Raw genomic sequence first — 72,089 nt, forward strand, 5'->3', positions numbered from 1 at the left:
TTCTTGGTTCCATTATTTCATTACTGTCTGCCTGAATCTAATGCAAACCTACACAAGCCAGGCAGCTGTGATGGTGGCCGTGGCTACTGGCTTTACACTTATCATTGTTATACCCCAGTGCCTTGTACCATGCCTGGCATATAAAAATCAATCACTAAATGGCTTAACAAATAATAAAAAAAATAATAGCTATCATTGCTATAGTTATTGTATGTATAATATAGTTTGATTTTTAAAAATCTGAAAAGATACAAACATCAAATTTAATAGTACTCATTAAAATTAGGGAAGCTGAGGTTCAGCAGGACTTAATCTGGTCAAAGTCTCAGAATGAAATAAATGCAGAACCAGTCTGTCTCTGGGCTTTCTGACTTCCCTTTCAGAGTTCTCACTCAACATGGTTACTGAGCCCACTGCAGACTGGAAATCGTCACCAGAGAAATGCTGGTGGCTTCTCTGGTGTTGGGCGGATAAAATGTATTATGCTCACTTTGTTAAAGATGCCATTGCCCAGGTGATATTAATGTGTGTTGGGGGCAGGCAGGATCATTGTAGCCTGGGGCTTGGTTTTGGGATTAAGCCTTTCCCACCCTTTTTGATGTGGGGTGGTACAATCCAATCATGCCTCAGAAAAGTGACTTTGTATTAGAGACTTCGCTGTTTTGTATATTGGATTAAAGGTTTGGATTTCTACACTATAAAATAGGGGTAGAATGGGAGCTTGGGCTCTTGGTTCCTGAGGTTAGCATGAGAGAACAGAGAGAGTAGAGCCAGCAGCGGAAGGAGGCCACGTGGAGGAGGCCAGGAAAAGCAGCCAAGATGGCGGAGTGCTGAGTGAGATGCCAGTTTGTACAGAGTTTGTATCTGGGATAAGGAAGGAGATGGGGAACTGAGGAGAATAAGGCTGGTGAGCTAGAAACCTTTGATTCTAGGAAACTCGGATAAGTCAGTGGCTTTGTGAGCACTGAATGTGATTGGGTTTTGGAGCCCAGTGTGTGTTTTTACTTGCCCGCCGGGTGCAAGCTAGGATTAAAGACTATGGCCCACCAGTTTGTGGCTCCATTGTTTTCTTTACCGACTGTCCGAATCCAATGCGAACCTGCATGTGAATGGCCATGATGGCGGCTTCTGGCTTTACATCTGGATATGTATCTTCAGATCCAGGTGGTCTCAACAATAGACAAGATGGCAGTTTAAGAAATACACATCTAAGATAAAGTTGCATGATTTTTTTAAAGTGCTAAATGGAACTCAAAGTTTAATAATAAAACAATGCAATACCAAAAAAAAAATACATATCTACCAGGTCAGGAGGAAATTCACATTAGTCTAATGGGGCATAGACTTTCAGATCTTCATCATATAGAAAGAAAGGTGTGTGTGTGTGTGTGTGTGTGTGTGTGTGTGTAGATTTATGGCAGTAGGGTGTTGGTTGCAAAATACCAGAGTAGGGTTCTCCATAGTTCAGGGTTCCCTGAGTGAAGACCCAATAGGAAAGAATGATTAGAATTTCCAGTGAGATAGACTGAGTTAAGTAACCAAAAAGCAACGGACAGCCAGACAAAGTGGATGGTATCTGGGAAGAAGATTGACTTGACAAAATTCCATGGGACAATGGCAAGGCCTAAAATTATGGAGGCTCCTCTTAGCCTTTGCAGAGCCCCAGGCCATGTTTATGTAACCACTCCTTGGAAAGCATATGAAGGAGATAGTATCTCTCTTTTGAATCTCACTCCACCTCCTTTCAAAGTTCACCTATCCTTCAATATAAGCCTTTCTTATCCCTCTAATTAAAAAGAAAGCTAAGATTAGATGTTATTTACAAGTCAGTATGAATTTGTTGGATGCATTTCTCATTTTAAAGGTGTTTATATATTTTCAAAGCTTAGTAGATGTGGGCAATGCTAAATCTAGATGTAAACTGCTGGTGAACTTATAGTCAGTCTGGGGTTTGTGAAGAGAAGCAATTAAAATTCCTGCGAGGCTTAATGTCATTCTTTTGCAGTCCAGGGATCTGTATCAATTGAAAGGTATTAAAAAGTCCAACTTAATAAACTTAACTTTCCCTTAAGAATAGATGAAAGATCCCTTATGAGCACTAATAGGACCCCTTTTCACCAAATAGGTGGAGATATTGGAAAAAGTGATGCATAAATGGTAGTATGCTAAGTGAAATAAATCTATTAGAGAAAGACAAATACTATATGACTTCACTTACATGGGAAATTTAAAGAACAAAATAAACAAGCAAAACAAAAATAGACGCACAGGTCCAGAGAACAGATTAATGGTTCCCAGAGGGGAGGGGGATTGACAAAGCGGGTGAAAAAAATAAAAAGATTAATGTTAGTCAAATAAATTTGTAAGTATGATGTATATGTTTGCTCACTTATGATAGATACGTGAATTCCAAACTGCCCTCTTGATGTTCCGCTTATCTGTCAGACCTCACCCTTACTGGACTATTGACCCTGAGAAAGAGGAATTCCAAAAAGTTGAAAACCCACCCCAAGGAGGGGCTCCGGACATACCAGGACTTTTGGTTCAACACCCACATGCTCAAAGCCCCCCAAGAAGGAGCATTCCGGACATACCAGGACTTTTGCCTCAGTATCCCCTCAGGCTCTCCCAAACACTATATAACTGGCCCCTAGTCTGTAACCGGTGCTCTTCTCCCCCAGGAGGAGTGCCCGGCAGGGTTCCTTTCTTCTTTTCAATAAAGCCTGTTACTCTGGTCTTTCGGACTCCCATGGATTCCAACAGCTTATAGTTTGCATCGGGTGTGGGATACAGGCTGTAAACTGGCAAGGTCCTCATAGCCTGAGGTTTAGTTTTAAGACTAAGCCTTTCCCACCCTTTTAATACTAAGATCTTTTCAACCTCTTTCTAATACTAAGATTTCTCAAATCTAAGCTTTTCCCCATACCCTTAACTGTTGCATGATGTGGAGTGGTGCACTCTTATGAGGAATCCCATTTATGCCTCAGATAAGTGGCTTTGTATCAGAGACTTCCTTATTTGTATATTGGAATAAAGGCTTTAATTTCTACATTATAAAATGAAGCAGACTGGGGGGCTCTCTCGTGGACACGCGCTCGGTTCCTGCCATCAGCATTGCAGAGGAGAAGCAGCCAAGATGGTGGAGTGCTGAAGGAGAAGCCAGTTTATGCAGAGTTTATGCAGAGCTTGTGCAGAGAGAAGGAGATGGGGAACAGAGGTGAATAAGGCTGGTGAGGTAGAAACCTTTTGATTCTAGGAAACTCAGATAAGTCAGTGGCTTTGGGAGCTGTAAAGCCAGTGGCCAAGGCTACCATCACAGCAGCCGCCTGGCCCATGCAGGTTCGCATTGGATTCGGACAGTCGGTAAAGAAACAGCGGAGCCAAAAACTGATGGGCCATAGTCTTAAATCTAGCTTGCACCCGGCGGGCAAGTAAAAATACACACTGGGCTCCAAAACCCAGTCACATTCAGTGCTCACAAAGCTACTGATTTATCCGAGTTTCCTAGAATCAAAGGTTTCTAGCTCACCAGCCTTATTCTCCTCAGTTCCCCATCTCCTTCCTTATCCCAGATACAAACTCTACACAAACTGGCATCTCACTCAGCACTCCACCATCTTGGCTGCTTCTCCTGGCCTCCTCCACGTGGCCTTTCTCTGCTCTCCTCTGCTCTCTCTTCTAATGATAATCTCAGGAACCAAGAGCGACAAACTCCCGCTCCATTCCCATTTTATAGTGTAGAAATCCAAGCCCTTAATCCAATATACATACTAGGGAAGTCTCTTAATACAAAGTCTCTTCTCTGAGGCATGATAGGATTGTACCACCTCACACCAAAAAGGGTGGGACAGGCTTAATCCCAAAACCAAGCCTCAGGCTACAACAATTCTCAACTCACATTAATATCACCTGGGCAATGGCCTCTTTAACAAAGTGAGCATAATACATTTTATCTGCCCAACAGGAGCCCTGAATGGAAAGGGATGTGTTTTCCCACTGTGTGTATTTCTTGTCCACCAGGTGCAAGCTAGGATTAAAGGTAATGGCCCACCAGTTCTTGGCTTTGTTGTTTCATTATCATTGGTCTGAATCAAATGCAAACCTGCATGGGCCAGGTGGCTCTGACTGTGGCCTTGGCTACTGGCCATACAATTAAGAAGTACAAATTGGTAGTTACAGAATAGTCATGGGAATGTAAAGTACAGCATAAAGAATATAGTCAATAATATTGTAATAACTGTATGGTGCCTGGTGGGTACTGGGAATATTGGAAGGACACTTTATAAAATATATGATTGTCTAACAAATATGCTATACACCTTAAACTAATACAAAATAATATTGAATGTAAACTGTAACTGAAAAAAACTAAAAGAAATTTTTCAATATCATATAAGGGGGCTGTATTCCTCCATGACATCATTATTCAGCTGAGAAGGCAAGAGATAATAGTATGATGCTGAATATTAAGCCAGCAAAGTTTGTCTTTTCTCCCTAGTCTCACCAGAAAGGAAAAGATCTCCATACTATAGGAAGCAGACTCACCCCAAAGGTCACCTCCCAACTTTTAAGTCTTGTGGGAGAAACCTAAAATAAACACATCCTGAGAAATCAAAGACCAGAGTCTTATTGGCTCAAGAGAAAATAAAGTCGGGGAAAAATTGCTTTGTTCACCATTGAATCTTCAACCCCAGGCAGAGGAGGGAAGGGGATGCTCATGTGACTTGTGCTGAAATAAGGAAGGAAGGGAAATGTGAGGTAGGACTGGGAGTCCGAGTGAGAGATATAGGAAAGGAAGAGAAGTGAGCAGGCACAGACACCAGGAGCAATCAGGAGTCTGAGCCGCTTTGATACCAGGAGGCTGGAACAAAGGACAGAAGTGTTTTTGACTGTGATGGGGCTTTTCCTTGGTCTGCTGTTCCTGAGCCACCTAATGGTGGTTACCTATGGTAAGGCTTTTCCTTGGTCTGCTGTTCCTGAGCCACTTAATGGTGGCCCAATGCCACTGCTGGCACAGGCAAAAGGTTGGGAGTGGGGAGAGGTTGGGGTTCAATGATTACTAAGGAAAGCTTATTTTTGCTGAGCAGGTGAGTTTCTGACAATGTTGAAGACCTCTCAGCTTTGGGCAGAAGAGAGGCAGTAGTTAAAGGCTGATGAAGAAGCCAAGAGATAAGGAAATTGAAAAGGATCCTCTCATAGAAAATATCTACATAATTTTATAGTACATGTTTTATCTCCGGTATTCAGAGATGTATACAATGCCAACATTCAGAAGGTATACAATGTCATTCAAATCCCCCGTCCATTTGCTATCTTTCAACTAAAATTCTACCATTATTACTTCAGACTTTGATCCCTCTTAATGCACATATCTCCCAAGGAAGAAATGCTGTTGAAGAGCTATAAGGGGCCTTAAAAATAATCTAGATCCACCCCTCACTGTTATAAACAAGTGTACTTCCAGTGACTGATAATTTATTACTTCCCCAGGTCGTCTAGTCTATCCAGAGGCATCTCCAACTGTTAGAAAATTTGTCCCCATGCTGAACTAAATACTCTTCCCTGTGGCTTCCATCTAAAGGTCCCAGCTCTGTTTCTCTTTGACACACAGATCATATCTGCCCCCTCTATACTATGACAGCCCTTTACATTTCTGAGAACAGACATGTCCCCTTGATTCATCTCTGCTCCATGCTAAACAGCTCCAGATCCTTCAGCTTCTCTTCACAGAACTTGATTTCTCACCACTTTCCAAAGTAACTCACTTCTCGGTGGATATAGCCCAATTTTTCTGGGTTAATTGTGGGAGCTTAATGCTGAATACACATCCTAAGAGAGTTCTGACTATCCTAGTAGCATTATTTCCCTGGGTCTTTCTTTATCTTCAATTATATTCCTGAGAATTGAGATAACCTTTTAAGAAACTAAGACTGAGTGATAGATAAATGCAACCCATAATAAGTCACAAGGGTTCTTGCTGCACTCCTGCTTGTTTCATATTCTTAAAGGATAAGCCTGGATGATGTTAGGTTGGTGTCCTTTAATCTCCAGCTTTCCATAGGTGACTCAGTTTAGGCTGTCCTATCCTGGAGTCCTGTGATTCATCAAATTCTAGAACCTCAAGCTAGAATTAAGTCACCTGAGAGGAAAAAGCATTAGTGGCAGAATTAGTGCTCCTAAAAATAGTGCTTTTTCTACAACTACAAATTTTCATTTTTAACACGTTTTAGAATGCACTTCCCTACCTTTTTCAAATGTGTTGGTTTGAGGTGGGACTTATAGAAAAAAGTCTGGGACTCATAGAAACATTTCGTAAATGTTCATTTTAAATCATGTGTAGGCATGCACATGATATTTCATATATGTATTTTTCCCTAGACTGTGAAGTCTTCTAGACTGGGAAGAAGGGCTTCCCTTTGAGTGGAGGGTTTTAGATTATAGGTTTGAGGTTCAGGACATACTAAATGACCAATATACCTTTTATCTCCCTGGATCTTAGTGTCCCCAGTTCATCTGTACAGTGAGAAAATCAGCATGTCTTTCCCCAAAGGGTCCTACCACTTAGACAGCTCTGCAGGACTGTGGCTTCACTTCTAAAATGTCTCTGGGGACCAGAATCTGCTGTTACATCTAAGACATGTGTTGAAATATTATAATAAAAATATATCTTAACATTTTCATTTTATAAACATTATTAAATTTTATGAACATTTATTATCAAATTAATCTTCTTTTGGCCTGAGCTGTGGTAGTACAGTGAATAAAACATTGACCTGAAATGCTGAGATCACTGGTTCAAAACCCTGAACTTGTTTGTTCAAGGCACATATGGGAGTTGATACTTTCTGCTCCTCCCCATCTTCTCTCTCTCTTTCTTACTTTCTCCCACCTCTCTAAAATTAATAATTAAAAAATAGATTAAATTAATTATCTATCCAGGAGGCATCCCCAAAGGAGAAGAGTAGCCAGACACAGGGATGTCTGGTTGTGAGAAGATTTCAACTTCTGTGTAAAGATTTTACCTTCTGTGTAAAGATAAAAGGAAAAAAGATTCAAATAGGAACCCAGACACAGACTGAGTTTTATAAAGGGGCCCACTCAGAGAAAACTAGGTCTTTTCTTTACTTAGGACCAGTACACAGGCCCCAGACTTTTTTTTGTATAAGTTCAGATCCTGCCAGTAGATTAAAAAACTGTGGTACATTTACACAATGAAATACTACACAGATGTGACAAAAAAGGAAATCTTACGTTTTGTGACAGCATGGATGGACCTGGAGATTATTATGCCAAGTGAAATAAGCCAGGCAGAGAAAATAAGTACCATATGATCTCACTTATATGTGGAATCTAATGAACAAAGTGAACTGAAGAATGGAATAGAGGCAGAGACAGGGTTACAGGGATCAGAGGGACAGCAGTCAGAGGGAAGGATAATGAAAGGATGGGATCAGAGAAGGTGAAAGGATTAGTGAAACTATATATACATAGCAAATAGATACAGATCACAGGTCAGCAAATCCCAGAGGAAAGGAAGGAGGAAACTATGGAAGGGGGCAAAGAGGATGTAATGGGGAGCACATGGTTGGGGGTTAGGGGTGTTATATTGAGTGTGACACTTGAGTCCATGTTAACACAATAAGTTAAAATAAATAAAAATTAAATTAAAAGAAAGTTCAAGTCCTGGACCAGAAAGGGTCTCAGTACTGTTCCCTCTTTCTCAAGTTAAACCCTTTTCCAACAAAAAGCCCTTGAATCAGTGCCAAGTCCTGGTCTTTCTGCGGAGAGGGGTACAATATTTAAATAAAATTCAATTATTTTCTGAGGAATAAAAGCAAGGCTCTAAACTTCTAGGAAAAGCTCTTTAGAAAATAGCAAATGATAGAATTCTTTTGCAGGCAGCCAGGGGATAGAATCCAGCCTTGAATTAACCTCCCTTTAAAACATGTCAGTTAGGCCCAGGTAAGGGGGATTGCTGGCTTCAGCCACATATGAAGCCAGCAATCCCTTAAAAAGTTTAAGAAGTTAAGAAGGCACCTGACCAGGCGGTGGCACAGTGGATAGAGCATCAGACTGGGACGCAGAAGACCAGGGTTCGAGATCCGAGGTCGTCAGCTTGAGCGTGAGCTCATCGGGGTTGAGCAAGGCTCACCAGCTTGAGCCCAAGATCGCTGGCTCAAGCAAGGGGTCACTTGATCTGCTGTAGCCCCCGGTCAAGGCATATATGAGAAATCAATCAATGGACAGCTAAGGAACCACAAAGAAGAATTGATGTTTCTCAACTCTCTCCCTTCCTGTCTATCTGTCCCTATCTGTCCCTCTCTGACTCTCTTTGTCTCTGCCACAGGAAAAAAAAAAGTTAAGAACATAAGAATGCATTAGAGCTTCTGAAAGCTTTTATTCTAGGCCTCTAGGTCCAGCTCTGCTCCTATCTTTGTAACTTTAGCATCTTTAGGATAAGCATCTTTATCTCTCTGGGCCTCAGCCTTGCCCATATGTACCATTAGGGACTACAACTAAGTGGTTTATAAAAGTCCTTAGATCTATCATGCCATTCTAGGAATCCCCAAAATACTATCTTGCCTGGTTCCTCAAGACCTGTTGTACCAAGTACCTAAAATTTGGTGCTTTTCATGGGTCCATAATAAGTAGAGCCCCTCAGGTGTTGAGGCTTTCCTGAAATAGATTTTCTCTATCCAATATTCCAGGAAAGTCAGCAATACTGCTTAATTTGGGCAACGTTTTACAGGCCACTATGTCCTCTCTGGCTTCCCTACAACCTAGGGATGGCCTATTAACTGCATGTAACTTGATAGACTCCATCAGGCAGGGAATGGCAGGTAACTTCCATACCTGTTTGTGTTGTAATTTCTCCTTCAGGTTATTATTAAAGCTGACAATTATCCAATCTAATTAACCTGTCCACCTTGGGAAAACACAATAAAGACTTCTTTAAGACAAGAATAATCAAGACAAATATAAAAAGATTCTCTTGAGACCTGAAACAATATGGGCATTTTTCCAGCACCTACTGAATGTCAATCACTATTCTAGGTGTTTTCACACCTATGAGCTTCACAATAACCATCCTGTAAGGTTCATTATTACTTCCATTTTATCGATAATGACCGAAAACTCAGACAGGTTTAGCAATTTATCCAAGGTCACACAGAGATATATATATGGTAGAACAGATCTTGAACTTATATTGGTGTTATTATTCTTACTCATTATACAGTCTTTCACTATCCCTCTGATCTCACTAGATGCTCCTACTCAATGTTTCTTTAGGCTCTCAGAGTACCACAAGGATTGTTGTAAAGTATAATCAATGCAGTTGAGGTTACCTTTATTTTGGAAATGCCCTCTGCCAAAAATATACTCTCTTTTTATGCTGCTAATAAAGAAAGAGGAGAAGAGAACAATAAAAAAGAAGGATAAATAGGGAAAAGTTTAAAGGATAAGTGGGATAAATGAGGGGGGGAGGAAAGTAAAATAGAAAAAAATGTAATTCTTACAAATCTGGTTACTAACTCTGTCCCATGTCCCTATTCTGAAATGGAAGAGTTACGTCTGACCTAATTCTAGAAGTGATTTCCAGGATTGAGAAATTGGGACTGGCTGTCCATGTTCTTGAAAGACCAGAGTAAGCTATGGGAAAATCCCCAGCAAGTTCCCAGAAAGGGTAGCGTGAGCTAGGCCATGCAGTTCTCCCAAAGTTAAAGGGAAGACATACATACGCATAGACAAAGGCATTTTTAGCTATTCCAGATGTCCTCACAGCAGAATGCTGCTTTGTTTCCCAGGAGGGGAATGTGAGGATGTTTTTATGGGAAGGGGAGGAGGATTTGGGAGGGCTGGAGGAAGATTAGTGGAAAAGAGCCACCCTAGCTCCCAGGTGGTTGTGCCATCTATATCTTCATTTTCCTCTGCTCCCCATTTTCAGGCCATCCCAAAGTTGAAGTGCCTGAAAGTATGACAGGACCTTGGAAAGGGGATGTGAATATCCCTTGCACCTATGGTCCTCTGCAAGGCTACACCAAAGTCATGGTCAAGTGGCTGGTACAACGTGGCTCATACTCAGTCATCATCTTCTTGCGTGACTACTCTGGAGATCTTATCCAGCAAGCAAAGTACCGTGCAGGGGCTGCCTGCACGTGAACCATGAGGTTCTGGGAGATGTGTCCCTCCAACTGAAACCCTGAGATGGATGATCGGAGCCACTACACTTGTGAAGTTACTTGGCAGACCCCTGATGGTAACCAAGTGGTGAGAGATGAGATCATTGATCTTCGTGTCCAGAAACGTGAGTCATTGTGGGGGTATGAAAGTACTGATAGGCAAAGGCCCAATACAGGAGTATAATCCTAGAAAACCCTAAGAAACTCAAAAATATTTGTTAACCTGTACGTAGGATTTCTTCAATTATATGTACTAATTAGAGGAAATGAACAGGCAGAGTATCCTCAGAGTCATCACTCTCATGGCATAATTTAAAATGTTTTGGGAAAGGTTCTTAGCTTTCAAATCTCTACTGCTTCAAGTGTCAGAAATTATAGCATCCATATCTTTGTTTCCCTCTTTGGGCTCTGTGTCTTAAAACTTATAAAAATGAATACATCTTTTCAGGATATTGGATAATGAATTGATGCTGACAGAGAAGCTCTGAGGAAAAAAAATGCAGGGCTTTGACAAGATAAGCTTTGTTGGCTTCACAATTTTACAAATGTGTTCCTCTGTAATGTAAAAATTGTAGATAATCCAAAAACTCTACTTCAACTTAAAGAAGCAATATTAGTTTTTACAGTGAGTTGAATTTTAACTCTAGATAATCAAAAACCCAGATAATTCAAAACAGTACTTAATTTTCTAAAGGAAGCTATTTTTATTTACATTGTTTTACTCACTTCTTTCCTCCCAAGTCAGGAGCCCCTTTTAGTTTTGTTTGCAGACATATACATATCTTTATACCCAGAAAAGATGAATCAGCTTTGTGTTCCCATATCCTTGTAACTTCCCAGAGCCTCCTTTCTTGTCTTCTCTTTGCAGTCTGTTTCCAAGCCTACAGTGACAACTGGCAGTTGCTATGGCTTCACAGTGCTCCATGGAATGAGGATTAGCCTTCAATGCCAGGCACAAGGTTCTCCTCCCATCAGTTATGTTTGGTACAAGGAACAGACTAACAACCCAGAACCCATCAAAGTAGCAACTTTGAATACGTTACTCTTCAAGCTGGCAGTGGTGGCTGATCAGGCTCCTATTTCTGTATTGCCAAAGGCCGGGTAGGCTCTGAGCAACACAGTGATATTGTGAAGTTTGTGGTCAAAGGTGAGCAACCTTCTCTCCTGGTGAATATCTCAACAGATAGCCTTGTTCCAGATTTACCTTGGTAGCATGTCTTTATTCCAGAGAAGAGAGATTGGTGTGTGTGTGCAGATGGGGATTGTGTGTGTGGGAGGGGAGGGGTTGTTAGTGGGTTGTACAATCATGAAGAGAGAAACATTTTGGACTGGTGATACTAGAAATGAAGACAATGCTTGTCACATTGTAGGTTAAAAAGATAAATATGGTAAAGGAAAAAGGACTATTTGCCAGATTTAATAAACAAGAACTCAGCATGTTTTCTCATTGAATTCCATCCACACCTATCTCATGAGATAGCTCAGGGGTCCCCAAACTACGACCCGCGGGCCACATGCGGCCCCTTGAGGCCATTTATCTGGCCCTCGCCACACTTCCGGAAGTGGCACCTCTTTCACTGGTGGTCAGTGAAGCGCAAAGTGCATCATCGTTCATGTGCAGTACTACTTCCAGTGATGCGGGATGCACGCGTCACTGCTCTGGAAGTGTGTCATATCACTTGTTATGGCTAGCAGTGACAAATATGGAACCGGACATTGACCATCTCATAAGCCAAAAGCAGGCCCATAGTTCCCATTGAAATACTGATCAGTTTGTTGATTTAAATTTACTTGTTCTTTATTTTAAATATTGTATTTGTTCCCATTTTGTTTTTTTACTTTAAAATAAAATATGTGCAGTGTGCATAGGGATTTGTTCATAGTTTTTTTTTTTTATAGTCCAGCCCTCCAACTGTCTGAGGGACAGTGAACTGGCCCCCTGTGTAAGAAGTTTGGGGACCCCTGAGATAGCTATTATTACTGTCATTTTAAAGAAAAAGAAACTGAGAGTCAGAAAGGGGAATCTGTTTACCAAGCAACTCACAGCTAGGAAGTTCAAGTCAGATTTTATGTTCTTTTCACTATGTCTGATTGTCTCTCATGCTTGTATCTATACTAACTCCTGAACACTCTTTGGAAACTTATTTGTTTGGTTTGGTGTGTTTTTTATTGTTATTTTGTTATGTTTGGTTTTGCTTTATGAAATAAAACTCAGATTCCTACATAGTTTCTTTAAATTTCCCTCACTTTTCCCTAAAGCCAAATGTAAGTTCTAGTTAACATGTCAATTTAGACTGACTCTGGTTAATCCCAGCATTTTCCTGGGAGCACTACAGACTATGTACATAGAGACTGCAGACAGGACCCTGACCAGTTAGCTCAGTAGTAAAGTGTTGGTCCAGTGTGTGAGTGTTCTGGTTTCAACTCCCCATCAGGGCACACAGATGAAGCAACCATCTGCTTCTCCAATCCCTCCACGTCCCTCTTCTTTCTCTCTTCCTGGCATGCAGCCATGGCTCAATTGGTTAGAGCACATCGACCCTGGGTGCTGAGGATGGCTTCTTGGAGCCTCCACTTAAGGTGCTAAAAATAGCTCAGTTGCAAGCATGGCCCCAGATGAGCAGAGCATCTACCCCAGATGGGGATTGCCAGGTGGAATCTGGTCAGGGCACACGCAGAGGACTGTCTCTCTATCTCCCCTTTTATCAGTTGGAAAAGAAGAAGAACAACAACAACAAAAAGAGTGCAGGCAGGATTTAAATGAACAGCCCAGCAGTGATATTTACAAATGAGTCTTGCTGCCTTCCAACAGATCTCCTTGGAAGGGAAGACACATATTCCAACAAGCCTGCCTTTGCTCAAAACATTTTGCAAACTGTAAAGCCAGGAGCCATGGCCAGGGCCACCATCAGAGAAGCCCAGCCCTTGCAGGTTTGCATTGGATTCGGACAGTCGGTAAAGAAACAACGGAGCCACAAACTGGTGGGCCATTATCTTTAATTCTAGCTTGCACTCGGCGGGCAAGCAAAAATACACAGTGGGCTCCAAAACCCACTCACATTCAGTGCTCACAAAGCCACTGACCTATCCAAGTTTCCCAGAATCAAAAGTTTCCAGCTCACCAGACTCACTCTCCTCATTTCCCCATCTCCCTCCTTTTCCCAGATACAAACTCCACACAAACTGGCATCTCAATCAACACTCCGCCATCCTGGCTGCCTCTCCTGGCCACATGGCCTCCCCCTGCTCTCTGCTCTGCTCCCTCTGCTCTCCCATGCTAATCATCCCAGGAACCAAGAAGGCAAACTCTCGTTCTGCCCCCATTTTATATTGTAGCTTCACAATCTCTAATCCAATATACAAAATAGGGAAGTCTCTAATACAAAGTCACTTCTCTGAGGCATGATTGGATTGTACCACCCCACATCAAAAAGGGTGGGAAAGGCTTAATCCCAAAACCAAGCCCCAGGCTACAATAATTCTCAACACACATTAATATCACCTGGACGACGGCCTCACGTGGACAGCGCTATTTTTAACAAAGTGAGCATAATATATTTTATCTGCCCAACACAAACAAACTGCTTTAAAGAAATTATTCTCAGAACTACCTGAAAATTACTACCATGTGAGGATAGCTCTTTATAAAGAAAGTGAACAAACTATCTTTCTCCAATTTTGTTAGGAGACTGATGTTAGTTTGAGACTACTCCGTTTGATGAGATTTGCTTTGTAAGTTGAGTTTTAGTGACTATGTGCATGCTGTAGGTTCTGGCCTGTCAGTTTTGGGAGGAACATGGACAGTCTCACTAAGAGATAATTATATGAATACTGTACCAGTTCTCTGAGAGTTTATAATCTGGTCAAGCAGAGAGAGCAAGGAATGGCCAGTAAGTCCAAGAATGTGTACTTCATAAAGAAACATGTTGAACGTTTTCCCCTTTCTGTAAGTTAGTTCCTATCCCATCTGGTCAGGACCTTGCTCAAAACCAATAAACCTGTCTATTCCTTATCTCAGTCCATGTTTACAGGCAATGATACAGTGCTCATGACTGCCGCTACTGACAGAAAAGGACATTGAGGCTCTGAGATATTACTCCCAACCTTTGCTTTTTCTGCTGAGTCAAACTTCTAACTCTTGGATTTCTTTATCTGGCTTTCTTCTCTACTTAAATCTTGTTCCATGCATCTGGTCCCCTGTCTCATCTCTGCTCTACACAATTCTCAGTCCCTCATCCTTCTGCCTCAACTACTGGGCAGTTTCTCAGTTCTGGGATGCCCTATAGACCCTGTCTTTGCTCATGCTCTTCAATTGCTTAGCTCTAATCACAATAAAATTATAGACATGCATTTTACCTATGGTAGTTCTTTGCTCTGTGGCTTCCACTGCTTGCCTCCATGCTGTATGCCAATTAATTTGTTCATCTTTTTCCTACTCCTTATAGCTGTTACTCACCTTCTCCTTATCTAAAATCAACACTTCCTCAGATGTGAATGCTATTAATCACCCTCTCTGCCTGGACATTGCCCTAACCATTCTCTCTTGGATTAAAATAAAATTTGCCTTTCTTTTCTCCACAGCAAACCTTCTACCTAAGGTCTTAACCTCTGCTACTTCAACTTTTATTCCACCTATTATCTTCTCCCTAAGACTAATATGTATGAAGGTATGTATATATGTATTTATAATATACACACATATGTATATAAACCTAAAATACTGCTCACAAAAATCAGGGGCTATTTTATACCTTCATACTTATTTTGAAATATCCTCTAATTTCTGTGAGCAGTATATATATATATATATAAATCACATATATATACAATTTTTATATTCAATATAAATTTTTATTATATTTAAGTGATAAGCATAGTGGTTCAACAATCATATATTTACAAAATGGTCCCCTCAATATTTTTAAGTACCCACTTAACACCATACATGGTTATTAAAATGTCATTGATTATATTCCCTATGCTGTACTTTACATCGCTGTGACTATTTTGTATCTACCAATTTTAGTCCATCTTAATCCCTTCACCTTTTTCAACAAGCCTGTCAAAACTCTTCCCCTCTCAGAAACTGTCTTTTTTCTGTATCTCTGGGTCTGTTTCTATTTTGTTTGTTCATTTAATTCTTTAGATTCCACATATGAGTGAAATCATATAGCATTTGTCTTTTCTCTGACTGACTTATTTATTCAGCATAATACCCTCTTGGTCCATCCATGTTGTCATAAATGATAAGATTTCATTATTTTTATGGTTGAATGGTATTCCATTGTATATATGTACCACCACTTTTTTATCCACTTGTCTATTGATGGGCACTTGGGTTGCTTCTATATCTTGGCTATGTTAAATAATGCCACAATGAGTGTATATACTTTCAAAATAGTGTTTTGGGTTTTTTGACTATATATCCAGAATTGGAATAACTGAGTCATAAGGCAATTCAATTACTTTTTTGAGGAAACTCTATAATGCTTTCCACAGTGGCTACACCAATCTGCATTCCCACCAACTGTACATAAGCATTCTTTTTTCTCCACATTCTTGCCAACACTTGTTGTTTCTTGATTTATTTGTGATAGCCATCCTGACAAGTGATATCCACTTTACCATCCTGATAAGGTGATATCTCACTGTGATTTTAATTTGCATTTCTCTAATTATTAGTGACTTTGATCATTGTTTCATATGTCTATTGGTCATATATATGACCACTTTGGAAAAAGAGTCTATTCAGGTCCTTTGCCCATTTTTTTTAAGTGAGTTTTTTTTTTTTTTTTGTATTTTTCTGAAGCTGGAAACAGGGAGGCAGTCAGACAGACTCCCGCATGTGCCCAACTGGGATCCACCCGGCATGCCCACCAGGGGGTGAGGCTCTGCCCATCTTGGGGCGTCGCACTGCCGCAATCAGAGCCATTCTAGCACCTGAGGCAGAGGCCACAGAGCCATCCTCAGCGCCCGGGCAAACTTTGCTCCAGTGAAGACTTGGTTGCGGGAGGGGAAGAGAGAGACAGAGAGGAAGGAGAGGGCGAAGGGTGGAGAAGCAGATGGGCACTTCTCCTGTGTGCCCTGGCTGGGAATCAAACCCGGGACTCCTGCACGCCAGGCCAACACTCTACCACTGAGCCAACCGGTCAGGGACTCCTTTGCCCATTTTTAAATTGAATTGTTTGTATTTTTGTTGTTGAATTGAATAAGTTCTTTATAAATTTTGGATATTAACCCCTTATCAGATGTATTGGAAAATATGCTATCTCAATCATTGGGTTGTTATTTCATTTTAATGTTTTCCTTTGCTATGCAAAAGCTTTTCAGTTTGATATAGTCTCACTTGTTTATTTTTTCTTTTGTTTCCCTCCCTAGAGGAAATATATCAGAAAAAATATTGCTATGAGAATGTCCAAGATTTGACTGCCTATGTTTTCTTTTAGGATTTTATGGTTTCAAGTCTAATACTTAAGTCTTTAGTCCATTCTGAGTTTCTTCTTCTGTATGATGTAAGAAGGTGGTCTAGTTTCATTTTTGTAGGTATCTGTCCAATTTTTCCAACACCAGTTATTGAATAGGTTATCTATACTCCACTGCATGTTTGTGCCTCCTTCATCAAATATTAATTGCTTATAAAGGCATGCGTTTATTTTGGGGCTCTTTATTCTGTTCTATTAATCGGTGTCCTTTTATAATGCCAGTATTATCATATTTTGATTACTTGTAGTATAGTTTGATGTCAGGCAGCTTGCTTTTTCTAACTTTTTTTTTCTTTCTCAAGATCAGTGTTGCTATTTGAGGTTTCTTGTAGTTCCATATTGCTTTTTGGAATATTTGCTCTCGTTCTGTGAAATATGCCATTGGTATTTTGATAAGAATTAAGTTGAATCTATAGATTACTTTGAGTAGTATAAATATTTTAATGATGTTAATTCTTTCTACTTATGGACATGGTATATCCTCCCACTTGTTTGTATATTCTTCAATTTCTTTCATCTTACAATTTTTTGCAAGTACAAGACTTGTACATCTTTGGTTAAATTTATTTCTAGATATTTTATTTCTTTTGATGCAATTATGAATGGTATCATTTTCTTATTTTTTGTTTGTTTGTTTGTTTGTGCTAGAATTATCACAGCAGGTTCATTTACAATTGCCCCAACTAAAAGTTATCAAATGTCCATCAATAGAATGCTAAATAAATTGAAGTACATCTATGATACAAATGGTGCACCACCCAATAGTTCCATGTACCCTATCAAAATAAAGTATTAGTTTTCTTTTCTAATAGGTTATTATATAATATATAAAATGCAACTGACTTCTGGATATTTTGTATCCTGCTTCATTACTGAATTCATTTATTAATTCTAGTAGGTTTTGGTTGAATCTTTATGGTTCTCTATGTACAGTATCATGGTATCTGCAGATAATGAGTTTTATTTCTTTCTTTAAAATGTGGTTGCCTTACATATATATTTTTCTTTTTGTCTGATTATCATGGCTAGGATTTTCCATACTATGTTGAATTATACTGGTTAAAGCAAACATCCCTGTCTTGATCCTGATGTTAAGTAAAACATTCTTAGTTTGTGCCTATTGAGAAGATGTTGGACATGGGTTTGTCATACATGGCCTTATTATATTAAAGTAAGTCCCTTCTATTTCTACTTTGCTGAGAATTTTTATCACAAATGGGGGCTGGATTTCATCAAATGGTTTTTCTGCATCTATTGATATATATGATCATGTGGTTTTTACCCTTCATTATACTTATATGGTGTATCATATTTATTAATTTGCAGATATTACCAACCTTGCATTCCTAGAATAAATGCCATTTGATCATGATGTATGGATTTAATATCTTGCAGGATCCAGTTTGCTAATATATTGTTGAGGATTTTTGCATCTATGTTCATCAAGGATATTGGTTTATAATTTCTTTTTTTTTTTTTTAGTGTTTTTATCTGGTTTTGTAATTAGGATAATGCTGACCTCTCTTGTGTGGGTTAGGTGAGTTCTCCTTGTATTTCAGTTTAGATTGTTTTTGGATTATCTGTGAGTACAAATTGACCCTCAGGCTGGCTGACTGTGAAGATTGGCACTGACCACAGTTTACAGGATGCTATGAGATGAACTGTATTTTGCCTCAGCAGTATCTATTGCCTGATAACACCTCCCTTTGGTTGTGTTGTTTGTGGAGCTAATTGGGTTGTGTTCTAATGTGTCCTGAAGCCAACCATTGGTGTGTTTGTATCTGGGGCTGTTTGGAATAGACTCTGGTGAAGGTCAATATTACACACTGCCTGTGACTGAACTTGAGCAACTTTTTAAGGAGCTACATGTAATTCATAATTTGTAGCTGCTTTGCTGAGCCTGGGTGGATGTGGGTTAGACCAAGTTGCATTCTGTTATATGTTGCCAACAGTATGAGGCCTGGAGTAGGTCTGTGAAACATTCAAGGCACCCTAAGATTTGCCATTACTTGCTGACTGCTCATTAAGCTCAGCTTCTGAAAGAGCCTCAGTCAATATGTGAGTTGATAAAAGAGATTCTCACTGAATCACCAGGTAGAGGTGAGCTATGCTCACCAAGTTAATACAGATTCAAACTTTGTACCAGTGTTAGGTCTAAAGTCACTTAGCAAAAGTCCCGGGTACACCAAGATCAGCTGCCACCCTTTGGGTGCAGCAGATCTTTCTAGTGGGTTTGCATCTCAGGGTGTCATCACAGTGGAGTTAGTACAGTTCATCAAGATAAAACATATTAAGATGTAGCCGTCAGGAAGAAAGGCTCTGCACATATATGGACAGACTTGTTGAGAGGTTTTCTTGAAAGACTACAACATGGGCCAAGGTGGCTGCTGCCTGCAGATCCTACAACCTGGTTCAAGTTTGCCAAATTGGAGCATTAGGGGATCGTCAGGGTGGGCCTAGTGCAGTTCCCCAGGCTAATGCCATGTGGAGATGTGGGCTGGTCCAACACAGGAAATGTGCTGCTGATTGCGCTTGTGGGGATAAAATGACCCTCACTCTACAGCCACACAACTCTGTTTCTCCTTGGGTGTCTCTGGCACTCCCTGGGTTTGCCTAAAATTCTTCAAGAGTTTTTTTCAAGAAATACTACAACCAGGGCCCCAGTAGTAGGTTGCCAACAGGTCCTTTTGTTGGGAGCAAGTTTTACAGTGTGGAGTCTCAAAGAATTGGCAGGGTGGAGCAAAGACATTTTCTTAGGCTAATTCCATATAAAGGAGAATGTTATAACCAAAAAAGACATTGCATCTTAGGCAATGTCAATGAGGGACTCAGCATAAGAATCTTGGTGTCTTTCTAGCTCTCTCCAAAACCACAACCCAATTGCTCCTTTATGACTCCAATCTCCTCTGAGCTATTGACCCTCTGCCAGAACCCAGGGTGAATGCTTATGAGCAAGATTTTATGTGATGGCCCTGGATTTCCAGCAGTTTCTTATTTCATCCAGGCAGACAAAATTCCTTCTAAATTTCACAGCCAGATGTTATGTGGACTTTTTTTTCCAACACTGGTTCTCCAGTCTGGGGAGCCTGACATGGGGTTGAGAACCCTCAATCTTCCAGAGAGACCTCTGCAGCTGAGATATGCTTCCAGATTCTCAACCTCTTCATGTGAATATGGAGCTAGCACCTTTTTGCATCTCTTCCCCTATTACCAGTCTTGATGGGGTTTATTCTGCATATTCTTAGTTATGAGACTTGTTCAACAAGTTTCCAAATGGTTATCCAGGTTGATTGTTCTATAATTTTGTTGTAGTTTTGATATGGTCCTAGGAGGAGGTGAGTGTAACTTTCACCTACTCTGCCACCATCTTGGATCCTTCTATATGTGTTAATTTTTTAAAAAAGCTTTCTCTTTATCTGCCAGCCCATCTCTATGGTCACTACCAACCTCATAAAAAATGTAATTTCTGCTTGCTGTCTTTACCATTTTAAAACAATATGACTTTGTAAATTGTAGTTATTACTGACCTTTAAACAACTAAAACCCAAGACCTCTCCATTTCCACCCATCCTCCTCAACATCTCTGTAGCAGTGGATCATGTTGTACATTCCTTCCTCCTCAAAGCTCTTTTAAACACTATTATCAATACTACTACTCTCTCTTGGTTCTCCTAAGACCTATTTGATTAATTCTTCTAAGAACGTGCTTCTGGTTCTTCCTTTATTCATCCTTTGATTATAAGTTTTCTCAAAGATTGCCTTATCTTTTCATTCTTCCTATGTCTCTGTAGCATTTTATCAAGATTTTATTTACTTCTGTGGCTTTAAATATCCCCTCTAGGCTGATGAAGTTCAAATAAATAATCGAATCCTTAATTTCTTTCCTGAGAGCTAGATCCCAATGTGTATCTTTAATTTTATTCTTGCTTGTCTAAAACTGAACTTAGCAGTTACTCACTAAATATGCACTCCAAACTTATTTAAAAATGCATTCAGTATATTTTACCCCTCCCGTTTAGCCTTTCAGATAATTATCAAGATCACCAAGTGCTATGAATTTAACTAATTAATCACCTCTCTTTATTACTGTATTTCCCCATGTATAAAAAATGCTTCCATGAATAAAACACACCTTAATTTTGGAGCCCGAAATTTGAAAAAAAAATGTATTACATAAAGTTATTGAACTCAAGTTTTATTCATCATAAAATTTATACAACTCCTCATCCATGTGAAAAAGCGAGAAATGCAAGTAAAAAAACTACAATCACTGTATAAGATACAACTAGATTTTAGATCCCAAATTTTTCGAAAAAAGGTGCTTCTTCTGCATGGGGAAATATGGTAATCTCCTTTTTTTCTATACCCTTGTAATTTCATTATTTTTTTCAATCGACTTTTAAAGAAATTCCCCATGTCCATTCATTCTCACCAAAACATCAACTTATTCAGTATTTATTGATTATCTACTTTATGTTGCTAGGTATAAAATTCATTATTGGTTCTCCATGGTCTGGCAAATTACTTGGCACTTAAGAGGCACTTAATGAATATTTATCAATAAATAAACAAAATATGTCACACCTTCACCTTCAAAACCCTACCACACTATTGTCGGAATTATTTTCCCAAAACTTAAATTGGGCAATGTTTACTTCTTCCTCAAAAACCTGTTACTATCAATGGACCTGTCCACCAAGGAACAAAGCCTAAATTTCTTTAGTCAGTCACTAGCTTATGTATCCGCCCTTATCTTCTAACATCTCTCTCCACATCTGAAACATAAAATTTTTGTTCTCTCTGCCTCAGTGTTCTTTCTCCTTTGTAACTTAACCTTTCACTGGCATCTACTTTTTAATATATACTTCAAATACTATATGATTAAACATTTCAAAGTATACAATTTAGTGGTTCAGGTGGTTGTGCAACCATCATTATAATTATCTTATTCCAGAACATTTTAATTATCCCAAAAGGAAATGCTATACCAATTAAACAGTCACGTTCATTTCCCAGTCCTCAAGCCCCTAGAAATAACTAATCTGCTCCTTATTTCTATGAATTTACCTATTCTGGTTATTTCATATAAATTTCACCATACAATATGTGACTTTTGCATATGATTTCTTTTACTTAGCACAGTGTTTTTGAAGTCCATCTTTGCTGTAAGATATAGTTATACTTTATTCTTTTTATTGAAAGATAATATTTCATTGCACGGATTTAACACATTATAAGCCATTCATCAGTTAATGGGCATTTGGATCATTTTTACTTTTGGGGTATTATAAATATTGTTGTTGTGAACAATAATGTAAAAGTTTTATGTATATATTTTTTTCAGTTTCCCTAAATCTGTGATTAAGAGAGGAATTGATGGGTCATGTAGTCATTCCATGTTTAACTTTTTGAATAACAGCTAAAGTCTTTCCCAAAGTGGTTGTACTGTTTTATATTCTCACCAGCAATATGTGCATTACAACTTCACATTCTCACCAACTTGTTATTCTTATTCTATGTTTTATTTTATTTATTTATTTATTTATTTGTTTGTTTAGAAGGACAGACAGGGACAGACGGACAGGGAGAGAGATGAGAAGCATCAATTCTGTGTTGTGGCACTTTAGTTGTTCATTGACTGCTTTCTCATATGTGCCTTGATGGGGGCTTCAGCCGAGCCAGTGACCTCTTACTCAAGCCAGTGACCTTAAGGTCAAGCCAATGACCTTGGGCTTTAAGCTAGTGACCTTTAGGCTCAAGCCAGTGACCATAGAGCCATGTCCATGATCCCACACTCAAGCCAGTGACCCCGCACTCATGCTAGTGAGTCCATGCTCAAGCCGGATGAACCCACGCTCAAGCCAGTGACCTTGGGGCCTCGAACCTGGGTCCTCCACTTCCCAGATTGATTCTATATCCACTATGCCACTTCCTGGTCAAGCTTGAGTGAGATTTTAGCATGTTTCTCTTTACTTGTTCCTTGGTTGCTTCTCATAAGTGCCTTGACTGAAGAATGCAAGACAATAGTGACCTCTTGTTCAAGCCAGCTACCCTGCACTCAAACTGCAAAGCTCATGTTCAAGCTGATGACTTTGAGGTTTCCCACCATGGACCTTAGAGTCTTAGGGTAGCCCTCTAAATACTGTACCACCACCAGTCAGGACCATTCAAAATCTCAAGGCTAGCCATAGGTAAAAACGCACAGCCTTTTTATGTCTTTTCTGATTATGTACACAGCTTTATGCATTTGTGTGGCCTTCTAGATTCCTGGAAAAGAGTCAGAGCTTTTCTAAGTTCTTATAAACATCTCATTGATCAGTTTTTGTAAATTTATTTTTTAGTTAGGTTCTTGTTTCTGTCAATTGCTTTTTTTTTTTTCAAACAACTATGTGAGAGATTTTTCTCCTCCCTGGAGAGAGTTTTGGCACCCAGTGACCAATAGAGACAAACTTTTTAAATTAGGTCTTTCAGGAAACTGCCACACAAGTCAAATCATAACAATAGTTTGGAACTTAAATCTGTTCTGCTTATCTAATTGTGTTTAATTTAAAGTTTACTACTTCACTGTTGAGAGGTAATGAGGTTAGGGTAAGTTAAAATGCCATGAAATATATAAGTTCCTAACAATACTGGTGTGTTTTTCTTCCACAAATCCTCCCTGGGTTCATACAAACTTTTGGCTAATTTTCCAAATTCTGAAAAATAAGTTGATTATGAAAATTTTGCCCATTATTTTATTGCTTTTGTGAATAGTGATTATTCAGAGGTCATTATTCTACCATTTACACTGACATCACCCACAGACACCTTCTTTGTGATACTTTCTAAGTCTCTTTCAAAAGAATAAACAGTTAAAAATAGTTAAAATTAGTATAAACAAATCTTTTTCCCATCCAAGTTTAAAGACACTTCGGACTCTAACTACACACTTCTTGTCTATCTATAAACCCTGGGTTAAAATAATGCTGTCTTAGAATAATTTTAAGTTTAAACAGGTGAGACACAACTTTCATGACATACAGTTATCATAACAGAAGAATTCAGTCAGGTCCAAGTATGGAATTTCTTGGTCTTTACTTATTTTCCAATATTTCTATGTTATTCAACTGTTCACTCAAGGGTGCCAGAAACCTTGAAATAGTTTCTTTTTCCTTGCAGACTCCTCAAAGCCATACAAAACCAAGACTGGGACATCTACAATCATATATTCCCCTTCAGAATGTAAGTTTTTCTATGGTTCATTTTGAATTGAGAGAGGTCTAAAATAGTGACATAAATACCAAGGGAGAAGGGACAATGCCATTAGATGAGTGACTAAGAGGTTACAGAGTTCTTCAAAAAGAACATAGTAATAATGTAATGGAAATAAAAGGGAGATATCAAACATTAATGATTATGAAGAAGTGGAATCATGAATATGTATATCTATATGTATATATATATATGTGTGTGTGTGTATGTGTGTGTGTATGTACATATATATACTTCTTTTGTGAAAACTTCTGAAGCAAAAGAAAAGAGACAAGAATAATCTCATGAGGAAAGAGAAAACTAAAGACTTCTAGTCTGATCCTAGTCTCACTTTCTGTAGGACTTTGAACATGTTGCCTTCCCTCTTTGGGCCTTCTTCTCACTACCAACAGTAATAAGCTAAAGTTACTTCACCTCATAGTAGTAGTATTCAAAGACATACCCAGGAATTGGCTGGAATAGGGCACTCTGATATTAATACCCTGTTGTCATAGCAACACCCACAGTGAACTCATCCTGGGACTGGACCACTGAAATGAATAAATATCTTGGGGACACCAGTGCTGGGCCAGGTAAGGACAATGTCACAACTTCTATCCTTTCTTTTTGGTTCTAAAATTTGCAAATGACATCTTCTTCAATGTATATTGTTCTATGGAATTCAACTCTGAAAACATTACCTACTGTGGTCCAGACAATGGTCAAAGAGATAAGGAGTGTAGGTGGGATGGATAAGAGAAATATATATACAAGGATAAGCAAAGTCAGAGTGGGGGTAAGGGAAGTGGCAAATGTGTTCTTAGCTGGTTCTTTATGACCATATTTCATAAATATTCTAAGAAAGAATAGAAGTGGATTTATGACCCCACCCAGCTCTTCTAAAAAGATGAGCATCAGGTCAGGTAAGGGTAATGGCAGGGCCTCATTGCCAGAGCTCTACATCAGGGTTTACCCTGCTGTTTCCAACTGACTTCTGATTCATCAAAAGTTTTTTTTTCATCAAAAGTTTGTTTAAAATAAAATATTATATTTATTAATTTTAGAGAGGAAGAGAAAGAGAGTGTGAGAAACATCAATTTATAGTTCCACTTATTTATGCAATCAATGGTTGATTCTTGTATGTGTCCTGCTCAGTGATCAAACCCATAACCTTGATATCTCAGGACAACTCTAACCAGATGAGCTACCTGGCAAGAGCAGAAGTTGCCTTTTCACATTGCAATGTTTAGCTTTCTATTCTTTAAATCTGTTCTTTCTTCTCCCACCCTAAATTATTTTTATGCTCTACTATCTCCCACTTTGATTACACCAATAATCTAATCTATCTTCCTATGGGATTGCTAGCCTTAACCAATCTTTTACCTAGTCATTTGCAATAGATTTAAAAGAAAAGGAGGGTTATAGCATGTTGTTTACAAGCATTCAGAGGCTTCTCACTGACTACAAGATTAAGTAGGGGCATTAATGATCCTTTCCTTGTAAACTCACTTCTCCAGCATTCTTAAAAAACCTTTTGACCTTTACATTTCATGCTTTCTTTTTTTTTATTAATTTTACTAGGGTGACATCTCCAGGTTATCTTGTCAATCAATTATGTTGCATACCCATCACCCATAGTCAGATTGTCCTCCATCATCTTCTATCGAGTTTTCCTTGTGCCCCTCCCCCTCTCCCTTTTCCTCTCCCTCCCCCCCCCCCCCCGTAACCACCACACTCTTATCAATGTCTCTTAGTCTCGTTTTTATGTCCCACCTACATATGGAATAATGCAGTTCTTGTTTTTTTCTGATTTACTTATTTCACTTCGTATAATGTTATCAAGATCCCACCATTTTGTTGTAAATGATCTGATATCATCATTTCTTATGGCTGAGTAGTATTCCATAGTGTATATGTGCCACATCTTCTTTATCCAGTCTTCTATTGAAGGGCTTTTTGGTTGTTTCCATGTCCTGGCCACTGTGAACAATGCTGCAATGAACACGGGGCTGCATGTGTCTTTACATATCAATGTTTCTGAGTTTTGGGAGTATATACCCAGTAGAGGGATTGCTGGGTCATAAGGTAGTTCTATTTTCAGTTTTTTGAGGAACCACCATACTTTCTTCCATAATGGTTGTATTACTTTACATTCCCACCAACAGTGTATGAGGGTTCCTTTTTCTCCACAGCCTCTCCAACATTTGCTATTACCTGTCTTGTTAATAATAGCTAATCTAACAGGTATGAGGTGGTATCTCATTGCCGTTTTGATTTGTATTTCTCTAATAACTAATGAAGATGAACATCTTTTCATATATCTGTTGGCCATTTGTATTTCTTCCTGAGAGAAGTGTCTGTTCATGTCCTCTTCCCATTTTTTAATTGGATTGTTTGTTTGTTTGTTGTTGAGTTTTATGAGTTCTTTGTATATTTTGGATATTAGGCCCTTATCTGAGCTGTTGTTTGAAAATATCATTTCCCATTCAGTTGGTTGTCTGTTTATTTTGTTGTCAGTCTCTCTTGCTGAGCAAAAACTTCTTAGTCTGATGTAGTCCCATTAATTTATTTTTCCCTTCACTTCTCTTGCCTTTGGAGTCAAATTCATAAAATGCTCTTTAAAACCAAGGTCCATGAGTTTAGAACCTATGTCTTCTTCTATGTACTTTATTGTTTCAGGTCTTATATTTAGGTCTTTGATCCATTTTGAATTAATTTTAGTACAGGGGGACAATCTGTAGTCGAGTTTCATTCTTTTGCATGTGGCTTTCCAGTTTTCCCAGCACCATTTGTTGAAGAAGTTTTCTTTTCTCCATTGTGTGTTGTTGGCCCCTTTATTAAAAATTATTTGACCATATATATGTGGTTTTATTTCTGGACTTTCTATTCTGTTCCATTGGTCTGAATGTCTATTTTTCTGCCAATACCATGCTGTTTTGATTGTCATGGCTCTATAATATAGTTTGAAGACAGGTATTGTAATGCCCCCAGCTTCATTCTTTTTCTTTAGGATTGCTTTGGCTATTCAGGGTTTTTTATAGTTCCATATAAATCTGATGATTTTTTGTTCCATTTCTTTAAAAAATGTCATTGGAATTTTGATGGAAATTGCATTAAGTTTGTATATTGCTTTGGGTAATATGGCCATCTTGATTATATTTATTCTTCCTATCCAAGAACAAGGAATATTCTTCCATCTCATTGTATCTTTTTCGATTTCCCTTAACAATGGTTTGTAGTTTTCATTATATAAGTCCTTTACATCAAAAGTTTTAAGGATACTTAATCCGTGGTCTCAGAAATCCAAATTCAAAAAAGACACTCTTTTGTGTTCTACCTGGAACTAATAGTCATCTGGTATATACTAGTACAATTTCATTTATTGTTTAAATAATAAAATAATTTTGCACTTAGTTGGTAATTTGATACTTCCCTTAACTGCTGAGCTCCCCATTATCACTTGGGCTGCCCTGGTCAATTTCTCAGAACTCTCCAAACTACTCCATAGTGTTTCAACAAAAACATTGATGATTAGTATTGCAGGGGACCTCTAAGACTCCATGTCTATAATAGGCATCTGTTTTGATTGGTTGGTGCTAAATAGTTTGATGACTATCATTCCTGATATCATAATTTAGCTGCTTATAATTTATAGTGGAATTCTTAATACTTTTGTACTTCTCCAGCCCTGGTTTCAGAGTTTCTTAGTTATCTCTAGACTTATCTGTAACCTGTTTGATGTGCCACCTTTACATTGCCACCTTTGGCTTGAAGGTTTCCATAACTCCATGCCTCTCCCAGGGCAAAATCTAATGAGAGAAGGGAGATTAGAAGATACTTCTTGGAGGTTTGGTTTGGGAAAATGAGGAGATAACCCCAGGAGGAATAAGAATTATCAGATATTGCATCTGTGCCCTACATCCTCTATCAAGTTTTTCACTATTTAACTTCCTCCAAGGGAGAATCTTCTTTTATTTTTATCTATTTGGTGCTTGGGTTCTCTCAGCATTAACCATAACTCTGAGGACCACAAATATCAAACTTCCAAGACAGAAAGAATATCTTGGATTCTAAGAAAAACAAAGCCAGTTGCTGCAACAAATCCTCAGGGTGCTGGGATTCCTTTACCTGTATCTTTGTATCTTTCAGTCTTGCCCCCTAGATTCAGATAGCTATAGTACTTTAGACATCATCCAATCTTTTCATTGAAATTATGGGAAAATTAAAGCCTAATCAAGAATTTGATTAAAGTCACTGTATTTATTTTTCTACAACTGTTATAAATATTGCCCCTATATAAGTGCCTTAAAATAACACAAATGCAGTATCCCTCAATTATGAAAAGCAGAAGTCTGACAGACTTCTAAACACACTTCTGACACATTAGCTAAAATCGACATGTCAGCAGAACTGTTCTTTTTTTCTTTTTCTTTTTCTGAAGTTGAAAACGGGGAGGCAGTTAGACAGACTTCCGCATGTGCCCGACTGGGATCCACCCGGCAGACCCACAAGGGGGGGGTGCTCTGCCCATCTGGGACGTCGCTCTGTCGTGACCAGAGCCACTCTAGCACCTGGGACAGAAGCCAAGGAACCATCCCCAGCACCCAGGCCATCTTTTGCTCCAATGGAGCCTCAGCTGCAGGAGGGGAAGAGAGAGACAGAGAGGAAGGAGAGGGGGAGGGGTGGAGAAGCAGATGGGCGCCTCTCCTGTGGGCCCTGGCCAGGAATCGAACCCGGGACTTCCGCACGCCAGGCCGATGCTCTACCACCGAGCTAACCGGCCAGGGCCAGAACTGTTCTTTTTGGAGATTTTTGGGAAGAATCAGTTTCTTTGCCCTGTCCAACTTCTAAAGATTCTTGACTCTTGGCCTTCTCACACCATTTTCAAAAGCAACAATGTTGCATCCTTAAATCTGACTCTTACCTCCTCTTCTGTTTCCTTCTTTCACTTTTTCAAAACTCTTGTGATTTTATTGAGCCTACCCAGATAATTCAAAATAATATTCCCATCACAATGTCAGCTAATTAATAACCTTAAATCAAACTGCTACCTTAATACCTCCTTACAATGTAAACTAACATACTGATTCCGGAGATTTGGGTGTGAACATATTTGGAAGACCAATATTCTGCTTGCCACAACAATACAGCAAGTAAATAACAGATCTAGGACTGGAAGATCAATCTAGATGTTTTCTTCAGCTTGTAGACATGATTAGGATAAGTAACCCTAGGCGAATAAGTGGGGATATGTTTTGAGGAAAAAGAAACCTGAGTACTTGGCCAGAGAGTGTGAAAGAAATAATTTTGCAGCCAGAAATAATTAACAATAATCTCAAGAAAGTAACATTTTTGTAAGGCTGATAAGTCAGGATACTACTTTCTTCTCTCTAAGAATAGGTGAAAACCTCTCATGTTAGCTCCACGGAAAGCATGGAGGACTAATAAAAATACCCAGGCCTATCAGCCATCACCAATGGATGAAAAAACTTGTTTATACATGGAGTCTCTAGCCTCTCTCAGGTCTTTGTCATTGACCTGAGATTTTGTTTGTCTCCAAGAAACTTAGGAGAAGATGGAAAATGGAAAAGAAGGTGGTGTGGGCTAGTCTGGGGTGCTTATTTGCATCTCTCTTTCTGAAAAAAAATTTTAACTAGATATCACTTTGTCTTGTTTTGCCTTCTAGAAAAGGGCCTGCCTATGTTTGTCATAATTTTCATCATCTTCCTGTGTTGTATTATTGTCTTCACCATAGTTTATATTATGTTTTGCCAGAAGATGTCCCAACAAGGTGAGTAATGAATATGACTTGGTAGCTCTTGGTCATTCATTCATTTCGGCAGTATAGTTGAGCATAAACTCTGAACCAAGCACTGTGTTAGGCATTTCAAAGGGTTTTCAACCTAGTTGGGGTGTGAGGGTAGGGGTAAATAAAGACAGATATGCAAGGTAATAATATCAATACAACATATAAAAATTAATTTAAAAATCTTTGGTACCCAGCATAATACAACCATCTCTGTGATGGGTTGTCTAATAAGGATGCAAAAGAAAGAGAAGTCCCAATCTTTGGCCTTAGGTTGTTTACAATTTATTTAGGAAATTTAATGTATAAGCATGGACTTTATCAATAGTGATACATAGCAATAAAGGCTATGGACTCAGAACCTAGAGTTCAATACAGTAGATGTTAAAGGAATCCAGAGAGAAGGAAAGTTAGTTAGGGACAGAGTAGTTAGCAAAGACTTTCAGAAGAAGGTGGGACTATGACCAGGCCCTGGAGAATGTAAACAATTTGGAAAGGGGTATTTTTCTAAGAAGGAGGAACTATATGAGTAAAGGTGTAAAAGCTTAAAAGATAACTGTTAGTGAGGTTATTAATAAAGAAAATTTATTTAGCTGAAAAACTGGGGAAATAAACAAGGAAAAATAAAAGTTAATTTCTGATATAGAATGTCTTGAATGACATACTAAGTAAGGAATCTGGACTTTCTTGTCTAGGCCTTGTAGAGATACTTTCTCTACAAAAGTATCTCTTGGGGTGTGAGGGTAGGGATAAATAAAGACAGACCTTTCTATAAAACACCAAAAAAAATTTTTTTAAACAAAGGAGTGACATGAAGAAGGTACGGTTATCAGAGGAATTTTAGCACTGTGAGCCAACAGAGAAAGAAAGAGAGGATTTAGATGTTGATTTCTAAGTATAATCTAGCTACTCCTCAATACCTGCTGCACCAACTGTTTTACCTATTACTAGTATATCTATCCCATGGTAACAGCTTCTATTCCCAAATAGCCTACTTTCCACATGGGTCTCTCCAGTGAAAGAAGAGAAAGGAATCTTGAGCATCTTCTTTTTCTGGATCTTAAGTATCAGCTCTGGTCTTGGCTAGTTAACATGGCTATGAACCGTGAGGCTAAACTTGGGAGTGGAGATATCTTAAGTGGTCACAAATCGCAAGAATTCTAAAAGTAAAACATTTAATATAGTCTCAATGATACTGGCTATAAATTGTAACCATATTAGTTTGTTTCCTTCACAGAAACATTCTAGGTTTTTTCATGACCCAGAGAATAGAACTCAAAATGTAATATTTTATTAAAGATCCCCTGTAAATTGACTCTACCTTTTCTCTACCCTTACTGCCCCTTTATACCTACTTTCATTTCAAGTCACTGAAGTTATATAGGCAAATAGGCTGTATACCTCACATCTTTCTGCTTATTCCCCTCCTGGATCATCTTCCTAGAATTCTTGTATTTTACCTCTCTATAAAGGAAACAATCGTGAAACATCAGTCTGAGTCAACATGTAGTTACTGGGAGCCTATTATGTGCCAGGCATTGGGCATACAAAAATGTAATAGATACATCCCCTGAAGTAGAAGCTATCAGGCCAGTGGGGGAGATAAGACATTGGAAATACAAGGCTCTATCACAAAACGGAAGGCATACTGCAACATGCCAGTTTAAATTTGTTGTATAATGCATTCATTCCCATTTGTATTCCTGCAAGATTATAAGCCCCTAAAGGATAGTACTAAGACACATTCATCTTTATATCAGCTATAGAGTTTTTAAACCTGCATGAAATGTAGATATTTTTCCTATGGAATAATGATGACCTATTTCAGGACTTTTCATGGTGCAGGGTGGAGCTGGGTGCATTTGGGAATGGCTTAGGCCATGGTCCTGATATCAGAGTAATTCAGCTCCTTCTGTCTGGGCTCTGTCATGGCTTGCCAAGTTTCATACAAAGACTTCCTGGGGACCTTCAGCAAGATCCCTGGGTGGAAAGTCGATTCAGTTACAGTGTCCCTCTCCCCACCACACTAAGCTATTGTTCCAGCACAACGTCTTGAGTCAGAGTATGCCAAAGAGAGCAGTTAACCAAATGTGCTTCCTCTTCCTTTCCTTGAGACAGTTACATCCTTGTGTTTCAACACACCTTCCCAATATTTTCCAGTTGTTGGAAAGCTGAACTTATCAAAGGACCCCTCTATTTCTCCTCTTCCTTCATTTTTTGACTGGTATCCAAGGTCTATCCTTGGCCCTTGTTCACTCCTCATAGAGATTTCTGACCTTATTTCTCCTTCTTTTCTAGAACACGTCTATGAAGTGGCCAGGTAAGATAGCTTCTCTCTTCTTTCTTCTAAGTCTTTCCCTGCCCTTAATTCTTTATGTCACTGGCATGGAAAAAAAGGGGTTTGGCACAGACACAATTCTAATCCCAAACACTTTCAGGGTCAGGGCACAGGTTTTCTTCCCTCTCTGAAGCACCTCCTGATGTACTGTCATGGCCCACCCAACTCACATGATAATTCAGTTCCATCAGCTCTTTGCTCCCAGAATCTCTGGGTGACAGCCTGAGGATCAGTTGACAAGAATTGGGACAGAAAGGTGGGAAACCAAGGTCTTACCCTCAAGTCCTTTCTTATGGATGGTGGACTCTTGGGCCACAGGAAGCATGCCAAGGAGGTCAGTGGCACTGGTGAAACCATGAAGGTGGCTATCTTTGAAAGTGGTTGCTCCAATAAAGAGCCACTTTTCCAGATTCTAGGCAACTATTTTGATGAACCCTGCCTGGACCAAGAGTACCAGATCATCACTCAGATAAATGGTGACTACGCTCGCCTACTGCATGCAGTTCCTCCGGATTATAAGCTTCTGATCTCTAAGGACAAGAGTGTCTGCTAAAACTGCTCTACTAGACCAGGGTTTGCTGACATAATTACCTTTTAGCCCCTACCTTTTGTATTACCCCCTTCTCTTCCTGGGTAGCCCAACATGTCTTACCTGCCCAACATTGGGATCCTTAAATGTGATTAGCTTACCTAAAATATTGCTATGTGCACACAAGCAAGCCTACTTCTGGGTTGGGCCCTGAGCCTTTCTAGTATCCCTGCCTAGACTTTCTGTTGTTTATCTCCAAGCACCAGAGGGAAGTGCTCATAGCTCTAAGACACCACTTAACTTTGATCTCTTGTCACGAGAAGAACAGAAGGAGGCTCAACTCTGCCAGCTCAGGGAATCGGTTATGTCCAGAATCACTTCCTTTTCTCCAAGGTCAGATAGTTTTTAATTGAGATTGTCATGTAACAGGCCAAGGTTCAATTCTGCTCTTACACTGTGAATTCAGTGTAAATTTAGTGTGAATTTAGAATTATTCTTCTAGTGCTCAATAAATATCTAATCATAATAACAACCTTGGTTGTATTGGCCTTTTCTCAAAGACTTACCAAGAATGATTAAAGTGGCCCCCACTCAATGGAAACTTCAACTTCTTCATAAGAAAAAAAACTCTGTCCAGATCCCACAACCTTTGAAAACAGCCATTTTTTATTCCTACTACCTTTAGAGAAAGGAATTACTGAGGTTGAGAAGAAAAGCCTAGTTGCATATTCCTTGGTAAAAAGAGCCCCAAATCCAACATCTACCTCTTCCATACAAGTTATGAATCCTCAGGGATACCTAAGAGTGTCTTGCCTTAGATATCTTAAAGATTATGCATTTTAATTCTCCCATATTACAGATGATAAAATGAAACCCAGAATGAAAGAGGAATTTGTCTAAAGTCAAACACACCAAGTCAGAGATAGGCTAGAGACCAGATGTTAGGTCTGTGAACTCCTAGAAGAATATATTCATTGCAGCAGGAAAACTGCTGGAGAGTATTTGTATTCTCAAACTGGTCATTTTTTTTAAAATAAAGACAAACCAGGCCCTGGCCGGTTGGCTCAGCGGTAGAGCGTCGGCCTGGTGTGCGGGGGACCCGGGTTCAATTCCCGGCCAGGGCACATAGGAGAAGCGCCCATTTGCTTCTCCACCCCCCCCTCCTTCCTCTCTATCTCTCTCTTCCCCTCCCGCAGCCAAGGCTCCATTGGAGCAAAGATGGCCTGGGCGCTGGGGATGGCTCCTTGGCCTCTGCCCCAGGTGCTAGAGTGGCTCTGGTTGTGGCAGAGCGACCCCCCGGAGGGGCAGAGTATCGCCCCCTGGTGGGCAGAGCGTTGCCCCTTGGTGGGCGTGCCGGGTGGATCCCGGTCAGGCGCATGCAGGAGTCTGTCTGACTGTCTCTCCCCGTTTCCAGCTTCAGAAAAATACAAAAAAAAAAAAAAAAAAAAAAGCTCACCAGCTTGGACCCAAGGTGCTGGCTCCAGCAAGGGGTTGCTCGGTCTGCTGAAGGCCAGTGGTCAAGGCACGTATGAGAAAGCAATCAATGAACAACTAAGAAGTCGCAACGCGCAACGAAAAACTAATGATTGATGCTTCTCATCTCTCTCTGTCCCTGTCTATCTCTGCCTCCTTAAAAAAAAAAAAAAAAAAAAAAAGACAAACCAGTAAGAAATTCATAGGTATAGGACTATTCCAAAGCTGCAGGATAAGACTAAACAAAATGGGATGATAATACAGGACCATCTTAGGTAGGTGGTTGGTCAGGGAAAAGTAAAGGAATAAACAGAGGAGATCTCCAGGAGAGAGAAGGTATAAAGTTCCTTTAGGACAGTTTCACAAATTTTGTCTCATGGAATAGTAGACCTAAGAGATGGCCCACAGGAAAGAATATCACAATCAGATAGGTATGGGAAATGTTTCATTCTATATATAGCTCCTGCTTGGAAATTTCTAATACAGTATTAGAATATTAAAGGCTCTGAAATTTTCTGCCAAAAAAATTACCTGTATAGTTTTGTGTTACCAAGTAATTTCAAAATGTATTTGCCCTCTGAGCCTTTTTTTCCCCCTCCTCCTGCAGCTCTTGATCCAGTTTCTCAGGAGAAAAAACCCTTTCATATTGGTTATACCTTGCATGCTTTATACTATTGTAGTGACCACACTTTTTTTTCTTACAAAACTCCTCAGTGGAATATGTCCCAAAGGCCAAGAGCTAATGAACTAGTCAAAAGTCAATCAATCAGTTGACATTTATTGAGCATTTTCTGTAACCATAATATTGTGCTACAGTCTGTGGTAAGGATGGAATGGAGAGACAGCAGTCACAGAAAGATATTGTCTTCTAGAAGCACAAAATCTAATAGAGAATTAAAAAATATTGAGACAGAGAAGAGATCTAAGGGACCAGAGGAAAAGAGAACAGAGGGAAAGGGGATAATAGGATGGGATAAAGCTGAAGGGAAGGGAGGAGGGTGCTATGGGGAAGGGAGCAAGGGAGATGTTGAGGGGAAAACAGGGGAGGGAGGTTGCATTCGGGGAAACACTAGAATCTATGTAAACACAATAAATTAAAATCAATAAAAACAATATATTCTGTAAAAGTTTAGTAACAATTCAAGTGGTACCATTGGGAAGTGGAAGATAAGGGGGTACATACAAAGACCAAGGCAAGAAGTGATTTGATAATGAAGATGATAAAACATATAGGTTGACTTTCATAAGTCCCTGAAGAGACTGGATTCTGGCTGGGCCAGGAAATATGAGAAGGAATTTAATAGACAAAAAGAAATGGAGATGGTGTTCTCAGAAAGAGAAAAGGCATGAGAAAAAGCAAAGAGATAAGTAATGTCAAAGTGAATTTAGAACCAAGACTGAGAGTCCGGAAAGTGGGTTTCTAAACCCTGCCATGATGCTTGTGTGAGACTTCTGGTGACCTTGCAGGGAGACTCTGGAAGGGAAACATGAACAGTGAAGGGGGGAAAAGTAATGAATCAAGCAGCTTTCATCTCTGGGCCCTGGACACCTTTTCAAGATGACTGTGCCCCCCTTAGGCTCTCACAATGTGTATAGACACAACTCAGGGTTGTGGCTCCAAGAGCAGTCTTACTTTTCCATTGGTAACCTCAGATACAATGCTTACGTTCCCTAAAAGTTACCAAAAATAACTTGTGAGAGTTTAGTTGGTGTTTGCTGTGTGTTCTTTTATCCAGCTGATATTCTGTTTGTTGTGTCCCAACTGCCCTGGTTTGGAGCTGCTAGGCAGGTGCCGCACTTGGGGTATTTGACAAACTGACACTCTACTACACGGAGTGTCCAACTCAGCTTGTCAAATACACGGAGCGTGGCACTGCAGGAGGCTATGCCAGGGACTTCAGTGTGGAGGTGAGGTCTTCTTGGGAGATGTGGCCCTAGAGGAAATGAGAAAAAAAAAGTCATATGCTAAAACCCAGGGAAATTGCCAAAGCACCAAAATAAGGAAGTGAGCCAAATAGACATAAAGCTTCTAATCAAAACAGGGATCTTGTGGGTAGGTAAGAAATGCTCAGTTGAAACTACAGGTCTCAGTGCTCAGCTAGGGATTCCTCAGGTCTGAGTCTTATAGCTATGACATCTTTAGGGGTCCCAAGTTTTAATGGGATATTCTGTGTAGCACGGAGAGAACAATCCAGCAATCATCCTGCCTCCCTAACCTCAGGAAAGGAACTGACCCCAGAGTCAGTGTCTACGCCCTGTCTTCCCAGCCCTTCCAAATAATGTTCTACAATGTTGTGGATATGAACTTAAGCACTGAGGTTAAATATGAACTTAAAAAACCTAGTTCTGCCATTAATTAGCTAGGAAACCTTGGATAACGTATTTATCATCTCTCTAAACTCCAGTTTTTCCACATTCTCAAAATGGGTAGAAGTATAGTACATACCTATTAAATTATAGTGAAAATGACATAAGATAATATATACAACGTTTTTACTTTGTTTTTCATACACACACACACACACACACACACACACACAATGAAAAATGGTGGTTGTATTGCCAGAAAGAGAGCAAGGGCCAGCGACAACTGACTTCACAGGGTCAGAACAATTGAAACAAAAATTTCTGATAACCTCAGCCTCACCTAACATGCTTCCCTTGTACTATCTGAACTCAAGAGAAGCAGCTACAAAATGAATAGCATCTATACTCACCTACTCATGTTATAAATGAGAAAATGAAGGCTCATGAGGGGGAAGAAAGCTGTTAAAGGTCATACAAGTTGTTCACAATTTGTTGGGCCATATATCAACCAATGTGCTTTTCAGCTTTCCTCATCAGTCTTTTTACCTCCTTGCTGTACCTATCACTCAAAGAAGGAGACACATCAACAAGGAAGGCAAAAGGCAGGCGGTGGTTTTGGCAGTGAGGCACGGCTATCAGAGAAATAAGAAAACTGCCAGGAGCATGTAACTTCCAGGAGAATTCCCATGGCAACATCCAGATCCTGTTGTTAAATATTCCAGGATGTCTGTGTCAAATTTACCCCCTTTCTAATAGTGGCAGTTGATCTGTGAGAAGATAGTTGTCTTATATTAAATAATAACACAAAAATGGCACACATTTTAAGATTATCAAAATTAGATAACTGAGAATTAAGTGAAACAACAAGTTGATGCTTCTCTGTCTCTCAATTCAATGGAACATTAAAAGTAAAGATAAAATTAAGAACTGCCTCATGAGTTTATTCTTCAACTAAAACAAGGCAGAAGACTTGTCTTTCAGCAAAATATATATATATTGTTTGTAATAGCTTAACTTTTTTAATTGAATGTATATTTGTAAGGAGGTGACATGCTCCTCTGGAAATAACTTCAAACCCAAAGATCTAAAATGTATTCTCTAATCCTTCATTTTTCTCTCTACCTACCTAATCCATCCCAAAACACTCAGAAGTATGGCTTTTTTAGCCAAAGTAACAATCATTGTCAATAGATATGTTAGAGTGGAAAGAATCAAACAATCTTGGATTCTAATGTTGTTTTTGGCACCAATTAGCCAAGTATAGCATTGAGAAAGTCTTTCTTTGAACCTTAGTTTTCTTCTCTAGAAACGGGGACAAGAAGACTTACCTGGCAGAGTTGTTAGGAAAGTGTTCATTAAGATTTCTGGAGCTTCCCAAAAAGTAGTCCACTGGTACCTTGGCTCAGTCCCTGGAGCTATGAGTGGAGGCCAGCCAAGGAAGCTGATTAATAGAGTTTGAATTCAGGGCAGTTGGGGAGAGGCAACTGAAGCCTTTCTTCTGTCATCCCCCTCATTGAATACCAGCTCCAGTGAGAAGACCTGAAAACTGAAGGAGGCCACAGTGTCTTGAATATCTTTTCTGACTTCATCAGACAGTAAAAGTGATATAAAGAAGATAAATATTTCTACTTAGTACTTGTAAATCATATTACTCCAGTAATAATTAAAGAACTTGGTGATTGAGCTGAAACTAGTTTTATTTCCATTCTTGATATTCTACTCCATGCCTCTCCAATAAAGTGTATATAACAAAAGTAGGTTCAGTTGAGAAAGGTTGGCCAGATCCATAGGAAGAAGAAGTGGATATCTACATGTAACATATTGAGGAATTTCTAAAGCTCTTCTCTTGATCTGTCATGCTACATAAAATTTCCTCATTTTCCCCTGTTTCACTTTGGAAGGAGTAACATACCAAGCAGCAGGACTTTCTGTGCAACTAACTGGGTTAGATCTTCTTATACTATGGGCAGTCTGTATTTTCTTCAAGCATGTACCGGCGTCTTATATAGCTCCACCCAGGGATATTTACTCAACATCACTCTAATGCCTTTTCTCAATAGAGGCCTGACAACCATCAAAATAAGGAACATAAACACTAAAAAAGTCTCTAGAAAAAAATGCATCTCAACCTTCTCCTCCTCTTCTTTGCAGAAGAAGTAAAAAGAAGTGAGTCATATAAGGGAGAAAAGACTTGCTCAAAAATACACAGTGGGTAAATGGCAAAACCAAGACTGCTGCTCATATATCTTGACTCTTGGTTCCAGAGGACATTCCACTTCCATGTTTCCATCTCCTAAACAGCATGTTTAGAAAGGAAATATCATTCTCCTTTCTTATTATTAGAAGCTCCAGGATAGAAGACCATTAGGAACCTTCTTCTCCACACCCTTAACCCAAGACCCCTGAGGAGCATTCAAGGAGAATGAGCTAAACAGGTCCAAGCCACCCTGGACGCTGCTCCAACTTGAGAATCCAACCAGAGAGACAAATGGATACTGTACCTGTTACTGGGGTGGTGCTTTGATCTCAGAAGCATAGGTTCCCTGGTGATGAACCATCCTGCAGAGGCCAAAAGGAACTTGGCTTTATATGGTGAGCTGTATTGTCATGTGTTTTGATGGGCCTTTGGTGTCTTCAAGAGGAAACAGAAATGAGGAAGATAAAACTGAGGTTAGTCAACGGAAATCTGGGTGCAAAATGACAAAACAGTGCTGTTGTGAAAGGGTCTGTTAGTGCAGCAACAATCTCTACTGCCATGCCTCCACCCACTTTCAGACAACCTCCAACAGATACTGGCTTTCCTAGTTGCAGAGAGTCAGAACAAAAAGCCCTTGGCTGCCCCAGTTCTGCCTGTGGACCAAGGATGTTCCCCAGAGCTAGTGAAGGAATCCTGGAATATCAAAGCTGAGACATTGTGAAATAAAAATTCCCATTGTCAATTGAGAAATTTAACCTCTGAAGGATGAAAAAATGTCATATAACAAAAAGAAAATTAGTGGCATAGCTAGAATTTGAATCTATTTCTACCAACTTCAAATCATGTGTTTTCTCACTCTGTCAGAATGACTCCTAAACCTGAAATACCCTTTTTACCACCCTCCTGGCACAACTATTCCCCTGGAACAGCTATATAATTTGCAAGGTCTAGTCGAAAATGAAAATGAGGGGCTCCTTGTGAAAAAAAAATAATTTCAAGGTGGTAACAAGAAAACATTAAGCCAAGTGCAGGGTCTTTCTAAGCATAAGATCCTATGAAACTTTGCAGCCTCCTTGATCGTGAAACTGGCCCTGCTGACACAGCTCTGATCACAGGTAAAATTTTGACAACCAGGAGCTTCACAAAAGGGAAAAAAAAAGCAATTCATATTTATTTAAAAACTTAATATGTGGTTTACATATACTATCTTGTTTAATCAACAATCCTGTAGTATAGTATTCTCATTATCCTTATTTATAGGTGAAGAAGCTGAGACTCATAGAAATAAAGGGACTTGCCTGAGGACAAAAAACTATGAAATAATGTAGAAAGGAGGATTCACGTGCATGTCTTCCTGGCTCCAAATGTTAGACTTTTTCTCTTCTCCCACATTGATAGTTGACCTTAAGAAGGAAGAGATGATGCCAAACCCTTAATTGTGACCTTCAGACGTAATAAGACACATAAAAAGTATGAGAAAAAAATGACTTCCTAGCATCTTTTGTTTGCAATCTTTGGGCAGTCCCCATTTATGGTCAGGAAGGTGTTTGATTTTCATTATGTAGTGTTCTATCTACATCATGAATCTTGATGGCATGGCAGATGGGAGAGGCAATTGCTGCAATGTTTTTAAGATAGCCATGAGAATGCCATCAATGGCAGTGTCCAAGTCCCTGTCCTTCCTCTGTACAGCAGAAGTAGGATCCAGGGTAGTTCTCAAGCCCCAGTGAATAATTTGTCCAAACTACAGACAGTGTTATAAATTCAGGTTCAAGAGAAAAGACCATATCCCAGGAACCAGGAATTCTGTGCCTTAGTTCCAAATATGCTGTGTTCCCTCCTTTAGCCTTGGTTTTCTGTTTAATCAACAGAAGTTGTACTAGATGATCTTGGTAGCCTTTTCAACACAAATGTTTCCTAGCTCCTTTATAAACCCCTCCATCCCTGCTCCTTCTCACAATGGATTTTCCTTTGAGGGCCTAGAAACTCTAGGGATATACTTGGATAAGGATTCACTTTCACTTACATACTCTTGCAGAAAACTTCCTTTTACCAGAATAATGTCACAGCTTAGTCCTTGTGACCAGTTTCCCCAGATCCGGTATCTAAAAACATTCAGTTCCCTTCCATTTTGGTTTCTGACTAAAGCTTGGGGTGGAGGTAGGATTGTCTTGTGGACACTTTCTTAAGGAGGAACCCCCTTCTCCTTACTTACAACATAACAATTAAGTTCATCTATGCATCTTTTCTTATTTTCTCACCTATCAGTTAAGGTACTCTACTGTTTTTTTGTTTTTGTTTTTCTTTTTCTAACAGGGGCCTTCTGGAAACATTATCTTTACTTAAAATAGGAATTAACAGTGGCTACTTTAAGTCCCAAAGTAGGTCCACAAAACAGAACATTAGGAGCCAGGAAGCCAGCAAATTGCCTATGCAGAAGGCTTGAATTAGTGCAAAGGGTAGTGGATTCCTTGGAATTCTTTTTTACCTCACAAACACAAAGTTTGCTACAAAGGGCCCAGTCTGCAGCAGTAACAAAAGGGTGATTCTTCATTTAAGTCTGTTGTTCATGCAAAAGACAACAGTCCTCTCACTTTGGGTGCTCTCTGAGTTGGTTATGCTTACAAAGGCAAATGGGGAGGAGAGTTGGACTAGGGGCTAAGGCAGGCAGTGCTGAAATCCCACACTGTAGACACATTCATTTATTAACTCAGTGCTGGACTGGGGGAAAAAACTGAATTTTGAGTCAGAGTCTTAGAACCTAGGTTATAACCCCTGGTTTTTAGACCCCAGCTCTGTAACTCACTAACTAAATTCCTTTGAAAAATTATGCATAGCCTATCTAAGCCTCAGCCATCACATCATATTGATGGATTCTTGGGCTGGAGGGGAGAGGGACACAGGCATGCTGCCAAGGAACTGTCTTTCTACAGTATGAGAGAAGTTATTTGACAAAAGTAAAAAATGTTATAAAAAATGTAGGTAAGAAAGGTGTGACCTACTCAAGGTAGAAGGTGAAAAGGTGGTGATGTTTAGAAGGATTCTTAGAAAAGTAGGACTTTAGCTAGGTCTTAAAAGATGGAGAAAGAAAATAGCAATGCTCACTGTCTCTGGAATGCCTTTTCTGACCATCCTTCTGTTAGCAAAATTAATTGCTCTGTGCTTTGCCCACCTCTATTCTTAAAAACCTGTCTACTCTGCAGACTTAAGTGTCTGTTCCTCACAGAAGACAAGGAACTTTTCAAAGTAGGGACTATGTCTGATCCCCTCCTTTTTTCACAAGACCAAGAAAAAAATTGTTACCCCATATTTTGAGTTGAATAAATTAATGTGTCAGTGCATAAGTAACTGAAGGAGAACTCCTTAGCTCAAGGTCCCCATATTCCTTAGCTTACCTCACCTTCATGAAGGAACTATAAAGACCCCTTTTCAACTGAGTTCATCTCCCTGCTCACCTACCCCCACCTTCTTTAAGAAGTCTGTACAGAAAAGGCTTAGGCTTCAGAGACAATTGCAAAGCTGAGACCACTTCCTGAATAAGAGGCTGGTGTCCACATACTCCGCCTCAACCCTGGCTATTGCTGTGCACATGATTGCACTGGGACTTCCTTTGAAAGGAAACCCAAAAGCTGATGCAATATATAGGCCACCTCCAGGCCAGGGTTGAAGAACTTCATGTACATCTGGGTCTAGGGACAGAAGGTTCACTCTGAGGTTCCCCACAAGCCCAGAGATATTCACAGATTGGGAATAATTAACCTACCAACTACAGCTAAACTTCAACAAAAATGTGTTCAGTTCTTAATGACTACAAAGCTTTATGGTTGGCACCAGTTGGAAAAATAAAAGCACAACAGAGAATTCATATACATGTAATAGAAATGTAATGTGAGCCACAAATGTTCTAATAGCCATATTAAAATTTTGAAAAATAAATAAGTAAAAGTAATACTGATAATATGTTTTATTTAATCCAATGTATCTAAAATGTCATCTTAACCTGTTGACAATGTATACATTTTAATGAGACATTCTACATGCTTTGAAAAGTAGTGTGTATTTTACACTTACAGTGCATCAAAATTTGGACTAGCCGTATTTCCAGTGTTAAGTTGCCACATGTAGGTAGTAGCTATCACATTAGACAACGTAAGTATGATATGTGGTCCCTGTCCTCAAAGAATTCCCATCTTAGTACAGGAGCCAGACGAATACACAATCATATACAAGAAATAAATACTAAAGTGGAACAGCACGTATGGAAAAGAACACTATCACAAGTTGGGAGGCCTGGGCTACAGGCTTTTCTCTGCCACTAATTATTTGTGTGACTTTGAGTAAATCCCTTTCTCTCTAAGGGCCTCCATATTTGCACCTCTGCAGTGAGGTTGGACTAGATTTATTTGCTCAACAAATACATGTTAAGTGTTGTCTAAGTATTAGGCATGGTAGGAGACACTCAGGATACAGAGATGAATAAGACACATAAGATGTTTGCCTTATTGACATTTCCTGTATAGTAGAAAATTAGTATTAAACAATTCCAGATAAATATGAGAAGAGAAGGAGAAACACAAAGGCCTGCGAGAACACATAACAAGGAAACCTAAGCCACCAGACTTAATTATGGTCAAGAAACTTTCTCATAGGGAGTAACATTTGAAGTGAGAATGAAGATGTAGAAGGAGTAAACCAAATGAATAATTGGTGAAAAGTCATTCTAGGCAGAAGAAATAGCATGTGTACTGGCTCCAAGAAGAGAAAAAATGTGACCTAGTCCAGGAAAATAAAGAGACTAATATGTCCTGTAATAGAGTGAGCAACAGAAATAATAGCTCAAAGCAAGGTAGGAAAAGTAAACAGGGGAGCCTAACTGGGGAAGGCCTTGTATGCTAGATTGAGGGTTTAAAACTTACCTAATAAGACATGAGAAGCCAGAGAAGGTACAGATGATGCAGTGCCCTTCCATCTCCAAGCCCAAGAATTTTGTGAGCAAAAGTACAGAGGTAGGAAAAAACATGATGAACTTGTGTGGATTGAGGGACCACTGATACAACAAGGTAAGTATAAGCCTAAGAATACTGTATCTTTGAATATCTATAGATATTCTACTAATCAAATGTCTTCTGAGAGAAATCAGACAAAGACCTTATTTAGACCTATCAAGGGATTCGTTTTGTACTGTAATGATAATAATAAACACATATTGTGAACTTACTAAGTGCCAGCCACTGTCTCAAGCACTCTGCATGTGTTAATTTACATAATATGCTCATGACAACCTTATGAGAGAAAAACTATAATTAGCCCCATTTCACAGATGAGAAGGTGAGGTTCAAGAAGGTTATGTCATTTGCCTAGAGTTAAACAGCTAGTAAATGGCAGATGCAAGAGTCAAATATCATGCAACAATTTATGAAAGTTAGGACTTTTGAAGCAATCTACAAAAATATATAATATGGCTTTGGCTGAGAAATATCAAATTCAAGTCAGTTATCATCTCAGTCTTCAAGGGCAGTTTTATCCAGAAAAATCTCAATTAATTTCCAATTTATTTTCATAAGGCATGCTGAGCTGAAGTAGACCTTTGCTTAACTTTTTCTAGTAAACAATGTAAATAAGATAGTTGTTGAGAGTTGTTTAAAGACTAAGAAAAGCACAATGATTTCACTCTTCACTCCCTATATCTTATCCCTAATTACAGTCCCTCAGGAGCTTTCCTTCAGAAGTTTTATCTATGACAAAAATAACTGAAATGACCCTAACCAATCATATTTAACTATTTCCTACACTGGTCTACCTAATCGCCTAGGCCAGTGGTCCCTAACCTTTTTTGGGCCACGGACTGGTTTAATGTCGGAAAATATTTTCACGGACCGGCCTTTAGGGTGGGACGAATGAATGTATCACGTGACTGAGACAAGTGTCAAGAGTGAGTCTTAGATGGATGTAACAGAGGAAATCTGGTCATTTTTTAAAAATAAAACATCGTTCAGGCTTAGATATAAATAAAACGGAAATAATTTAAGTTATTTATTCTTTTTCTGTGGACCGGTACCAAATGGCCCACGGACCGGTACTGGTCCACAGCCTGGGAGTTGGGAACCACTGCCCTAGGCAACAGTTTTGAATGTACAGGGAATAAAGAAAAGAGGAACCAAGTTATGATAGCTTATACTATATATTTGAAAGAAACAAAACTGCACTTCTTTAAAATATATATTCTTTAATTCAGGCGAGGGTGAGTGTCCCATTAAGTCGTTGATTTGGGACACAGAGACCATTTTCAACTTCCTAGTATTTTCTCTCACTAAAGCAAGGGCAAGGATGGTGCATTTTGTGAGAACAAAATATTATTAAGGCCCAACCCTTGAGTATATACCATAGGTAAACATCTTCTATAACTAAGATGCCAGAATTTGGCTTAGCATTGATTTAGGAGGCAATCAATTTCTACATCCTTTTCTCCAAGGTTAGTCACCAGGACACTTCTCCTTAATGTTCCTATCTTATGTTCATATGTGTCAGTTTTCACAGGCTCATCAAAGAGTGTCAGCCATCACAATTTGTGTGGCAATAGGTAATTCAGAATATCCAACATATAACCTGAATTTTTTAAACCCCAAAAGAGATGTTATGATGTAGATAGCCAAATGTCTCTTATTGTTAAAGAGTGTTATAACCAGAATAAGTGGGAAATTAAAATATCAAATATGCTCACAGGGGCTTTTGACTAATGACAGGTATTGCATGTTGTTACGTGAAACCTGTGCTATACTGACAAGAGCATCGCACTTGAAGTTCAAAAACCTGGATCGAAATTCCAGTTTGCCAGTTTCTAGCCATGAGGATTTGAGTAAATTACTAATATTTCTTACTATTCATTTCTCCATCTCAAAATTAAGCTAATAAATAGGTACCTTATGAGATTTCAGGAAAGTGCTATGCTTGAGATTGCCTATCAAGGCCAGATGGTACAATATAAAAAGTATCAAAAGCTACATATTTGTACATGAAAGGGTTCTGCTCCTCTATTCTCAGTTTTGGGAAGAATAAGAAGTGGAAAATGGAAGAAAAAAAAGTATTATTGAGTGCTATTAAGTACTACATACTCTCACGTCTATTATATCACATTCCTCTCAACAATCCTGTAGAATAAGAATTGTTCTTATTTCACAAATGACAACACTGAAGTTCAAATAAATTAAACATTTTCCTTCAAAGTCCTATATTTAGTAAGTGGCAGAGCTGAGATTCAGACATTTATTAGTTGTGTCCTTAGTAAAATATGCAAGCAAAGGTATGTTTCAGAACCTGAGAGTGTCTCTAATGACATATTATACCCAGTTCTCTGAGATACTGATGCTATTAGACATCCAAGAAACTCCCTGGCTCTTCTCAGTGCTCAACAATGAAAGTGGGAAGAGGGGAATAGTGCAGGGCTCTCTGGCCAGCTTGACTCTAACCAGGAGATGGTCAGCTCTTAGACACTGTGGCATGGATTCCCAGAATTCACAGGTTTTCCCAGCTTATTGTTATTGATTAAGAATAAACATGGAAAATAAAGGGGGGCTATCTGGAGACTCCTGCACACTGTATTAATAAAACTAAATAAACAGAAGTGGGGGAAGGTAGCTTACAGTTGACTAATGGCTACTATGTCCCAGGCACTATGCTGGATGCTTTAGGCACATCATCTCATGTCATCTTTATAACCATTCCAGGAGGCGAAAATTGTTCTTTCTTTCAAAAGATGAAAACAATGAAGTTAGGAATGCTCAAATGACTTACTTCAAGTTACTCAGTAAACAGCTGTGCTACATTAGTATAAATGACTATCCTACTTTCTTCTATACCACATACCAGTAGGAAGAGTCATTTTAGCACCTTCCAATGCCTCCAGGCTGGACAATACCAATTTTTATTTCAAAGTAAAGGTAGAGTCATTTGTAATTTAAGAATAATTGCACATATAGAGATTCTCTCACTTTTCTTGTCATGAGTTATGCTACTTTGGCAGGAAGCTGATCCTCTCATCTCATCTGAACCATGCCTGTTGTGGTTTAAGTCAACTTCCTCTCCTTTATTCTACTTCTCCTCCAAACATTCTTCCCTGGGTTGCAATGTGCAGCTTCCAACCTCTAGTACATCTTTTGCACCTCCCACTTTGACCCTTACCAAACAAAGAGGTTTCAAAAATGAAATTAGGGCTCTTTACATCTGCTTCCACTACTCCACTGGCTTTGCTCTTACAAAGTTCATCAATCTAATGACCTTTTCTCAGATGTCATCCTATTTGTTCCCTCATCTGTTGATCTCTCCGCTTGCAAGCATAATCAAGTCACAGCCAAATATTTTTCCAATGCCTACCCAATGCGACCTTCTTGAAGAAGTTATTTCGAAAGGTTACCTCACTGTTTAACCTCCTAATCCACTATACTTAGCATTCTCTTTGTTCTCTCTCATGTTCTGCACTGTCCCTGCTATCTGGTGTCACCAAATTACCATGAACTCCTAATCAACACAGCCAGAAGTCTCTCTACTAACTCTTATTTCCCTCAATGTCTGCTACAGATGATTCTGTCAACCATTCTTTCTTTCTTAAAACCCTGTCATGGACTGGTTTAGAGGGTATCCTCTCTCTTCAGACTGAATTATATCATGAGAAGCCACACAACTATGGTCTGCATGAGATATACATTTCCTGCCAGACGATCCTAGCTCATGGCAGGGACCACTTTTGTCATTTATTTCCCTAGTGTTTAACACAGTACCTGATCCAGAGTGTGTTCGGTGAAAATTGTTAAATTAGTTTACCAAGAGTTCTCTGATTCACTCATGTTCCTGATCACTATCCTTGGTGTTCTCTATAAGCTCTTCTTTCTTTCTCTGCTTCTTATTACATGCGGTTATTTCATGGAGCTCTGTATTTTCCTTTGTGTGTACATGTTTGTGTCTTCATTTTCACTCAATTTCTCTGTCCCTGACCTCTAGATTCATAGAATCAATTGAATATTGAACATATACTCCTGAATGTTTAAGCTTACGTGTCGCTAACCTTACACCTCAGACAAACCTACCTATCATCCTAGAGGTCCTAGAGGGAAAACATTTCCATAGAGGGAATCCAAAACAGAAAAGTCAGTGACCTTTGACCATTATTATATATATCTATTTTTAGCACTGATTAATATTAATATTAATTAATGTTATTAATATTAATATTGATTACATCACTTACTACCTTATAGCATGATATTTTATGTCCCTGCCTTCTCCTCATAATTACCTGAAATTACCTTGACAACAAGGGTCTCTGTCTAAATTAATTTCTGTATCTCTAATTTTGACAAAGGAAGTTAATGCTTAGAAAATGTTAGCACAGTGAGTGAAGAGTAACAAGGTCAGCTCCCAGGATTTCTGTATTAAAGGAGATCATCTTGTTCCTAATAATTAAGATAAATTTTATTTTTTTAAATGAACACGATGCTTAATTTTTAGTTAATAATATCATTTTCCTTAAAGTTTGGTATTTATTGTCAAGATGATCTTTTAATGACACAGCTCTGATGGTGATACTCCACTTCTTAAAAAAGATCATTGCCCAAAGCTAAAAGTCAGTTTCTCAGCAAGGCAGTCAGGACACTTTATAGCCTGTTCATAATCTTTATTTTCATCCTTCTCCACCCATCCTATATTTCAAATACAACAAGCTCTATACTCTAATACACTTCTGATCTTTCCACGTGTCTCTCTGTGGACCTGAAAAGTTTCTTGGCCAGAAGATTTTGTGTTTGTTCTTCAAGCCTAGCTTAATTATCACCTCCTCTGGGAAACCATTCTTAAACAAAGTGTCCTGTACTTTCTGTATACTTCAATCATGGCCTGATCACATTGCATTTAGGTTATATCTGTTTATATGACTAGAAGATGAGTCATACCAGGCAGGGGCTTTAACTTTCTTGTTTTTGGATTCTTAGAACTAGGGTAAATTCCAGCATGAAGCAGTCTTTCTGTAATTTTTTTGTTAAATTAAATTAAATGCCTATTGAAAGATTCTTTGCATATATGTCTAGTCTTTAATTCCAATCCTACCTCAGTCTAAATCTCTTTACGTGGCAGGGTTCTCTATTTTCTTAGGTTTCATACCTAGCATATGGTAAGCTCTTAGTGAAAGAGTTAGAATCAGGATCTGGCTAGAGATGAAGATAGAATGGCACAACAATTGGGTTATTTTTGAAACCTTTACTTTCTTCCCATGGACATATTGGGACAAATTTTGAAAAGAAACAGTTTCAATCAGGGTTACAACCCTGTTACTTCATGTAATGAAGAGGAGACAATGAAAATAAGAGAGAAGGAGGGAAGAGGGGGGCTGGAAGAAGGAAATCTGTCCTCTTAAATCAAAAAGCAAACCTGTGAATAAACCTCAGTCCCTTGGGCAGTTACTGGAAAAGTAACTAGGTTCAATTGATTTAATGACTAAGTTTCTGAGAATTTACAGAATGCCTTATCCTAAACTAGAAGCTAACACACAGATTGCAGAATGCAGACATAGAATGTTGTAGAACAAAAACCAAGGTCAGATTAAACTATGACCTAGGCTTAGATTCTCGCTCTGTCACTGACCCACTTGGGCAAGTTTCTTCTCCTCTCTGGGCTTCAGTGCCCCCATCTGCAAAATAATAAAATTGGCTCTTTAACTTTAAAAAGTAAGATAGACTTGCCTTATAAGGATATGGACTTACTTTTTAATCAGAGATCTCTCACTCTGGGACACATTCTATTTTTGAGAAGACACTTGAAGTTTTTATCTGATTGTATTCCATAGACTAACTTACTCAAGTCAAACAAACAGGAAGCAGATGTAATACAGAGGAGTTTGTTTTGTTTTGTTTGTTTTTGTTTAATTCCAGAGAAAATACAAACCCCAAACAAGTGGGAAAGCTTGTATTGGCTAAACAACCATTTCTGCCTTATTCAGAATCTATTCTGGAAGCCATATTTATTAAAAAGTTATTTGATAAGAACACAGACAGAAAAAAAGATATTAGATGAGCTTAATTAATTCTTCCTTCCCCAAAACTGCCTCAACTGAGGTGAGGTGAAAAGGAGATTCAGGGTCACCTATTTCTGTTTTCTCTCCTAGACACTACTATGGATACAATGATCACATTCAGACCTTGCTGCTCTTTATTTTTTCCCAATGTTCATAAAGAACTCCTACCTAGCCTTCTGCGTCATTTTTGTAGATAAATTAATCTTGTTGATGAAGCTTCTGTAACTTCTTCAACTTTCAGTTAGACCTCTTGAGAGTTCACCATAATTAGATTTCCGTGAGGCCCTATTCTTTCCTACTAATCAAGTCTGAGTTTTTGTCCCCTTAAGGACTTTTCCAAATGGCTAATCTGTTATATGCTAATGTTACTGGGTGAAAACTCAGAGGAACCTCTTTCTTTGAGTGGAGACAAAGGAGCAGGGCTCATTTTCCCCCTACTACTATATATGAAGAGTTTTGCTCTTTCCCCCATAGAGATAAGGAGTGGGGTTGAGGGACTCTGGAAGATTCAGTGGATTTTCAGATACACTTTATTTCTATTGGTGTTATTAATTTGAGGAACTTGTTGATTAAAGTGCGTGTTCTTATTAAGGTCAAGTACTATTTCACGGTAAAAAAAAAAAAAAAGGAAAAAAGAAACTTAGGCCCCATTAAGGTTGTTTTGATGGTGAGGCAAGATTGATAAGCCTAATATTCAATGAAAGGAGCTCATCTTTTCCTTACTCTCCTTTTCTTACCTTCCCTTATTCTTCTACTCCTTCCTCTCTATTGCCTCTTCCTTCTTTATCTTTCTTTTCCTCCTCTCTTTCCCTTATCTTAGTCTCTAGTTCAAGCTGGGATAGATATTAAGACAAGTGTTGGAATAAGACTGAGCCTGGGGTTACAACTGGATGTAGCCACTCTGAGCACTTTGAGTTGCAGAGGAAAGATGAAGGAGGAGTAAGGCGGGAAGAGGGAGAAGAAGAGAAGAAAAGAAGGTTATTGGAAGTAAATGGAAATATGTATGAAACTCCTGGTTCCCTTCAAGGAAAGCACATAGACTTGGGGCTTTATATCTAACCCTATTCCAAAGCTTCTGCCCCAGCCAAGATAAGTCTTATCCACCCAAAATACTGTGCTGAAGTTTCTGCTCTTCCTGGAAATATGTACTGTTAAGAAAAGCACTGCTAGCATCCAAAGGCACAACCATACTGTCAAAGGCTCACAAGATGACTTTCTTCCTCTACATCCAAAATGAAGTACCCTATCCACACCTTCTTCTTAGGGAGTGCCAAGAGTCTGATGTGTTCATTTAGTTTTCGGTTCAGATAATACTGTTTCAGCTTTACCCAAATTAATTAAGCCTCAAGTTGAAAAGAGATGTACTTATCTATTGGACAGCTTGAGGCAAAATTACTTCATATTCCAAAGATTCAGCTTTCTAACTGAAAAATGGAGTCATAGATTAAACTAGTTTATCTCTAAATTATAAGAACCTCTTAGAACCAAATATGCTCACCTCCTTGTCAAACAGATAAAAATTCTGATATTGAAGATAGTTAAATAAAACAAAATAAATTTAGGAAAGGGACAAGTTTGCTCCTGGCACATAGTATACACTCATTAAATATCAGTTCCATTATGTTCCATTTAAAGAATTCTTAACAAGAATGGGTCTCAAAGGAGAGAGATTCTTAACATTGTATCCAATGCCATTACTGCAAATTACACTGCCTCCAGTTAGCTATCAACCCTAGTCAGTTAGACAGTGTACATCTTTGGCTCTTTCTTATCTCTGGGCCTTTGGATTTTCCTTGGCTGACTCCTTTACATTATTTACTATGTAGTTTAAAACATTCTTTTCATGAAATGACCTATGATTGAGATCCTAACTACAGTAGTCCCTCTTACCCCTTTTCCCTTACATACTTAGCACCCTACTGATTTCCTTTATAGTACTTTCTATTATTTTGAATAATTTATTTTTTGGGTTAATGTACATGTTGATTGTTGGTTACTTTCTTGGTTTTAGACACTGCATTTTGTGATTGGGAACTCTGTGTAATAAACAGAAAATATTTTATTCATTGATGTATTAGCTAGTGCTTTGCATAGTACCTGGTACATGGTAAGAGATCTTAAATAACATTTAGTGGATAAATGACTGGTGGCACTGATACAATATAAATCAGAGTGAGAGAAATTGACATTACTTGAGTCAATGTTATGATTAACTTAAATGTAGAAGTTGAAAGTATGGAAAAGTTAAAGGGCTGTTAAGTTGAATGGATATGAGGCTGCAGGAGGAACAGAGCTCAGTCTCTGGACATGGAAGGACCATTAGATGAGGAAAGTTGAACAGTTAAATATGAAAAAAATGTTGCCACAGGCTTCGACACTTTCAAGTGTAAAATGGGTTAAATATTTGCCTTGCCTACATTACAGGACTTTTGTGAGGTCTGATGGAATAATCAATGTGAAGGAGAAAGGTAGGATAAGAGGGAAACTCATGAGTGAGTGGCTTATCTGCCATTACCCCTAACCTAGGCTTGGCCTGAGATGGCCTCTGTAACTGCCTCTGTAGACTCTAGAATGCAGAGTCATTGTGAAAGGGAAGTCCCAGCAGCAACAGTCTGGACTTCTAGCCTCTACCTCCTCAGTTGCTCAAGAATGACAGTTAGATTTTGCATCAGTCCCTCTACAGCATTCTGCCCCCACCACCCATACTACCTCCCCAAAGCCTATGTGTGGCAATTTCCAAGCTAGCATTTCACCACAACTGTGACAATGTTTTGGTCTCCCTCTCTCGGGGTCCTTAAGGTGGTGATAGAGTAGACAAAAGCAGGTTCTTTGGACCCCTCAACATGACACTTGGTCTGTCTGGGAACATGTCTGTCAGGATATCCTGACCTCCCCTAAACTACTTATACCTTTGGGGGGTTAGGTTAATTCGACAAGTCGGGTTGATTTTCTTAGAGCCCAGCATTGGAAAGTTAGCTTAGATCATGTCAGACCCGATAATTGGTAAACAGACTAGAAACCTAAGCTGAGTTGTACCTAGTTCTACCTCATTGTCATCTCATAAACTTAATCATAAAACTCATGTTGATCAAGTTAGAGGGTGAGAAAGGGGAATACACATCCTTGGGAATGTTCTATTCCCATTATTTCTTCATTTAACAAACACATGAGTAGTCAATTTAAGTCAAGTTTGTGTGTAATGCTGAATGTAGGCAAATCAACAGAGTGCTCCAATTAGCCCAATGTGCTCATCACTATGATATATCCAAGTACAATACATGATATAGTATATATAAGCTACAGTGGCAAGCAGGAATAATCAATTTTCTGTGAAGGACAAGAAATGTTTCACACAGAAGATGATAGTGTGCAGTTTACAGGTATAAGCGGAAAGGAAAGCATCACAGGAATTCTAGAAGTGTACCCTAAAACTGTATGTGAAAATATATGGCTATATGAAGCATACAGGTAACTTTGGGTGAATCAAATTTTGTATGATTTGAGTACAAGATTTATATTGAGGAGTGGCAAGAGGTGAAACTAGATAGATGTGCAGGTCCACATCACTGAGGATTATGAATGTCAATTTGAGTTTAGAATGTCCCCAAAACAATGAAAAGTTATTAAAAAGAACACTAAACTTCATTTAGCACCTCTCAAAATTATATCTTCAGATATACTTTATGTAATTATTCACGAGTACTAAAATGTTAAAACAGCATAAATGTCCACAGACAGATGAATAGCAAAGAAACTATATTAAAAAAAATAACCAGACTTAATTTGGAAAATAAAATTGGCAAAGCCTGATTATTGATTTGCTTGCTCAAAAAAAAAATACACAATGTATTTTCAAAGTAAATCCAAATTCAAACCAGTCTGACAAATGTGCACGTAGTTATGGGAGCAACAAGACCAATTTTTTGAACTGTAGCTATACTGGGAAGTATAAAATCTATGTCTATCATACTTATGATTACCACTACCTAAAGATATAATTGCACATGTCTGGATCAAAGAGTTGTAAATATAGATCAGTTTATTTTTCATGTGTTTCTAGAAAGTCAAGAGCCCAAACCTTCTTCAAAGGATTGAATATCTGCCAAAAAAGGAGAAAAGACACAGTTCAGCAGGAAAAAAACCCAAAAATCTTCTGTTAAGGTTGCCAAGCAACCCTGAAATTCTAGGCCTGCTTGGTGTGAAGAAATTAGAACTTGGAAGAGAAGAGATGCAGATACTAAATTATAATTAATATCTTGACCCTACCACCACCACATTCTTCACTTCAAAAGTATCTTATTTACATGTCTCTTTATGCAGCTGTTCTCTAGCTGTTTAAACCTAAAAGGAAACTAGTTTTAGCCCAAGCCCTGAGGAACAGAGGGCAGTGTTATAAACTATATTTTCCCAGCCTCCTAAAAACTCATATATTGAATGTAATTGTTTTTGGAAATAAAGCCTTTAAAGAGGTGATTATTTTAAAATGTGATCATCAGGACAAGCCTTAATCTAATCTGGTTGGTATCCATAAAAGAGAGAAAATTTGTACACAAAAATAAATATCAGGGGTGTATGCACACAGAGGAAAGACCATGTGAGGACACATTGGAAAGGTGGCTATCTATAAGCTCAGAGAGTTCTCAGGAGACAAAAACTGTGGGCACCTTAATCTTGCAGTTCTAGTCCCCAGAACTGTATAAAAATTAAATTTCTTTTTTAAGCCACCTAGTTTGTGAATTTTTTTATGGCAGCCCTTAAAATCTAATACAGGTAGAGATCATTTTTAGTTCACTGTCCACTGCTCCTTCTCTCAAGAGACCTTCTTAGTCTGGTAAGTTCTCTTTCTTCCTCTTTAACCAGAGCTTAAATAATTTGGCCAGCTTCTTGTGTCTTCTACTTTAGGTCTGGACACGGTGCCAGTGATGTCTTCAGTGGTATATTTTGTCCCTTTTTTGAAGTTCCTAGAAATAGTCAACAACAGGATAGCCCTCGCAAGAGAGTACAATAAGTGGGGGATCTCAGCAACTTATAGGTAAAGCCAATGAAAAGGTAGAAAATCCTTTGATTTTGAATCAAGATGCCTTCTGTATTCAGTTCTACTAGTAATTAGTTGTATAACTCTTAAAATTTTCCTTCATATCCCTAAACTGTGTCTCTCACAAAAATAAATAGGTGACAATGTGTATATTACTGGTCTCATATTGACTCAATGGGATGATGTTTAAAAGCCAATTACTTTAAATTCTGGAGGAGTTGAACCTTGAGTAGTTATTATAAAGAAGTGCCAAATCCCACAAGGAGTATACTCTTTATCCAACCTCAGCTCCTTTCCTTGCTCATGAAGAGGCTAATTTAGATCAAACTTGATTCAGTTTGGAAACTGACCCAAACAGAATCAACAAAAAACATATGAGTTCAGCCCTTTGCAGAAAAAGTTGAGCCTGAAAAAAAGAATTTGGACACATATTACTGATGTGATATTAATTGTATATGTCCCAAGTCTCCATCAGGGGACCAGGTCATGTCCCAAGTCCAATTCTTAGGAAGACATAGCAGGAATGGAATTTCGTATTCAGAAAACAGTAACCTACTCAATTACGTTGTAACTTGGCAAAAGTTACTTTTGTGTTGTCATAACAGAGAAAATGTTACGGAGAGGGTGATGGTCTCCATGGAGGCTAAAGAAAGAAGAGACAAAAACAAAAGAATATGTAGATGTGGCACTGATTCTATCCAAGGAGAGGAGCCACTAAGTATATGGCTCAAATTGTGCCGTACATGACAGAGATATCTCAAAATTTGGAGGGACCAATTCATCCAGCTCCAGGGGTGTGTCCCAGAAGGGTGTCCAAGCCCTTTCACCCTAATCCTAAATTGTTCAAATCCTTTTGCATTCTAGTCTACTTTTCTGATTGGACTCACTCTAGGTCAGAGCAACTTAGATAAACAGCAGGCTGGGGTAATTCAGCTTTGTTTATGGAGAATGGAAATTAGTTCTCCTGTGCTTAATCAACACTGGATGAGATTTCTAACCTTGCCAACATAAATTTAGACCCTGTATCCATGGTGACCTCTCTCTGAGTCACCTTCTCTGCCAGAAGCCTTTCTTGGTAGTAACACTTGCTTAATTGGTGGGGTCTTCTTTGGATCAGTTCTTACCCAGTTCTGAATCCTGTTCTCTCTTCTCCCCAAACTTGCTTAAAACACACACACACACACACAATACACACACACACACACACACACACACACACACACACGTCCAGAATAGAGGACATGTGGTTTAGAAACAACATGTGTAGTATAGCTCAAGGATTTGGAGAGTGAGCTCAGTGTGCTAGTTGTGAGATGTGGCAACCAAAAACTATTGCCACTTTTAGCTGCATTGACAAATATGCTGTATCTGGAATCAGGGAAGTAACAGTCTTGCTCTATGTAGCACTGGGCAGACCACAGAATGTTTTCCTTTGTGGGCACTAAACTCTTCAAAGAAAGTTGACTAGGACACCTTCAAACCCCACATTTCCCTAGAGATGGCTATGAGTTCAAACCTCCTCCTGGATCAACCTTAGTATCCAAGCACACCATAGCTCAGCCCTACCTGTACCATATCTTCAAGCCACATCAGGAAGCTTGCTTTATCCAGAGATCCATGAGTCCTGGAGAATTTGGGGTTTTATATTCTGCCTCTCAAGCTTTAGAGTCTTGAAATCATGAATCAATTCAAGTGAAGGTCATTCTATTTTGTCTAAAACATTAGAAATAGAAACCATGTGAGCCACTGCAACCCACCACAGTCCAAACTGTCTTCCACTTTTGGAAGACATTTTTTATATCTGAATCCTAGGTGAGTCTCTCACAGTCAGGTATGGAAAGAATGGAAATACGCACAACAGAAGGTATAGAAGAGATAAAATGTATCACTTCCCAAATTTCTTGGAATTCATTCTCATATAATTGTTTAGAGCAGTTCCTGCTCAGTATGATGGTTTTCCTCTCCAGTGGATCACTGAAGTTTGATGAATCATACTCTGAGGTGGCACACACTTAACCCTCCATTTTATGTCTTGAGGCTGGAGGTGGATTCTCACTCTAGAGCATAACAGAAGTGGCAAGCATCCCTGAGCATATTGTTACTGTCTTCTTTTTCAAATATATAGGTACAAAAATGTCTGAGGTGACTCTGTCATCCCTGTCTTCATATTGCTTGATTAATGTTCTTGCTTTCATTGATGTTCTTGCTCTTGTCATTAAAAATCTTGATATTCTTGTTATCATTCTGATTTTTAAAAATTTTTTAATTGTACTTATTAGGATAAAACTACTTAAAATAATTATATAGGTTTCAGATGCCCAATTCTACAACACAATTCCTTTGATCATACTGTGACTTCACCTGCCCAAGTCTAGTCTTCATCCATTACTATTTATGCCTACATACCTTACTCCACATCCAGCCATCCTGGCAAAATCACCTCACTGTTGTCAGTGTCCTTGAGTTTGCTTTTTTGTTTGTTTGTTTTTACTCTATCACCCCACCTCCCTTGCCCAACATCCACCCCTCCCTAATACTATTAGTCTGTTCACTCTGTATGAGTCTGTCTCTATTTTACTTGTTAGTTTATTTTGTTCACTAGATTCTACATATGAGTGAAATCATATGGCACTTGTCTTTCTCTTACTGCCTTATTTCACATAACATAATGATCTCCAGGCCCATTCATGCTTTCACTAAAGGTCAGATTTCATTATTTTTTTTTATTCATTTTAGACAGAGAGAGAGAGAGAGAGGAGAGACAGAGAGAGAGAAGGGGGGAGGAGCTGGAAGCATCAACTCCCATACGTGCCTTGACCAGGCAAGCCCAGGGTTTCGAACCGGCGACCTCAGCATTTCCAGGTCGACGCTTAATCCACTGTGCCACCACAGGTCAGATTTCATTATTTTTTATTGCTGCATAGTATTCCATTGTCTAAATGTACCACAACTTTTTTTTGCACTCATGTACTGATGGACACTTGAGCTATTTCCAGACCTTGACTATTGATATATCACACAATGAATATAGGGTTGCATATATTTTCTGGCATTAGTGTTTCAGGTTTCTTAATATATATTCTCAGAAGCGAGATCACTTGGTCAAAAGGCAGTCCATTTTTAATTTTTGAGATAACTTTAACTGTTTTCCACAGTGGCTATATCAGTTTGAATTCCTACCAACAATGCATGGGGGTTCCCTTTTCCCCACCCTCACCAGCACTTGCTGTTTGTTGATTTTTTTATGATAGCCATTCTGACAGGTGTGAGGCAATATATCACCATGGTTTTAATTTCCATTACTTTGATGATTAGTGACATAAGCATCTTTTCATATGTCTTTTGGTCATCTGTATATCTTCTTTAAAACATGGTTATCCAGGTTCTTTGCCCCCTTTTTAATTTGATTGTTTGGAGGGGGGTTGATGTTAGTTTTATAAGTTCTTTATAAAACTCTCACATGTGCCCCGGCCAAAATCCACTCAGCAACCCCTATCTGGGGCCAATGCTTGATTCAACCAAGCTATCTTAAGTGCCTAAAGCTTAAGCTCAGACCAACTGAGCTATCCTCAGTACCTGGGATCAACTTTTGAACCAATTAAGTCATTGGTTGAGAGAGGGGAAGAGAAGAAAGAGAGAGAGGGGAAGAGAAGCGATGGTCACTTTTCGTGTATGCCATGACCAGAGATCAAACCCAGGATGTCTGCAAACTAAGCTGACACTCTATCCACTGAGTCAACTGACCAGAGCCACTCCCCATTTTTAATAGGACTTTTTGCTTGTTTGTTGCTGAATTTTATGAGTTATTTATATATTTGAATATTAACCCCTTACCAGAGCTGTTGTTTATAAATATCCTCTCCCATTTTGTTGGCTACCTTTTTATTTTGTTATCAGTTTCTTTTGCTGTGCAGAAACCTTTTAGTTTGATATAGTCTGATTTATTTATTGTTTCCTTTGCTTTGCTTGCTTTTGGGGTCAAATTCATAAACTGTTCTCTATGGCCAAGACCCATAAGTTTAGTACCTACATTTTCTTCTATGTAATTTATGGTTTCATAACTTTTATTTAGATCTTTGATCTATTTTGAATTAATTTTTGTTAATTCAAAGGGACAAGGTGTAATCAAATTTCATTCTCTTACACGTGGCTTTCCAATTTTCCCAAGAGCTGATCTCATTAAATGAGCTTGGGAATCTTCCTTCCTCTTAAAATTTCTGAAATAGTTTGAGAAGGACAGGTGTTATTTTTTTCTTTACATTGTTTGGTAACATTTACCCATGAAGCCATCCAGTCTAAGGTTTGTGTTTGTTTGAAGTTTTTGATTACTGCTTTGGTTTCACTGGCTATAATGAGTCTATTTAGATTCTCTATTTTTTTCCTCATCAAGTTTTAGAAGAATGTATGTTTCTAGAAATTTATCCATTCATCCCGATTGTCCAATATGTTGGCATATAGTTGTTCATAATATTTTTTTTACAATCTTTGGTCTGAAATGTAATAATTATGTTCAAATCATAAAGATTAGCCTACTGTTTAAGTTGAAAGTCATTTTCAGAGCTTTGAGAATTGTCTGAAAAGGGTATGTGATATTACCCAGTGCTTAGCATGTAGTTAACATTTAATACCCTAGCTCAATCTGCTGATAATATTCTGGTAAGTATGAAGTGATTAACTGATAAGACAATTGATTAATTGAACACTCTTTCAAGTATTTATTGCACAAGCTAAAATTTACACTGTGGACTTGGATTATTTATTCCAAATTCAAGTAATTTAATGTGTTGTCAATCAGTATTTATTTAGGTTTGGAAAATGAGCTCACAAAAGGTATGTACCTAGGTGTCCATAAGCTATGTGAGTGCTAACAAAGACATGTGTCTTCTCTTGAAAATGTTTCAATGGAATTAAAAATATCTATTCCTGAATAATAGGAGACCAATGGAAGGCATTCTTTTTTTTTTCTTTGTGAGAGAGAGAGGGGGATAGATAGGGACAGAGAGAACAGAAAAGGAGAGAGAGAATGAACTCAAAAGAATAATCCCCTTCACAATTGCAACAATAAAAATAAAATACTTAGGAATAAACATAACAAAGAATGTAAAGGACTTATATAATGGAAACTATAAACCATTGTTAAGAGAAATTGAGAAAGATATAATGAGATGGAAGAATATTCCTTGTTTTGGTTAGGAAGAATAAATATAATCAAGATGGCTATATTACCCAAAGCAATATACAAATTTAATGCAATTCCCATCAAAATTCCAATGACATTTTCTAAAGAAATAGAGCAAAAAATCATCAGATTTATATGGAACTATAAAAAACCCTGAATAGCCAAAGCAATCCTAAAGAAAAAGAATGAAGCTGGGGGCATTACAATACCTGACTTCAAACTCTATTATAGGGCCACAACAATCAAAACAGCATGGTATTGGCAGAAAAGTAGACACTCAGAACAATGGAACAGAATAGAAAGTCCAGAAATAAAACCACATATATATAGTCAAATAATTTTTGATAAAGGGGCCAAGAACATACAATGGAGAAAAGAAAGCCTCTTCAATAAATGGTGCTGGGAAAACTGGAAAGCCACATGCAAAAGAATGAAACTGGACTACAGTTTGTCCCCCTGTACTAAAATTAACTCAAAATGGATCAAAGATCTAAACATAAGACCTGAAACAATAAAGTACATAGAAGAAGACATAGGTACTAAACTCATGGACCTGGGTTTTAAAGAGCATTTTATGAATTTGACTCCAAAGGAAAGAGAAGTGAAGGCAAAAATTAATGAATGGGACTACATCAGACTAAGAAGTTTTTGCTCAGCAAGAGAAACTGATAACAAAATAAAAAGAAAGCCAACTAAATGGGAAATGATATTTTCAAACAACAGCTCAGATAAGGGCCTAATATCCAAAATATACAAAGAACTCATAAAACTCAACAACAAACAAACAAACAATCCAATTAAAAAATGGGAAGAGGACATGAACAGACACTTCTCCCAGGAGGAAGTACAAATGACCAACAGATATATGAAAAGATGCTCATCTTCTTTAGTTATTAGAGAAATGCAAATCAAAACTGCAATGAGATACCACCTCACACCTGTTAGATTAGCTATTATTAACAAGACAGGTAATAGCAAATGTTGGAGAGGCTGTGGAGAAAAAGGAACCCTCATACACTGTTGGTGGGAATGTAAAGTAGTACAACCATTATGGAAGAAAGTATGGTGGTTCCTCAAAAAACTGAAAATAGAACTACCTTATGACCCAGCAATCCCTCTACTGGGTATATACCCCAAAAACTCAGAAACATTGATACGTAAAGACACATGCAGCCCCATGTTCATTGCAGCATTGTTCACAATGGCCAGGACATGGAAACAACCAAAAAGCCCATCAATAGACGACTGGATAAAGAAGATGTGGCACATATACACTATGGAATACTACTCAGCCATAAGAAATGATGACATCGGATCATTTACAGCAAAATGGTGGGATCTTGATAACATTATACGAAATGAAATAAGTAAATCAGAAAAAAACAAGAACTGCATGATTCCATACGTAGGTGGGACATAAAAGTGAAACTAAGAGACATTGATAAGAGTGTGGTGGTTACAGGGGGAGGGGGGAAAGGGAGAGGGAAAAGGGGAGGGGAGGGGCACAAAGAAAACTAGATAGAAGGTGACAGAGGACAATCTGACTTTGAGTGATGGGTATGCAACATAATTGAAAGACAAGATAACCTGGACTTGTTGATCTTTGAATATATGTAACCTGATTTATTGATGTCGCCCCATTAAAAAAATAAAATTATAATTTAAATAAATAAATAAATAAATAAAATAAATTAAAAAGAAAAAAAGGAAAAAAAAAAGAAAAAGAAAAGGAGAAAGATGAGAAGCATCAAGTCTTTGTTTCGGCACCTTTGCTGTTCATTGATAGCTTTCTCATATTTGCCATGACTGGGAGGGTACAATAGAGTGAATTACTTTTGCTCAAATCAGCAACCTTGGCCTCAAGCTAGCAACCTTGGGCTTCAAGATAGCAACCTTTGTGCTCAAGCATGTCACCATGAGGTCTATGATCCCATTCTCAAGCCAGAGACTCTGTGCTTAAGCTGGTGAGTCCATGCTCAAGCAAGATAAGCCTGCACTCAAGCCAGTGACCTCAGGGTTTTAAATCTGGGTTCTCTGTGTCTCAGTCCAATGCTTTATCTACTGTGCTACTGCCTGGTCAGACTGAAAAGACATTCTAGTATTTTATGCTAACTCTATTCAAATTGTTAGATAATCTAAAGTGTTTAAAAGAAAGTTTTGTGGAAAACATAGGACTTTGAATTAAACATTAAATATATGTATAAGTACAGAGAAACAGAAAGAGAATGGTGGGGGGAGAACAGCTAAATTAAAAAAATAAAAGTGATGTAATAATAATGGTGGCATGAGTGATAATCCTGATCTCTCCCCTTGAAATTTCAACAAATTGAACAGCTATAACATAGCAAAGGAACCTCAGGTGAGCTTGCAGGTTTGCCTGAAATATATACACACTGAATGGACTAAAAATGGGAAGGGATGAGAAGGGGTGAAGACGATAAGACACACTCATGAGGAGGCTATAGAAGGTAGAGAGGCCCAGACTGTTGAGGTTTTAATTTGCCAGGGCTTCAGAGAGCAGAAAAACTCAAAGTGACTAGTACTTCTTCTTCCAGGAGGAGCAGAAAGATTAGAGGGACAGTTGGAACTGAACCAATGATACTGAAGAGGTACTGAACCAAAACCAGGGCAGAGTGCAAGGTCATTGCCAGTGTTCTCACAGTCTACTAGTAAGCTGCACTTGAGACAGAGACAGAAAGTGCAAAGTGTGGCTCCCCAACTTTTCATATACTGTCTCCTTCCCCTCCCCAGGTACAGAGAGTGGCAAAGAAATATACCACAGCTAGTTTTACACAGCCACTCCTTTCTCTGAAGAAAAAAGTTGCTCTGTGTCTATTTCCCTGGTCTGTTGAGAAGTGAAGAGAATTGCCTGAAGGCCTGTGATTGCCATTGCAAAAACTGTAAAGTCCTAACAACACACCCCACCCCCAGAGGTGGATCGAACGGCGGGAGCACCGAGTGCGTGCCCTGGGCCCTAACTTCTGAATGGCCCCACAAAACCCCAACCTTACACTTTTTTCTAATAACACCAACTTTGGTTTCATATGTGCAATTTTAACATTAATAGTATGTCATATATTTTATTTATTTAAAAATATGGTTAACATGTATTTTTATTTTCCCTCTCTCTTTTTTTTAAGGAACCCAATATTTTCTTCTGCATCTGGGACCTCAGTCAACCTTAATATGTCTCTCCCCACCCATCATCATGACCACAGAAGCACCTCCCTCATTGCAATAACAATATTTCAGTGGAGATCAGCTTGAGAATTTTACAGAACTAAATTTTGTAATCTAGCACCACCTACAGGGAAAAAATAAAAAAAAATTCTTAGAAGTACACCAACACTCACATTTCCTTTGGTTTTTTTCTTTGAATTTTTATTTATTTATTTCATTTATGTGTTGTTTCGTTTGTTATTAATTATTGTTTTGGGGGTTTCTTTTTTGTTTTCTGATGATATTTTTGTTTTATTTATTTTTACTTTTATCTTTGTAGAGGATTTTTTGTTAGATTTCTTTAAAATTACACTTTTAAATACCATCAAAGAAGAAAAAAACTAATACCATGGCTACTCAAGAAAGAAATGTAGTTCAGAAGGAAAATGAAAAATCTCCAGAAAACAATTTCAGTAAATGGAAATCTTGAATTTAAATGTTAAGAAATTCAAAATTGATGTTTAAAAATACTCAGTGAGATGCAAGAAAAAACTGATAGGAAATTTAATGAGCACAGAAAACAGATTAATGAACAAAATGAGTACTTTACCAAGGAGATTGAAACTTTAAAAACAGAGATGAAGAACTCAATACATGAATTGGAAAATGAGCATCAAGTTTAGCTAATAGAACAGGTCAGTTAGAGGAGAGAATCAGTAACATTGAAGACAGGCAACTAGTGATGATACAGAAGGAAGAAAATAGAGACTCACAAGTTAAATATATATATATATATATATATATATATATATATATATATATATATATATATATATATAGAGAGAGAGAGAGAGAGAGAGAGAGAGAGAGAGAGTTAGAGAGCCTGACCTGTGGTAGCACTGTAAACAAAGCATCAACCTGGAATGCTGAGGTTGCCAGCTTAAAAATTTGGGTTTCCCAGAAAAGGAACATATGAGAAGCAACTAAAATGAGTCAATGTTTCTCATTTCTTCCCTAACCTTCTCTCTCTCTTTCTCTCTCTCTCTCTCTCTCTCTCTCTCTCTCTCTCTCTCCTCTCTTTAAAATCAATTAAAAAAATAAATGATAGAAGTCCATGAGAACTGTCTGACTCCACCAGAATGAAATATAAGAATAATGGTCATTTTAGAAGAAGAAGAGAGGAGAAGGGCATAAAGAGCTTATTCAAACAAATAATTAATGAGAAATCCCCAAGCTTATTAAAAGAGTTAGATTCTCAAATCCAAGAAGAAAACAGAACGCTGAGTAACCTCAACCAAAACAGATCTTCTCCAAGGTGCATTGTAATAAAATTGTCAAAAATCAATGACAACAAAAGTTTCTTCAAGGCAGCTAAGGAAAAAGAAAATCATAACATAAAAGAAGGTCCATCAGATAATCATGAGACTTCTCAGCAGAAACTTTATAAGCCAGAAGAGAGTGGACACAAATATTCAGAATACTGAAAGAGAAGAATTACAAGCCAAAAATACTAATACATCTATCAAAGTTATCCTTCAAATATAAAGGAGAAATAAAAACTTTTCCAGACATACAGAAGCTGAGGGACTTTATTACCAGAAAACCCCCACTGCAGGAAATACTCAAGGGGGTATTAGACCAGACACAAAGAACAACACAAGTCAAAACTATGAGTAAAAGCTCCAACAAGGTCAAAATAAAAACAAGGATACTCTGAGGCAACAATAACATAAAAAGGGAGAAGATAAAGATCTGCAGTAGCAAAGGAGGCTAGAGCACAAAAGCACTCATAAGACAAAAGACTGTTGTATATATGAAATTTTTTTTTCTTGGATGCAGTGAAAGCAGTAATGAGAGGGAAGTTTATATTATTATCATTATAGGCTTATATAAAGAAACAAGAGAGATCCCGAGTAAACAACTTTTTAAAAAGATTTTATTTATTTATTTTAGAGAAGAGAGAAAGAGAGAGAGGAAAAGTGAGAGAAGTTGGGGAGGAGCAGGAAGTTTGAACCCCCATATGTGCCTTGATGAAGGAAGCCAAGTTTTCAAACCAGCAACTTCAGTGTTCCAGATCAATACTTTATTCACTGCGCCAACATAGATTAGGCCCAAATAAACAACTTAACATTACATATTAAAGAACTAGACAAAGAAGAACAAAAGCAACCCAAAGTCAATAGAAGAAAAAAATAGTGAAAATTAGAGCAGAACTAAATAAAATAGAGAACAAAAAAAATATACAGAAAAAATAATACAACGAAGAGGTGGTTCTTTGTAAAGACTAATAAAATTGACAAACCCCTAACGAGATTCACTAAGGAAAAAATAGATACGACTCATATAAACAACATACAAAATGAAACCAGACAAATTACCACAGACATCATAGATATACAAACGATCATACTAGAATGCTATAAAGATTATATGCCACCAAATTCAACAATCTAGAAGAAAAGAATAAGTTCTTAGAATGATAGTCTTCTAAGACTGAGTCACAGAGAAGTCGAAAACCTACATAGACCTATAAGCAGGAAGGAAATAGATCAATAACCATCAATAACCTCCCCTCCAAAAAAGTCCAGAACCAGATGGCTACACTAGTGAGTTCTACCAAACATCACATTCAAAGAAGATTTTGTACCTATCCTTCTCAAATTCTTCCAAAAAATAGAAGAAGTAATAATCCCCAAAACATTTTATGAGGCCAACATAACCCTCATACCAAAACCTGGCAAGGACAACACACACACACACACACACACACACACACACACACACACACACACACTCACACCCCTACAGATCAATATCTCAAAGGAACACAGATGCAAGAATCCTAAACAAAATACTACTAAATCAAATACAACAATAGACTACAAAAATAATACATCATTATCAACTGGGATTCATTCCAGGAGCACAAGTATGATTCATCATACATAAATCAATCAATGTAATATACCACATCAACAAAGCAAAGGACAAAAATCATATTATTTTATCAATAGATGCAAAAAAAGTTTTAATAAGATACCATATTCATTTATGTTTAACAGACTCAATAAAATAAGTATAGGAAGAAAGTACCTTGGCATAAGAAAGGCCATATATGACAAGCCATTGCCAATATCATACTAAATTGTGAAACATCGACAGTTTTTTCTCTAAAATCAGGAATAAGACAAGGTTGCCCACTCCAGTCTTTTTCAACATAGTTCTGGAAGTTTCAGCCTGAACAATCAGGCAAGAGAAAGAAATAAAAGACTTCCATATCAGGAAAGAAAAAATAAAGGTATGACTTTTTGAAGATGACCTGATCTTTTATATAGAAAATCCCAAATAATCTAATGAGAAACTATTAGAAACAATAAGCAAATACAGTAAAATCACAGGATACAAAATCTATATACAGAAGTCCACTAATTTCCTATACTTTAACAATGAAACTTCTAAAAATAAAGTGAAAAAAAAACAATTTCTTTGAGAATCACAACAAAAACAAATTAAAATATCTAAGAATAAATATAACAAAAAATTTAAAGATACTATATACTTAAAACTATAAAGCATTATTAAAAGGTATTGATAAAGACACAGAAAAACATTCTATGTTTATGGATCAGAGAATCAATATAATTAAAATAGCCGTATTACCTGTAGCAACATATAAATTTAATGCAATTTCCATTAAGATCCCAAAGTTATTTTTTAAAGACAAAAAACATCCACCAGGTTTGTTTGGAACCATAAAAAATTATGAATAGCTAAAGATATCCTGAGAAAAAAGAATGAAGCTGGAGGTATCACATTACCTGACTTCAAATTATACTATAGAGCCACAATAATCACAACAGCATGGTATTGACAGAAAAACAGACATACAGACCAATGGAACAGAATCTAGAACACAGAAATAAAATCACATATATATGGACAAATAATCTTTGACAAAGGAGCCAAAAACATGCAATGGAGAAAGAAGAAGCTTCTTCAATAAATGGTGCTGGGAAAATTGGAAAAGCATATGTAAAAGAATAAAATTTTATTACATTTTGTCCCCATCATGAAAGTCAATCAAAATTGGTCAAAGACCTAAATATAAGATCTGAAATTATAAATTTCATAGAAGAAAACAAAGGTACTAAACTTATGGACCTTGGCCATAGATAACTGTTTATGAATTTGACTCCAAAAGCAAGGGAAGTAAAGGCAACAATAAATGAATGGAACTATATCAAACTAAAAAGCTTCTGCACTGCAAAATAAACTGACAACAAAACAAAAAGTCAGCTGGCCAAATGGGAGAGGATATTTTCAAACAACAACTTTAATAAGGATTCAACATCCAAAATATGTAAGGAACTTGCAAAGCTCAACCACAAACATGCAAATGGTCCAATTAAACAATGGGGAGAGGACCTGAACAGATACTTCTGCCATGAAGATGCACAGATGACAAATAGATACATAAAATGATGCTCATCTTCATTAGCTATTAGACAAAAGCAAATCAAAACTACAATAAGATACCACCTCACACCTATTAGATTGGTTATTATCAACAAGACAGGTAATAACAAGTGTTGGAAAGATGTGAGGAAAAGGAACCCTTATTCACCACTGGGAGGAATGTAAACTGGGACAGCCATTATGGAAGACAGTATGGTGGTTCCTCAAAAAATTAAGAATAGAATTACCGTATGAACCAGCAGCCCCTCTCCTGGATATCTACACTAAAAAAAATCAACAATATTAGTAAGTAAAAATACATGCACCATCATGTTTGTCGCAGCATTATTCACAGTGGCCAAGACATGGAAACAACCAAAGTGTCCCTCAGTAGAGGACTGAATAAAGAAGATGTGGTACATATACACAATGGATATATTTCCATTTAAGGCAACATGGATGTACCTTGAGAACATTATACTAAGTGAAACAAGTAAATCAGAAGAAAAGCTAAATACTATGTGATTTCACACATAGATGGGATATAAAACTGAGACTCATGGACATAGATAAAAAGTAAAGTGGTTACCAGGGAGAGGAGATTCTGGGAGAGAGGTTGTGGGAGGGGTTGAGATGGGTAGTAAAGAGGGAAAAATATACAGTGATGGAAAATGACTTGACTTTGGGTGATGGACACTATGGGTCAGCTGTGTTAGGCTTGCTCGCTGGTTAACCAGCTGCAAGCCCTTTGCCTGATTAGTGTGTAAGCGTATGGCTATGCCACATGTATATGGCTTATATAAGGCTATGGATGCTTTCACTCAAGGGCATTGTGGATGGTGGATTGCCTGCCCGCCAGCCACTATAAGGAGCCATTCTTGCTGTTTCTTTGCCTGAAAAGCAGTTTTCCCCTACCTGTGTGCTCATCCACCATTGTGAGACTTTATTAAATAGTAATGGCCCAAAGCTTTCTGACTGCACAGTTTCTCTACCATCTGCCCAAACCTAATGTGGTCCTGCCTGGCCTTGGCCACCAGCGTCACATCTGGTGTAGTGGGCAGGATTTGGAGGAGGTTGGTATGAAGCTGCTGACATCCTTGAGTGCTAGAATAGAGGAGTGGCTGTTTCTGGTGGTTGTCCTGTTGAGGACCATTGACTGGGTGTTTTTTACCATCCTATGAGAAGAAACCAAAAGCTCTGTGCAAGAAGCTGCGCAATGTCGAAAGCTCTAGGGTGAGTGGCAGATCAAGCAGCAACAATGGTGTGAACTGGAGTGAGTGCTAGAGAAGAAGGCCGACTGGGTTTAAGAGTTTCTGTCTGAGCACCAAGGTGCCTAGAACTGGAGCAATCTCTGGAGAAGGAGTTGCAGGTTTGTGAGCTCTTTTGCCCTGGAGGTGGAATGTTGGCTCCAGCATCTGTTGGAGAAATAACTGCTTGTTCCGGAACTCAGGAGTCAACTTCAGGCTGAGAGCCGGCAACTACAGGAACCAAAGTAGGCATGGAAGACAGAGCTGCATTCCTGCCAACAGAGTGGCTCTGAGTCAGTGGAAGCAGGCATTTCCGACTCTTCTGAGGGGAGACTCGGGCTGCTGTTGCCATCCGCAGACTCAGAGCACAGCCAGTGATTTCCAAGAAGATAAATACCCAGCAGCCAAAAGTTCCTCAGGGACAGGCACAACCCCCTTCCCAAGTAATGATGTGGTCCAGCTCTACACCCGGGCAGAGCTGATGGAATTGGGGGTGAAATTCAGGCAGAAACCCACTAAGCCCCTAGCAGCCTGCTTGGTGCAGCTGCAGGACATAGGGGTGGATGACATCATGCTCTCTGGAACAGAGATGGACTGTAAGGCTGTGAGGGCTGCTGCCCATGCTGCCCTTTCCCCAACTAACAAGAGAAATGAGCTGTAAAGCTTACCTGAACACAGATGTGGGTAGATTTGATTATGGCCAGGGCAGATAGGGAGAATTTAGATGGCAGGTCTAATAAAGTCTTGTTGGAGCTTTGACGGCAGCTTGAGATGGAACAGAGTTTCCAGCCGCTGAAAAAGCAGGGGAATTGGGTGGCCCTGGCATCTGCCAGGAAAATGGCTGTGTTCATGTTCAGCTTAGAGAACTGTCAAGGCAGCACAGGTCTCCAATATGTTTGACCCCACCAGGCCCTTTGAGCTTGCTGAGGGGTTTGTATGGGGCTTGTGGCAACAGACAGAACGCTTATGGAAAGATGCTGAAGTCCATTAATAAACAGCTACATGTTCCTCAAAAAATTGAAAATAGAACTTCCATATGACCCAGCAATCCCGCTATTGGGAATATACCCACATAATTCAAAAACACTGGTATGTAAAGACACATGCAGCCCCATGTTCATTGCAGCATTGTTCACAGTGGCCAAGACATGGAAACAACCAAAAGCCCTTCAATAGATGACTGGATAAAGAAGATGTGGTGCATATATATTATGGAATACTACTCAGCCATAAGAAATGATGACATTGGATCATTTACAACAAAATGGATGGATCTTGATAACATTATATGGAGTGAAATAAGTAAATAAGAAAAAAACTAAGAACTGCATGATTCCATACTTAGGTGGGACATAAAAATGAGATTAAGAGACATGGACAAGAGTATAGTGGTTATGGGGGGTGGAGAGAGATGGAGAGGGGGGAGGGGAGGGGCACAAAGAAAACCAGATAGAAGGTGACGGAGGACAATTTGACTTTGGGTGATGGGTATGCAACAGAATTGAATGACAAGATAACCTGGAGATGTTTTCTTTGAACATATGTACCCTGATTTATTAATGTCACCCCATTAAAATTAATAAAATAAAAAAATTAAAAAGTAAAGTAAATAAATAAATAAAGAAGCTATATGGCTAGTTGCCCATAATGGACTTTTACCTTGGTGATTTGCACAGACAGCTCAGCTGTCTATCATGGACTGCTTGTGGAAAGTACTCAGAGAGATCCTGATGGAGGGGCATGCACCTGTGGAGGCCCTTCTGCACCAAGAAGCTGCTCCCATCCAGTTGCATAGATACACCAAGGTCACTTTTCTGTTTTAATGGACATGGCCTTGGGCTATAGAGGCCCTCCCACCTATGGTGGGATAGGGGCTAGAGGTAGACCTCCAGTTAACTCCCCAGGCAGAGTGCTCAGGGAGACATTGTAAAGGACACCTTTGTATTTGTCATTTTTGATATGTATATACTGTACCTATTGTGAAGCGAGCAATCCTAAAGGGGTGGAATGTGGGGAAGCTGTGTTAGGCTTGCTCATTAGTTTACCGGCTGCAAGCCTTTTGCCTGATAGGTAGGTGAGTGTGTGACTGCACCACATATGTATGGCCTATGTAAGGCTATGGGTTCCTGCCCTCAGGGGGACTGTGGATGGTGGATGGCCTGCCCACCACTGTAAGGGGCCATTCTTATTGTTTGTTTGCCTGAGAAAAGGTTCTCCCTGGCCTGTGTGCTTCTCCACTGTTGCGAGACTCTATTAAATGGAGTGGCCCAACACTTTGCAGCTCCACAGTTTCTCTACCATCTGCCCAAATACAATGTTGACCTGCCTGGCCTTGGCCACCGACATTACAAAGAGGCAAAAGAAGTGCTCTTGGAACTTAAGAGAAAGAAAGAAAGGTTATGCGCACCTAGGGGAAGGAGAAGGGAAAGGCTCAGATATGCTTCAGAGAGCATGCACTGAGAAAAAATGAGGGCCAGGAAAGGCACAGGTGTGCTCCAGAAATAGAGAGAGAGAAAGAGAAAGAGAGAGAGAAAGAAAGAGAAAGAGAGAGAGAGAGAGAGAGAGAGAGAGAGACCCACACTGGGACCTCCATCTTAAGGGATTTTATCCCCTCTCTAAAAGCCAGGATCTTAGGGGATGTCCCAGGGGAGGATACCAATTTCATATTGATGAGCTTTTCCAGGTGTGTCCTTTCAGGGTTGTGGTTTCCACTGATTGGTCAGTGCCAGGGGAGGTGGTCATTAGTCATTGCAGCTGGTCCTGATGTCAGCCATGGCATCAACCCACCTGGCCTTGTTGCTTTTCTGGCCTTGGATTTGAAAACACAACTGAGGGCTAGATGTTATCTCTAGCTTGCCAAAACTTGGTCTCTGTAGTCAATAAACCTGAAGCTTTGTTTCTAAGGTTATTTGATAAGGGTCAGAACTTTTTTGGCTTAAGCGTTTAATGCTTAAGGGAGTGGTTGTGCAAGGGCTTATATGGGAGTCCTGTGTGGCTATTCCCTGATTCCCATTATTTTTACCACATGATTAGTGAAATGACAGAAAATAAAAGGTTAAAAGAAGGTTCAAACCTCATGGCCAATGATATGAAAGGTCAGAGGGTCTAAACTGTGTGAACAGCAATATGCTAGAGAAGGTAAGGTCACTCTAAAAAGGATGTCCCACCCTAAAATTGTCCCTTGCTAGGCACCCAGGGATTCCCACCCTGCCTAGTGTTTTGCTCATGACTGATTAACTGTTTATTACAGTTTGACTTTAGGCAAATAAGCTTTCTGGACCTCAGTTTTTTTACCTGTTTTTAAAAATGTAATAATGCTAATGGTGTTTTGGAAAGATCTAAAAGGAATTCAGATGACATCGGAGAAATGGCGCCTTGAGGAGCGCTCCCAATACCTCTCCTCAAAATTTCA

General features: G+C 38.6%; 1 protein-coding gene and 1 long non-coding RNA gene across 2 annotated transcripts; one reads left to right on the forward strand and one right to left on the reverse strand.

Moving 5' to 3' along the window:
* Positions 1 to 4,894: 4,894 nt before the first annotated feature.
* Positions 4,895 to 32,650, forward strand: VSIG4 (V-set and immunoglobulin domain containing 4). Its single transcript, XM_066357239.1, is given in 9 exon segments — positions 4,895 to 4,949; positions 9,947 to 10,137; positions 10,140 to 10,201; positions 10,203 to 10,306; positions 23,822 to 23,884; positions 24,409 to 24,486; positions 29,580 to 29,684; positions 31,998 to 32,019; positions 32,356 to 32,650. Coding segments are annotated over 9 exon segments (915 nt in total). The 3' UTR covers positions 32,591 to 32,650.
* A 2,164-nt stretch (positions 32,651 to 34,814) lies between these two features.
* LOC136385609 (uncharacterized) lies at positions 34,815 to 38,948 on the reverse strand. Its single transcript, XR_010747850.1, has 3 exons — positions 38,848 to 38,948; positions 37,675 to 37,892; positions 34,815 to 35,973 (listed from the first exon to the last, which is right to left on the reverse strand). It is a non-coding gene; the product is annotated as an uncharacterized lncRNA (long non-coding RNA).
* Positions 38,949 to 72,089: the final 33,141 nt, after the last annotated feature.

Source organism: Saccopteryx leptura, chromosome X, assembly GCF_036850995.1.
Source record: "Saccopteryx leptura isolate mSacLep1 chromosome X, mSacLep1_pri_phased_curated, whole genome shotgun sequence".
NCBI lineage: Eukaryota > Metazoa > Chordata > Mammalia > Chiroptera > Emballonuridae > Saccopteryx > Saccopteryx leptura.